Source organism: Notamacropus eugenii, chromosome 1 (genome assembly GCF_028372415.1).
Source record: "Notamacropus eugenii isolate mMacEug1 chromosome 1, mMacEug1.pri_v2, whole genome shotgun sequence".
NCBI lineage: Eukaryota > Metazoa > Chordata > Mammalia > Diprotodontia > Macropodidae > Notamacropus > Notamacropus eugenii.
Genome location: NC_092872.1, coordinates 84,204,992 through 84,277,080, shown reverse-complemented (window position 1 = coordinate 84,277,080; position 72,089 = coordinate 84,204,992).

Sequence of the window (72,089 nt, the reverse complement as noted above, 5' to 3'; positions counted from 1 at the left end):
TTGTTTTGTTTTATTAATTTTTGTCATATTTGCTTTATTTTTTGAGGTGCAACAAAATATTTTCTATATAACATCTTTCCTGACTCCCTCAGTTTTTAGCACTCTCTTGAAATTATTTAGCGTTGCTGTGCATTTATTTAAATAATGAAAATAGTTATAACTGACATTTATACAGTCCTCTAAAATTTGCAAAGTGTTTTATGTATGTGGTTTCTTATGAGTCTCACTACAACCCTGTGAGGGAGTAATCAGAGGTATCATTAACCCTATTTTGCTGTTAAAACTGAGGCTCAGGGAAATTGTGACTCCACCATGGCCATGTAGCAAGGGCTGGATGGACCTGGAGACAGAGGAGATGAGTTCAGATCTTAGCACTATCATGGCCTTGGGCAATCACTTAACCCTTCTGAGCCTTGTCAGTAAAATTAGGGTATTGGATTCTCTGACATTCTAAGATTCTTTCATGTTGTAAATTCAGAATCCTAAATATCAGAGGCAAGATCTGAAGCCCTGTCTCTCTGACTTCAGTAAATACCCTCTGCACTGCAACACAGCGACTCTCTTTCTCTGTTACTTGGGGATATGTTACATATGTCTGAGTCCCCAGTAAAATATAAGCTATTCACAGGCAGGGTCTCTTATTTCTTCCTGTCTCTTCACCTAGTACAATTTTCATTTAGTAAGCATTAAATAAATGCTGAATTGAAGTTAGGATACTGAAGATGCCAAATTTATATATTTTTTTCATTTAGAATTCATTTTATCATTAACAGAATTCAGTAACCAGTGCCTATGTATATTAAGAGAGTCTAACCTTTCTGGAAACTTTAGCGTATAATTGCTTCTTCATGGAAAATTCTAAGTCTCAATGCATTAAAGATCTTTGTGAAAAATCAATGTTCTCCTTGAAGAAAAATACAGCATAGATTATCCTTTCCGTTGAAAGTTATGGTAATGATCTTCTTAGATGTACCTCACAATAAAGTAACATTCCATCTTTATATTTTCAGAAAACACATTCCACTAGAAAGAGGAACAACAGTCTTAATTAGAAAGTCATTTGCGTGCTAAACACATGGGACCTCTGCAGGTTTGGAACATCAAAACCCAAAGGAACTCCTCCTACATGGCATCTGATAATCCAGTTGTATTATTAAAGGTGAGCTTAAGAAAGCATATTCAGAGGAGAAATCATATGATTTATGACAGGCTTGCTGTGGTTACATTCCTAAATGGATTCCATTAACTCTACCCTGGGCTATGGTAACTGACCCAAATTTTAAATGAGATATATATGAATCACCCAAAAGAATATTAGTAGAGTTTGGTCTGTCCAAGATTCCCACCATGTAACTATAATAAAGTAAATTACTCCTGCCAGTTAAGTTTACTGTATATTCTTTAAGGAAAAGAGACAGACTAATTACAAGTCAATATTGGGTTGGTTTAAGTCACATGGTTTTGCTTACAAAAATTTAAAAACAGAGCTAGTCACAGAACAGATACAATCAAAATATAGGACATCAAGAGAGGCAAAGAATATTACAACTTCCCGGAATAATAATTGAGTCAATGATTTCCTCTTCCATTTATGTTTCTAGCATGACACCTTCTTCTTTTCACCTGTTATACTGTACTCCTCTCCCCAACAAGGCTATTAGACAGTCACTATGTGAAGAAAATTCCAGGAGTGGCAAACAAAAGTGGTAAGAGCAAGCAATTTAAACCTAAGCTTATTTAACCTAAGTGGTTTGGTGGCTGCCCATTTTATCTTAATTGCCTTTTAAACTAAAATCAATGTTAAATTACCTGAACAACAGTTTCTGCACAATTGTGAAACTAAAATTCTTAAATGTCTGCCTAAAACATTTAGCTCTGGTTTAGTTAATTTACAGAAGAAAATGCCACACAATATCCCAGCGCTAAAATTGGGTTCTTAATTACAGAGTGGAGGTTCTAAAAGCCACCCCATTGTTTGCTCTGTGATGAGGATTCTGGAATGGAGTTATGGGGCCACTGCCTAAAATGGGAAAACTGAAGAAGGCTGATGCTGAGCTGCACCAGGGATTTATAATTAAAGGGAGGCTGTATATTTTGGTTAAGAAATACTGAATTTGGTACCTGAAGAATAGGGTTTGTTGCTCAACTCTGCCATTAATACTGAAACAATGGGCAATTCATTTAACTTGTCTGGGTTTCTCTCTTCTCAGTCGCTAATTATTGGTTCACCATTAACATTTCTTGTATCATCATGTCATTATTGAGCTTTCTACTTTAAAAGGGTCCATATTTCCTTGGATTTGGGGGAAACAACCACATGACCGTATTACTTTTATTTTCTCAATGGCATTATATTGGAATACCCTAAGTTTCAAAATGGGTCAGTGGTTTAGATGAATGAAAAGGAAGAGAGCTGCTTTAATTTAAACCTCCATTACTGAAAGGTATCAATATGATGTTGGTGGAAAGCAAGACCACCAGGTGGCTCCCTCCCCAAGCACTGAGCTGGTTCGGATTTAGTCCAGAATAAAGTTTCTGGGCTCTTATGAATAAGCTTCTCAGTCTTAAATATTGAAGGATGAGCAGGTGAAAGTGGCATTATAAGATGATGGACAAGGACACTGATATTTGATAAATCTATTCATATTAATAATGACAGCAATAAAGAGACCTAGTGGCGTCCATCCCATGTATGAGAAGGACCCACCAAGAAGTTGGGAGACCTGATTTCTATCCACTTTTGCTCTGATTCCTTTGGGCACCACTGATACTGCCTTACTAAACAAACAAACAAAAAACTAGATAACTGTGCTATCTTCCTTGCTGCTGCCAAGTGAAAGGAAAAGTTTCATATGAATAAAGGCAGATTTGATAAGTAAAAGTATACTTAAGAAGTTTGGCCTGAGAATTAAATTTGTATTTCTGGACATTTTAAAATTTAGGAATAATGAGTTCTTGATTATTGAAGGAGGGTACTAAACAAGGTGTAATTAAAAAAAAAGTATTTGCTTAATTTGTTGTTGGTACCTAAACCAGGGAGAGTCAGAACGGAGAAAGAAAACTATAAATCGATATTCCTAGGAAACATACAAAAAATTTAAATAGAACATTAATGAAATGGCTACAATAACATATCACAAAGATTATGCACTATGGCCAGCTTGGATTCATACCATAATATAAGTCTGGTTCAGTATTGGAAAAACTACGAACTTAAGAGATTATATATTAATGAGTGAAGCAAAAAGAAAATCACATGATTAATCAGTAGGTTCAAAAAAAGCTTTTGAAAAATAGAACATGAATTTCTGTTAAAAACACTAGAAAACATAGGAATAAGTGAACCTTTCTTTAATATGGCAAGTAATATCTTTTTTAAAATCAAGAGCTGGCTCTATGGAAAGAGGATTTTTCTAAAAGATTTTCTAAAAAGATTAGAGGGTAAAGAAAGGATAAGTATTATTACCACTACTCTTTGATAAAGTGCTAGATCTGCCAGTATTACAGTAAAAGGACAAGATAAAAATATTGAGGTAAATATGTAGGGGCAAAGAAAAAACAAATTGCTGCTTTTGATAAAAAAATAAGATGTTCTACTTAGAGAACCATACACAGTTAACCAAAATTAATGGAACAGTAACCAGAAAAGTTTCAGTATATAATAAATCCACATAAATCATCAGAATTTTGCAGGAATACACACACACACACACACACATACATACACATAATTATCTATCTATCCATCTCTCTCTCTCTCTCTCTCTCTCTCTCTCTCTCTCTCTCTCTATATATATATATATATATATATATATATGGAAAGAGACAGAGACAGACAGACAGAAAGAGAGAAACTCTATTTAAAATAACCATGGAATGTATAAAACATGTTCCTCCCAGCTTACCCCCCCCCCAGGAACTATATGAATACACCTACAAAGGATTCTTTATAGCAAGAATGGCAGACCTAAATACTTAGAGAGATGTTTATTGCTTATGTATAAGCCAAGTCAAAATAATAAAAATGATAATGCTACTTAAATTAGTTTACTTATTCAACTCTGTACCAATCAAACTTTTAAATGCTAGAAAGTACCAATTCATCAAGAGGGAAGAAGTCAAGGGTCTGAAGGGAAATGATGCTAAATAAAAAAGTGGGAAAGAAGGGGGCCTAATGGGACCAGATTTCAAACTATACTACAGAAGAATAATCATCAAAATAATTAAGTAATGGCTAAAAAATGGAGGTACTGATTAGTGGAACTGTTTAAGTATAAAACACACATAACAAATTGAATTTAGTAATGAATTTAGTGTTCAATGAACACAAAGGTTCTGCCAACTGGGAACAGGTATTCAATAAATACTACTTAGGAAAACTAGAAAATATTCTATCAGAAATTAGGTTTAAACAAATTATCTCATACCAAATTCCAACACAAGGTAAAATGGAAATAATGATTATGATGGATTTGAATATTAAAGGCCATATCATAAACAGATTCAAGGAACAAGGAAGAAATTACCTTTTGAATTTATGGATAAGGGAAGAATTGAGTATTTTTTTCTGATAAAGATCTTATGTACAACATATTAGGAACTGATTCAGTTTTATAAGAACAAGTAATTTCCTAATTGATAATTTCCAGAGTATTTAGAGGAGCATTTTCCAACAGAACAATCAAGCTATTAACCATCATATGAAAATATGGTCAAAATTACCAAATATTATTGCCTCACTGGGGTGGGGCTGCCAATGATTGAGTGGCCTGAGGCCTTATCCAGGCCTGGTCTTCTCCAGCATGACCCACACTGGACTTCATTCCTCTCTCAGACTGGTGCAACAGTTGACCTTCCTGTTGTCTTGGGTTAGAACTTTATTTTACTCTTTTTTTTGGTGGGTTCTGTTGCTCTAGAATTTGTTCAGACTCATTTTTATAGGTATTTGGAGAGGTTTGGGGGAAAGCTCAAGCAAGTTGCTTTTCCTCTGCCATCTTGGCTCTGACTCCTGATACTGTTTTGTTTTGTTTTTTAAGAATATTTTTTTCTATACTACCACAAATACAATTTAACACTTTGTCAACTTAAATGGAAGGGGAAAGAGAAAATTTTATATGTATAGTGATCAAGTTAAATACCATACAGTAGCCATAAAACTGTAGAGATTACTCAGAAATTTACATGAAGCAAAATCCAAGATAGAAACAAAAAGTGGGGTATCTGATATCCATCTCTGAACTAATGAAGTAAAAATGAAAAAGCAAACTGACATAGAAATCCTGACACATGAATTCAGACAAATTTGAAATCAGAGGCATTGCCAACATTTTGTAGTATGGAACCCATGGTCATAGCCTAAATTATACCTAGATTATAACTCTGGAAAGATATGCCTTAACTAAAACAAAAGGGATAAGGAAAGGAATAAACAAAAGGGAGGTGGAGCAGCATAGCTGTTTATATTTAAAACTGTGTATTCATATGAGGTGTGTGTGTTTGTCCTTTGTTGCCAAAGACAACCATGCCATTAGAGAAATGATGCCATGCCTTGCATTTGACTTTGTCTTGAGTGAGGGAGGGCTGTGCAGGTCACCAACCTCACTTCTCCTCCAGAGCAATCTGAATCCAGGCACCAAATATTCATCAGGATGACTGGAGATGACCCAGGATGAGGCAATTGGGATTAAATGACTTGCCCAAGGTCACACAGCTAGTGAGTGTCTGAGGTGAGATTTGAACTCAGGTCTTTCTAACTCCTGCACTGGTGCTTTATCCACTGCATCACCTAGCTGCCCCATTCATATGAGGTAACCCAGGAGTCAAAGAAGCAGGATGTTGCTGTATGACTGGACTAGTCACATAACCTATATTTGCCTCATCCTCTGGAGAAGGAAAGGGTAGATTTTCTTGGCAAATCTCATAGGGGGTCACTAAGAGTCTGACACAAATAGAACAAGAATAAAAGTCATTCATAGGTAGCTGAAACCCAAGAGAAGTGAGGAGAGAGTAGGACCATACAGACTTGTCCTTGATCAATTCCAATCAACAGGTTCAGATGAAATGCTTCCAAAGAACTGATTGCTAAGATACCGTCAGCGATTTTGAAAGATGAAGGAGAACACAACTGCAGACGGGCAAATGTCTCAATTTTCAATAAAAGAGAAGAACTTGAATGTCTTCTAACTAATTATTAGCTTAACTTTAATTCATACCAGCATTCTATTAATTATTATTAAAGGAAATACTAGGGAACATCTATAAAATGAAATAATGAGCATAAGGTGTTACTACATATTTATCAAGATTACATCATTCCAGACTAAATATATTTCATTTTTGGGCAGTGTCACTAGACTGGTAGATTGATAGAAAACTATAGATATCATTTACTTAAATTGAGACAATAAAGGGTTGTTGTGAGGCTCAAATGAGATAACAGGTATAAATATTTTGTAAATATTAAAATTCTATAAAGATGCGTATGGTAATATTTATTATAACTGTTGTGATTCTTAGCCTACAGTCAATAGGTATCTATCTGGTGATAATTACATTTCCTGTGACTTCATCTGTTGAGATTAAGTAATGTTCATAGAATGATACAGAACAGTTTTAAAGTTTAACCTTATATAGTAATATAGAATAACTTTCATCTGCATTAGTCACATTTTTAATCTAAACAATCAATAAAATAATAAATCAAACACTGATTTATAGCTAGTTCATGAGATATAAATGTTCATGCTGAAAATGTAACTACAAGTCATTTAGAGTTGGCTCTAGCACATCCCAGGAGCAAAGCATTGGACAAGGTGTTTTAGGATACTTTCATGGACAGAATCAAGAGAGGTTGGGCTAGGCAGTATTATACATAGGTAGATTCATAACTTGTTGAATGGCTAGGCTCAAAGAAAAATAATTAATGGTTCAACATCAGTTTGGAACATGATTGCTTCTGCAATACTTGGTCTAGTAGTATTTAACATTTTTATTTATGACTTGAATTGATAATTAATATCCTAACTAAATATAAACATGACAATTTGGAAAGGAAAACAGCTCACAAATTGTTTGTAAAGATCTCAGCATTCAAATGTAAGCTACTTGACCACAGTGGCCATCTCCCTATGTATTTATATGCCTAGTGGATAGCCCAGTGCCTGTCACAAAGTAAGCAATTAAAAATGCTTGTTGATTGATTATATTAATACAATGACATCTGTGATTCAACTTCAGAGTGCATCCAAACTTGAAACACCAAAACAGAAAAAAATATGATATAAGAAATTATTTTATCTCCAATAATAATTAATCATCAACATTAAATAAAAATAAAAGTGTATATGTTTTTTAAATTTAATATCAAAAGATCAACTTCACAGACCCAAGAATGAAACATGTGTTGCTTTATTTTCTCAAAAAGATGGGTATTTAATCTTCTGCAAGCTCAATAGTAGACAATAATATCAAATGGCAGTGAAAATCTAATGTAATCTCAGACTTCATTGACAAGGACAGTGTGAAGAACTAAAAGGGTGGTAGTCCCATGAGGAACAGCCAAAGATAACTGAGTAAAGTCAGGGACCTGCCTGAACTTTCCCTCAAACTCCTCCAAATACCTTTAAATAATGACTCTAAACAAATTTTGGAATGACAGAACCCACAAACAGAAAGAGTGAAACAATTTTCCAATCCAAGACAACTTAGAATGTGAGAAGGAAAAATCTGTTGCAGTAGGGTAAGAGGAACACAGTCCTGTATAGGTCCCATGAGTGCAGAACAGGCCCAGCAAACCAGAAGAGGACTTTGAAGTTGCTGAGTCAGAAGCAGCAGCAGCTGCCTCTGGAGCTCTCAGCCCATAGATTGTAAGGGAATTGAACAAATGATCAGAAGGATATTAAAGAGGTTCCTTTGCAAGCACTGAGGCAGAACTCAGTTACTTTGCCCATACTCAGGCTGGATGCTAGTCCTGGGTGGCAGCCCCAGCCCCTAGCATACAAGAACTTGTGGCCACAGTGAAGGGGGACCCTCCTCACAGTTCCAGGACTGAAAAGAGTACTAGTGGTCACTCAGAGATGAGAACAAAAGACAGGAAAGTAATAAACACCTCTCCTTAGATCATATCATCTTGTAAGAACTGAAAACTTACCGGTCCCCAGAAGTATCTCTGAACACAGCTGCACAAAACTCCTGAAACTTGGAACAGTACACCCTCCACCCTAGAAGCAGAGTCCTACTTTAACAAAGAGTTACAAGTCAAGCTTTAGGCCAGGAAAATGAGCAAACAACAGGGAAAAAAAAAACAACTTTGACTACAGAAAGTTAACCTGATGACAAAGAAGATCAACACACACACTCAGTAGAAGACGACAAAGTCAAAGCTCCTACATCCAAAGCTTCCAAAAAATATGAATTGGCCTCAGGCCATGAAAGACCTCAGAAAGGATTTTGAAAATCCATTAAGAGAGGGAGAGGAAAAATTGGGAAGAGACATGCAAGTGATGTGAGAATATCATGAAAAAATGAACCAATAGCTTGAAAATGGTCACAAAAAATACTGAAGAAAATAGCACGTTACAAAATAGAATAGGTTAAATAGTAAAAAAAAAAAAAAACAAAAAACAAAAAACAAACAAAAAACAAACAAACAAAAAAAACTAAAAAGAAGCCAATGAGGAGAAAAATGCTTCAAAGTAGAATTGGCTAAATGCAAAAGGAGGTACAAAAGCTCAGTGAAGAAAATAATTCCTTGAAAATTTGAATGGTGCCCCCACCCAAAGCCCCTGGGGGAATTGAGCAGCTGATCTGAATTTCAGTCCTGAGCATGGTCCTAGGGGGAAGAGGAGCTAAAGGATTCAGAAGTCAAGTAACTGGCTGGGAAAATGCCCAAAAGAGGGAAAAATAAGTAAGACCATAGAAGGTTACTTTCTCAGTGAACAGGTATCTCCTTCCATCCTTTCAGATGAGGGAGAACAATGCATACTGTCAGAGGAAGTCAAGGCTTCTGCCTCTAGTACTTCCAAAATGAATACGAAATGGGTGCAGGCCATAGAAGAGCTGGAAAAGCAAGTCACCAGCTTGCTAAAGGAGAAATAAAAAAATGTGGAGGAAAATAACACCTTTAAAAACAGGTTAACTCAATTAGACAAAGAGGTCCAAAAAGCCAATGAGGAGAAGAATGCTTTTAAAAGCAAAATTAGCCAAATGGAAAATAAGGTTCAAAAGATCATTGAATGAAATAGTTCTATAAAAATGAGAGTAAAGTTCAGGAAAGCTAATAACTATATGATAAACCAAGAAGTTACAAAACAAAACCAAGAGATTGAAAAAATAGAAGACAATGTGAAACATTATCATTAGAATTATTCATTAGAAAAACAACTGACCTGGAAAATAGATCCAGGAGAGACAATCTAAAAATTATGGGACTACCTGAAAGCCATGATCAAAAAAAGAGCCTAGACATTATCTTTCATGAAATTATCAAGGAAAACTGCCCTGATATTCTAGAACCAGAGGGCAAAATAAATATTGAAGAATCCACCAATCACTTCCTGAAAGAGACCCAAAAAGAGAAACTCCTAGGAATATTGTGGCCAAATTTCAAAGTCCCCAGGTCAAGGAGAAAATATTGTAGGCAGCTAAAAAGAAACAATTAGAGTATCGTGGAAATACAATCAGGATAACACAGGATCTGGTAGCTTCTACATTAAGGGACTGAAGGGCTTGGAATAGGATATTCCAGAAGTCAAAGGAACTGGGATTAAAACCAAGAATCACCTACCCAGCAAAACTGAGTATAATACTTCAAGGGAATAAATGGTCATTCAGTGATATAAAGGACTTTCAAGCATTCATGATGAAAAGACCAGAACTGAATAGGAAATTTGACTTTCAAATGCAAGAATCAAGAGAAGCATGAAAAAATAAGCAGGAAATAGAAATCATAAAGGACTTTCTAAAGCTGAACTGTTTACATTCCTACATGGACAGATAATATTTGTAACTCTTGAGACTTTTCTCAGTATTTGGGTAGGTGGAGAGATTGTATACACACTCACACACACACACACACACACACACAGAGTCCAGGTTGAGTTGAATCAGAAGAGAAGATATAGATAAAAAAATAAAATTAAGGGGTGAGAGAGGAAAATATTGGGAGGAGAAAGGGAGAAATGGAATGTGGCAGACTATCACTCATAAGAGAGATAAGAAAAATCTATTTCAATGGAGGGGAAAAGGGAGGAGGTAAGAGGGGAAAAGTGAAGCTTAATCTCTTCACATATGACTTGAGGGCATAACATGCTCACTAAATTTGGTTTGAAAATCTACCTTACACTGTAGGACAGTAGGGGAGAAGGGGACAAGTGGGGTGAGGGGGATGATAGAAGGGAAGACAAATGGGAGAAGGGAGTAACTAGAAGCAAGCACTTTTGGGAAGGTACGAGGTCAAATGAGAGAATCGAAAAAAATGAGGGACAGGGTCAGATGGAGGGCAACGTAGTTAATCTTACACAACATGACTATTATGGAAGTCTTTTGCAAAATGACACATATATAACCCGTATTGAATTGCTTGCTTTCTCAGTGGGGATGGATGGGGAGCAGGGAGGGAGAGAAGTTGGAATTCAAAGTATTAGAAACGAATGTTGAGAATTGTTATTGCATATAACTGGGAAGTGAGAAATACAAGTAATGGGGTATAGAAATTTATCTTGTCCTACAAGAAAAGAGAGAAAATGAGGATAAGGGAAGGGTGGAGTGTGAAAGAAGGGAAGGCACACTGAAGGAAGGGGCAATCAGCATGCAAAGTATTATGGGGTGGGAGAAGGGGAGAGATGGTGAGAAAAATTGGAACTCAAAATTTTGTGGAAATGAATGTCAAAATCTAAAAATAAATAAATAAAGTGAAAAAAAAAGAAAAATTGAATGGTGCAAATAGGGGCTAATGATAATAATTTATGAGAAATCAAGAAACATAAAATAACCCCAAATGAATGAAAAAATAGAAGACAATGTGAAATATCTCATTAGAAAAACAACTAACCTAGAAAATAGATCCAGGAAAGATAATTAAAATTTAAAAATAACTGGACTACCTGAAATGCATGATAAAAAAAAAAAAAGGCCTAGACATTCTCTTTGAAGAAATTATCAAGGAAAACTTCCTTGTACCCTAGGACCAGAGGATAAAATAGAAATTGAAAGAATCCACTGATAACCTCCTAAAAGAGATCCCAAGGTGAAACCTCCCAGGAATAGTATAGCCAAACTGCAGAGCTCTCAGGTCAAGCAGAAAATATTGCAAGCAGTCAGAAAAAAACAAATCAAAATTGTGGAACCTCAGGATAATACCAAATTTAGAAACTTCTGCATGAAAGGATCAGAGGGATTGAAATATTATATGTTTATATCACGTTTATAGCTATGTTTATAACCAAGAATCACCTACCCAGCAAAACTGAGATAATCCTTCTGGGGAAAAATATGAATATTCAATGAAATAGAGAACTTTAAAGAATTCCTGATGAAAGACCAGAGCTGAATAGAAAATTTTATTTTCAATTTCAAGACTCAAGAGAAGCATAAAAAGGTAAACAGGAAAGGGAAATCATGAAGGACTTTATAAGATTATACTTTTTACCTTTCTCCATGGGAAGATAATACTGGTAACTCATATGAACATTAGGGCAGTTAGTAGGAATATATACAGACATAGGGCACAGGTATGAGTTGAATATCAATGTATAATATCTAAAAAAATACTTGAGGAGAGACAAGGTCAAAAGAGAGAATAAAAGAAATGAAGGGCAGGTTAGGATGGAGGGAAATATAGTTAGTCTTACACATGACTATTAGGGAAGTCTTTTGCAAAATGACACATATATAGCCTATGCTGAATTGCTTGCCTTCTCAGTGGGGATGGGTGGGGAGGGAGGAAGGAAGAGAAGCTAGAACTCAAAGTTTTAGGAACAAATGTTGAGAATAGTTTTTGCATACAACTGGGAAATAAGAAATACAGTTAATGGGATTTAGAAATTTATTTTGCCCTACAGGACAAGAGAGAAGTTGGGGAAAAGGGAAGGGAGGGTTGTTAGAAGGGAGAGCACATTGGTGGAAGGGCCTCCCCAATAGAATCAAATACTCTCTGATCATATGAAGCCTTATATCAAGAAAGCATGACAGGCTGAACTGTTCTGACTGATAGGTCAGGGAAAGAAAATCCATCTAAATAAATTACATTTAATTTGCCCCAGACTATGCCTAACACTCTATTCAGACCTGTCCTAAGATAGGGGTTAGCAAACTATTGACCCATGGACCACATCTATAAAATTCTCAAAAGCACATTTTTTTTTTAAATATACAAAACAGGTATTAGCCCAGTTTTGACCCTCAGATTTTAGTTAATCACTGCTCTAGGATACCAACCTGGATATTGTGTGATCTCCTCCATTGCCATGTAGTACTCCCTTCTACTCCTTTCCTACCTTTTACTCTTAAGCTGAGAACAATAATAAAATTCAGACTATGACTAAAACTGGAAGTAGTATGACAAACTACTGACCTCTGACTTCACTCACAATCTCTGACACTACCTAGAACCCAAGAAGCTACTTAAAAGCATGAATGGATTTTTGCCTTTCTTTGTATTCCTGTAACTTAACCCCATCTCTAACAGGGGAGGACAACATGCAAATATTGTTTGTGGTTGTTGTTGACTTATTTCAGAGATGCTGAACTGTTCACCCTATTTGGACTTTTACTGGCAAAGATAATAGAGAAGCTTGCTATTTCCTTCTCCAGCTCATTTTACAGATGAGGAAACTGAGGCAAATAATAACATACCAATAAAAAGAGAGAGATGACAGAAAAATTGAAGATAATTTTAGAGAGAAGGCAGTACCACTAAGGAGGATTGAGAAAGTCTTCTAACAGGAGGTAAGCTTTTAGAAAAAACTTGAAGAAATCCAGAGAAGCCAAGAGGCAAAGGTAAGGAGGGAGAAAATTCCAGGTAGTGGAACCAACCTCCTTACTCTGAAGGAGAGTAAGGAGATGGAGTATCCTGTGCCAGAAAATAATAAAGAGCACAGTGTTGCTGGATCCTACAGTATGTGGAGGAGTAAAGAATAAGAAGAGTGGAAAAATAGGAAGGGGCCACTTGCGAAGGACTTTCAAAGTCCCAAAATAAAGTAAAAATCACAATTGCCAAATAAGTGAAACAATATTAGTGACAGCCTAACCAAAAGGGAGAGAGAGAGAGAGAGAGAGAGAGGTCTGAGGACGAATATTCTTCCTTAAATTTCTTGCCCAGAGTTCTTTACCTTTACCCCATAATTCTCCTTAATCTAAGGGAACTTGTGCTATTTGGCATTGCAATGGAAAATGAGAATTCCTCTTGGCTTCCATCCAATCTCAGCTTTTCCTATTGAAAGCCACTACAAACAGCTTAACAGAGCCTAATTAAATGCACTGAACAACTCAAATATCCATATAATTACCACAAAGCTTACATAATTACATACATTCTTTTACCAGTTGATTATTTTTTCCTCACATAAACGGAAAGATGTCTGAAACAGAACCTCCCATCCTGCTCTATTGTTGCCCTGAGTTTATCTGATTAATCTGAAGATTGTATTGGAAACGCTGCAATTAAATATTTCAATCAAATGGAATTAGGTTATGAAATGCTTTTTTTTTAAAGAAAAGTTTTGGTTTCTCACTTAAAGCAAATAAGTCTTGAAATGGAAAAGTTAAAGCTGATCACTTCTATTTCCCCCTAGATTGCTAGATGTTATGGATGGATTGTCAGTCTTTAAATAGATCATAACCATACTGATAAAGAAAAATGATAAAAGACAGCCTCTAGCATAAGACTTATAGGTCAGTGGCTCCACCAGATATATAGTATTTCTCTTTCCTAGGAGTCTTTCACTTCAAAATGTATTTTATAACTTTAAATCTTTACTGAATTTCTCAGTACACCTAATATAAAAGGAAGAAACACAGGGCTTCCATTTTTTTCATGCACATAACTGCAGACTACACACACACATACACATACACACCCAAACACGTGGGTATATATGTGTATATCATATTGAGCATTCACATACGTGTCATTCATTGCACGAGTGAAAATAAACAGTTAAGAAAGTATTTGGTCTAGACTTATGATCTGATTGGCTAATGTGAAAACTCTCTACCTTTGCAGGACAAGTTATCCTGAACTTATAGTCTAATACCAATAGTTGGGTGGGGTAGAAGTGTTAAACACCCCACTGAAAACACAGTTAAATAAGTATTTAACAAAATAAATTGAATACAATAAAATAGCGATAATATCATTCTGTCTTTTTCAAAGTATATATGCAACCTGTAGGTATGCTTACATATATATTAGTTTAGAGGTCTCCATTTCTATTTGAATATGACACCACTGGTCCAGATCACTGAGAGATCTAGTGACCTCCCTAGGGTCACACAATTAATAAGTGTCTGAGGATGGATTTGAACTCAATTCTTTCTGATTCCAGACACAGCCCTCTCTCTAGTGGGCTACTTAAGTGCCTTCTCTTTTAAGATGCCTTTCCATTTTGCTGGATTTATCTGTATGTACCAGTTAAGAAGTATATGGTCTCGCTTGTTAGAATATAATCTCTTTGAAGGCGGCAGCTGTTTCCTTTTCTTTGTATCACCACCGTTTAGCACAATTTTAGGTACACAGAAGGCATTTAAAAACCCTATTTGACTTATTGATTAGCACGCAGTAAGTGTTTAATAAATGTTTGTTGATTGTTGATTGATTAGTGGAAAGAGGGAAAAATTTCCTCTGAATGTCATTAATGACTTTCTTCTCTAGATAGAAAAGCTAGAAAAATAAATTACCCAGTAGGTGCTCAGTAAATTCTTGTTGAATTAAATCATTTGGCTGCTATTTTGCAATTTTGGATCATTTGAGCTACTTTAATAAATAAAGGATGAGTTGTAATTATAGCCAAGGACTGAATACAGATGAAGTGCTATGCTCTCTCTCCCCAAATCTGTCTTCCAGTCTCTGAAACAATGGAGTAAAGTTAGCATCTTTGTTGAAGGAAGAGATTTGATCACATTGTCATGGGTATATTAGGTTGACAACTTGAGAAATGTACATTATTGTAATACTGTATGTGTAAGTGATAGATCATGTATCAAGTAGAGTGCTGGATTTGGAGGCAGGAAGACATGAGTTTGAATTGAGTCTCAGAGTTACTTGGAAAAGACATTTGTCCTCTCTGTCTCATCGTTCTTATCAAGAAATTGAGGATAATACTAGCACTTACCTTGCAGAGTTCCTCTGATGATTAAGACTGAATTTGTAATTTCCTTTGCAAAATTTAGCTATGCAATGTTGCTGTTGTCCAGTCATTTCAGTTGTGTCCAACTCTCCAATTCCATTTTGGTGTTTTATAGGCAAAGACACTGGAATAGTTTGTCACTTCCTTCTCCAGATCATTTTACAGATGAGGAAACTGAGATAAACAGAGTTGAATGACTTACCCAGGGTCATACAGCCAGTAAAGTGTCTGAGGGCAGATCTAAACTCACAAGGATGAGTCTTCCTGACTCTATGGCTGGCATACAATCCACTGCACCATCTTTATAATACTAGTTACTATTTTAATTATTTTGTAATGTACATACATAGAGAATGATGTCCAATGTGAGGAAAATTAGGCCTCTGAAGGAAAAATGTTATATGTATATGGATTGACAATGTGCATAATGAATTCCTCTCGTATTAAAACAAAAGTGTATGTTAGTGGGATAGGCACAGGAATATTTTGAAGCTCAAATTAATGATTGTAAAGAAATGGTGTCAACCTCAAACAGAAGTAGGGAGCATGAAACTCTATATAACGACCCCTGCAGTTGCATATTGACTTAGTTTCCAAATGTGATGTTATCTATATTTCACTGCATTTAAAAAATATTTGGTTAAATATTTCTCAATTATATTTTAATCTGGTTTAGGCCCTACTTAGAGTGTTTAGGACTGGCAATGTTTTACATCAATGATGTAAAGCACTTTGCAAACCTTAATAAAGCCTAAAACATTTGGAGATATTATGGTTTTTATTATTAGTTTATAGTCACCAAGATTCTAGGTTGGTGATAACTTCATTCCCTGAGCCTTGTACTGTATCCCTGCTGAGCTCAAGCCAAGCTTATAAAACAATACGAGGGTGTGCAGGTAAATGTTTAATTACCTGATTGGGGGTTGGGGTACAGGGAATGTATGCATCCACAGGCTCAGATTTCATCTGCATTATTTACTCAGTTGTTTCAGTCTCATCTGACTCTTTGTGACCCCATTTGGAGTATCCTTGGCAAGGATAGTGTAATGGTTTGCCATTCCCTTCTTCAGCTTATTTTACAGATGAGGAAACTGAGGCAGAGTTAAGTCAAGGTCACACAGTTAATAAATGTATGAAGCCAGATTTGAGCTCAGGAAGAAGAGTCTTCCTGACTCCAAGCCAAGTACTCTATCCGTTGCTCTACCCAGTTGCATTATTTATACTTTCTTAAATCTAGACAATCCTTCTAAACAATAAATTAAAAGTTGATCTGTAGATTGGTAATACTTGAAGTATAAGTGCTCATGCAGAAAATTTGACAACCTCCACTTGTTCAATTCAACCATTAATCTCCATACTAACTCCAAGCCTCCAGGCTTTCTCCCTCCCTCCACCCCAATAGACAGACTCTTGTTTTCTTGGGAAACAGTTTAAGTATGGCTGAAAAGATCCTGAGGTTTTAATCAGTTAACTCACAACAGAAGAGGCCATAAATCTGGTAATAGTGCAATGGGGCACCAAGTTTCATGATGTACTGAATTGGGAGTCAGGAAAATCTGAGTTTAAATCTGAGGTCAGGCACTTATTAGCTGTGGGACTCTGGACAAGTAATTTGACTTCTGTTAGCCTCACTTTCCTCCGCTCTAAAATGGGGATAATAATAGCCTTTACTTCCAGCAGTTGTGGGCAGCTAAATGGTGCAGTGGATAGAGTGCCAGGCTTGGAGTCAGGAAGATGTGGGTTCAAATCTAGCCTGACACATTTACCAGCTAGATAAATCTGGGCAAACCATTTAATAACCCTGTTTGCCTCAGCTCCTAATTTTTAAAATGAGCTGGAGAAGAAGCGGCAAACAAATCCTGTGTCTTTGCCAAGAAAATCCCAAAATAGGTTCATGGAGAGTTGAACACAACTGAAAAACAACTAAACAGCAACAAATCTAGAGTTGTTATAAGGATCAAGTGAGATAATACTTGTAAAGCACTTAGCACTGACATGTAGTACATGCTACATAAAACTATTATCATAATTATTAAAGTTATGACACAGCATTGAAACTGTACACCAAACGTATATTCAAATCAGGAGATATGTCATCATCTACCTCAGCCTAGTAGCATCTAAGTTCTTGAGGAGATGGTTTATTTTCTTTTGTTTGTTTTTGTGTCTCCAGTGTTGTTCAGTTTCCTGGATAATTATAATAAAAGAAAAGAAAAAAACATACTGAATTGGACTGAAAGTCTCACAATGTTGAAGGAAGGCAATACAGCGAACTATTTCCAATTTATTAAAGTCAGAGCAAAGTCACCAAACCATTGTGTAAAGAAGTTTGAAGCAAAAAACATGGGGATTTTGTACCAACAGGGCCCTAGAAACTGGAAGCTAATTGCATTCAAGATAAGTTTTTAATTGTGGTTGTATCACTTCAGTCATTTCTGACTCTCTATGATCCCATTTGAATTTTTCTTGGCAAAGACACTGGAGTAGATTGCTAGTTTTCTTCAGTTCACTTTACAGATGAGGAAACTGAGGTAAGTAGGGTTAAGTGACTTGTCCAGGGGTACACAGCTAGTGGCCAGATTTGAACTCAGGACATCCTGATTCTTAGACTCTCCTGTCATTCAATGTTTACTGAGTACTAATACTAGGCTAGGTATTGTACAGGATATTTAATAAATGGGCCTCTCTACTGTGCCACCTGGCTGAGGAAAGTAAGACAGAATATGTTTTCACTGCTGTTTTAAACAACCATTTACATTCTAGAATTTTTTCTCCCTCTATTCTTTGTTCTCTCCTATATGGTTGTCACAGTAGGTTGCATGAAACCTCAAACTGGAAATTAAAATAGAAATTCACATTGGAAAGTTGCGTGTACTTGCTCCTATATTTGCCACTGTATTCTTATCAGGTGGAGAGATGCCCTGAAACTCTGGCACTTTCTAAAATGCTCAAGATCATTAATTCTTGATACAAAGTCATCATTGCCATCTTCTATTGATGGCAATGTGAATTATCTCTATAGGATAAAGCCTGGGAATGGAGTTCCTTGAATAAGTGAAGATATTAACAATAATATTGAGAGAGAGAGAGAGAGAGAGAGTAAGAGAGAGAGAGAGAGAGAGAGAGAGAGAGAGAGAGAGAGAGAGAGAGAGAGAGAGAGATCAATTGTCGCCATGTTTGCTAGTGCTGTTTTACAACCACCTCACAGGGATTAATAATTGAATTCACAGACATCTTGACCTGTAAGAGATGGATCCATTTCATGTTATCCCTGTTACTCAGACAAGGAAAGCTGAGTGACAATGAAGGTCAGATCTGGGAAGAAATGATCAGAACCACCCATGTCTCCCAAAAGCTCAGTCCCTCCTTTACGGTTACCTGATAGAGGTTTACTGAGATTGTTTTCGGGATTCATAATACAGCTTCACCAAGGTTAAAAAAAAAAGAAAAAAAGGCAAAGCATTTAAATAAGGATGTCCTCTTAACTATCCAACCAACTGCAATTCAATATTTTCCCTTAAAGAAGCAAAACTGGAGGACCCAGGACGTTTCCAATGCAGGAATTTGACTATTGTTATCTAAATTATAGACTTTTCCTCTCCTGTCATTCAGTATTTACGGAGTATCAATACTAGACTAGGCAGCGTACAGAACATTTAAATGGCATGTAGTACTACTCTCTACAATGTCACTCTAAGGCAAGATGTGTAGTTTTTTAACAAGACTTATAAAGGTCAGAAACCATATTTTGTAAATAGGGCAGCTAGGTGGAGCAAGACTCATCTCTGTGAACTCTCTGGCCTCAGATTTGTGATCCTGAGCAAGTCATTTAACCTTGTTTGCATCAGTTTCCTCATCATAAAATGAGCTGGAGAAGGAAATGGTAAAACCACTCTGGTATCTCTGCTAAGAAAACCCCAAATGGGGCCATAAAGAGTTGGAAATGACTAGAACAACTTAGCAACACATTTTGTTAATGGGATAGCTTATATGGAAGAAAAAGGATATGCAATGTGGTATGGTAGATCTGGGTTCAAACCCCACAGTGATATTTAGTACTGTTACTACTAGCAAATATGGTTTTCTCAATGGAAATGACATGAAAGAAGATACATTATCTTCCTTCTTGCCACATCCTAATGATCACTATAGACTTTTAATGTGAATTGCAACTTAAACCTTCTGTACATTTGGCCTTCTCATTTGAAAGTGAGGTCTTTGAGAGAAAGCACTAGCTTCTATTTGTAGCTATGGTGATGATCACAGTGTTTGTCTATTCATTCATTTTTATCTGTGTGACCTTAGGCAAGTCCAGGGAGGACTCCATTTCCTCATCTATAAAATTAGATGGACACTGAACTTCCTTTTAGTTCTTGACCCCTGTGTGAACATATACATCTGCTTTATTAGACGCTGAATGACCTTTAAACGCCATATTTCATATGTAACAGTCCCAGCTTTTCAGAGTACCAAGAACATCAGTGATGGCACATAAGCATTGCCCACAAATGGCACTAAAAGAGAATGAGGCACAGGGCTGAATACTAAATATAATATTCAGGACAAAGCATTGAATGGTTGATATGAAAAAGAAGAGCAGGAAAGAGAGTTAGGTGGAGTCAGGAAACCTGGGTTCTAGTCTCAGCTTTGACTCTAACTTGGATCATAGATTTAAGAGCAGAAAGGATGCTTAGAGGTCATTTAGTCCAATTCCCCTCCTTTTACAGATGAGGAAACTGAAGGTAAAGGGGCTTCAATGACTTACTCAAAGTCTCACAGCTAGTAGGTAGCACAGGTAGAATCCAAATCTAGACACTTTGGCTACAAATCTGAGATGTGAACTTGTGATCAGCTGACTTCTTTGATCCCTAATTTCCGATTTGAAAAAAGAGTGATCAGAACTAGATGGAACCTAAAGTCCCCTCCAGTGCAAAATTCTATTGATGTGTGAGTTTTTGCATTCAGGCGCCCTTTTCTGTAGAATACTTGGGCTACTTGTAGGATGAAAAACTCTTTGGTCATATTTCTTCTAAGCTTTCCTTTCCCCTGTTCTTTTTCAGTAATGATGCTCAGCCTCTAGTCATGGGCCTGGAGGCATTCTTTGTATACAAGTCACATTTTCCCACTGTTTTGTTATGCACAGATTTGCTTCCAAACTTAAAAAAAAAAAACACCTTTGTCTGTGAATAACAGTTAAAGTCTTATTTAATCTTCCCAAAATCCATCTTGGTGGAACAAACGCTGTCCTAAATGTGATAGAAGGAGCATGTGGGATGAAAAGAAAAAGAAAGGAAAAACAATGATGCAATCACAAGCAAGGTGAGTTGTCTATGCAGACATCACAGGAGAATGGAAAATCACAAGTCAGTGTGCAACTGCTCCATACAGGCTCTGAGCACCTTCCAGGAGAAAGTAACACCTTCCTCTCTACAGTTACAGCCATTGTTATTGCAGTTCAGTCATTTCTGTCATATCCATCTCTCTGTGAACCAGTTTGGGGGTTTTCTTGGCAAAAATACTGGAGTGGCTTTGCCATTTTCTTCTCCAGTTCATTTTATAGATGGGACTAAGGCAAACAGGGTTAAGCGACTTGTCCAATGTCATACAGCAAGTAAGTGTCTGAGGCTGGCTGTGTGACCTTCTACAAGTCATTTAGCAAGTCACTGTATCCACTAGAATTCATCAACAAAAGAAAGTAATGGATTAGACCTGTGACTTTGTTGATATGGGGAAGTCCCAGAAAAGAAAATTCCTCTTCCAGTTCATCCCAATCAGTACCATGTCTGCAAGTTTCCTGGGCAGCACTAAGAGCTTACCAGTGGTTATAGGGCAGAGGTAGAAAATGAACCTAGGTATTTTTTTAAGTTGAGTTTCCCTACCTTAGTGAAGCCAGAAGTTCAGTGGTGACATATGGGCCCACTTCCTAGTGTCAATCAGCATAGAAGATTTGACCCACTCCATCCAATACAATACCATACAATCAAGATTTATTAAGTACTTGCTATTTCTTAGGCACGGTGCTAAATGCTAGGGATGCAATTCATACAAAGACAGTCCCTACCCTTAAGGGGCTCACAATCTAATGAGAGGAAATACACACAAAAGGAGGTAGGAAAAGTGAAAGGAGAGCAGGGGCTCTCTGTGTCTTGGAGTTGAAAGCAGACAGAGCAGCAGATGTATAATAAGTGAGTCAAAAAGTTCAGTTTCTACCTCTATAAAGGAAGGCATTGGGAGGAGTTTAGCTTTTCACCTTCCACCCTTTCATCAGAGGGGAGAGAAGGCTGAGGCAGTTGATGTCAGTCTAAGCTTGTATTTGCAGCAAAGTCATGAGATTAAAGGTTAGGAGTTTAACCTGGGAGGACTAGATTGTTCAATGGAGGTAAAAAGTAGGCAGAGAAGCCTGTGCAAGGTTAATATGCCAAGAGTAATTTCTGTCTTCTACAAAGGAAGGCCTTGGAAGGCCTCTTCTTAGGCAGCATGGTGACTTCTCACTCCTGAAGGATCACCATATGGGAGTCAGAATTACTGTGGACAACTAATTGGCATTAGCTACTACAGTCCAGAACTTCTGAGCTCAAATGATCTCAAAGTCTCTGTCTCCTCTATCTGCACAGAATACAATCATGTGTCATCATGCCCAGTTCATGTATACTGCTCTCCGAGTTTTCCTTTCTACTCTTATACGTATCATCTCCCAAAGGAAGGTAATATTCTTCTAAAATAAGATGGCACTGAAAGTGCATATAGCTATTTGATGAGTGGGGAGTGTATGTTTTAGGATTACACTGAAGAAACCTACATGACAAGCCCTTTAAAATATGTACTGGGCTCAGAGCCAATGACATTTAACTAATTCTTCATCTGCTACTTTTTTCAAAGCAAATTGATTTTTAAAAATGTTTTGCCCCATGAAAAGAATAAAAAATAATCAAAATGTTTCCAGATACCTAAGTGATCCACAAAACTGTCTTAACTCTAAAAGAGGCAGCTTGGAGCTCTGGGTCAAGATTAAGAAAGAACAAAATTCAAATCTTGCCTGAGACCCTTTCTAACTTGGTGTCCTTAGGTACATCACTTACGTATGCCTCAGTTTTCTCATCTATAAAATATGACAGATAATAGCATAGATTATATTTCTAAAGTGCTCAGCATAGTATCTGGCACATATTAGGTGCTAAATAAAAAGTATTTCCTTCCTAAAAAAGAAAAATATTTCCTCTCCCTTAATTTTATATATATATATATATATCTTTAGAAAGTTGTTGACATGAGCCATCAAGTCTAATCTCTAATTTTATGGATGAGGAAACTGAGGCCTAGGGAAGTTAAATAAATTGCCCAAGGTCATTGAGGAAGTAAGCCTTTGAGGCAAGAATCTGAGCACAGGTTTTCTTACTCTAACAGGGGTGGGAAATTTGCAGCCACAAGGCCACATCTGGCCTTCTAGGTCCTTGGATGCAGCCTTTTGACTGAGTCCAAGTTTTACAGAAAAAATCTTTTTCTTAAGAACATTTGTTCTGTGAAGTTTGGATTCAGTCAAAGGATTGCAGTTACGGACCAAGAGGGTCAATGTACCCTCAAGGCCATAGGTTCCTCATGCCTGTGAGTCTAGAACCAGTGATCTTTCACTCTAAATGTGGGGGTGTGAAATACCAGGTTCCAGAATACAGAATCCACTGTATGACAAGTATGAAATAATAATAACAATTAATAAAATATATAAAAATAAAAAGTATGAATTAACAATTTCTAGTAATGTGACTCTGCAAAAGATTTAAATTTTGACCAGTAGAGGAAACTCCATATTGAAACTGACTCTACATTTATGGATCACAACCTACAGATAACAAAGGACACAAATTACAATGGTTAATTATCAAAGATAGAATTGGAAATCAGGTCTTCCCAACTCCAAGTCCAGTTCTCTGAAACACCATGCCCCCTTACTAGTCATAACATATAGAAACCAAAAGTTTCCATTGGGAATGGGGGTGGGGGGTAATCAAGTTCAGTACAAACCAAACAGCATTACAAATGAATTTTAAAATTAGATAATTACTCAGGAATATTGTCATACTCACAATTTTATGACTTTGTCCCTGGATGGATAGTATTAAACAATATGTCTCAAAGCCTTAGTGCAGTTTGTGCTATTGAAAGGATACCCTGTATGTGATGAATGAATAGATGAAGGAATGAATGAAAAAAATATTTTAAGTACTGGGGATACAAATAAAAGAAAGCAATAAGGTTGAGTGTCCTCAAGGAATTTATATTTCAAGGAGGTAAGATAATACATAAGAGAAATGGTAGCCAAGGAGGCAGGTTTTGGCAGCTAGAAGGAAAATTATGAAAGTCAGGAGAAATTGTGATTAGAAATATAAAACAATCCATAAATTGGGAAATGATTGAACAAATTTTTACATATGATTGTAATGGATTACTACTGTGCTATAAGAAATGATGAGCAGGATGGTTTCAGAATAGACTGGGAAGACTTAATATGAACTGATACAAAGAGAAATGAGCAGAACCAGGAGAGAACAATGTATACACTAACAGGAATATTGTAACAATGATCACCTGTGAAAAATTTAGCTACTTGGAACAGTCCAATGATTCAAAACAATTCCAAAGGACCTATGATGAAAAATGCTGTCTGTCCCTCTCCAGAGAGAGAACTGAGGAACTCTGAGTGCAGATGGAAGAGTGCTTTTTTCACTTTATTTTTCTTGCATTTTGTTTATCTGCAACATGGCTAATATGGAAACAGATTTTGCATGTCTTCACATGTGTAATTGGTAACATATTGCTTGCTTTCTTAATGGGTGAGGGAGGAGCAGGAGGAAGGTAGAAAATTTGAAACTCAAATTTTTCTTTTAAAATGAATGATAATAACAAATAAATACTCTGAATTAAAAATAATTATAGGGCAATTGACTGACAAGTTATTTCCAGAAGTGTTATGATAATATGACAGTAGAATATATTGATAAAAAATCTCAAGAATGAGTTTATATATGTTATATATATATATAGTTATATTTTATTATATATATTGTATTATATATAATATATATTATGTAACATATATATGTTATATATATATATAAAATCTCAAGAATGAGATTATGTATGTCATATTATATATGACATATTGTCATAAGTGATTTAAAGAACTTTATATAAGCTATACCTTTGAATGCTCCTAACATTCCTGTAAAAGCAAAAGAAAAGAAGAAGAATATTTAAATATAAAAAAAACCAAGTGTATGAGGGAGGCATTGGATCTAGGGAGAAAAAAGGGAATAGGTCTTGTTAGGTCAAAGATGAGAAAGATGTTCTCCAGCTTTCACAAAAGTCTGAAGTCTAAGGCTCCCACAGTGAGTTTGCAGTGGCAAACTTCCAGATTTACTGATGAAGTTTGGCTATGTTTTGCTATGTGAATCTTTGCAAATGTGCAGGAGGATGTGAAAATGTTATCTTTATTTTACATGTAAAGAAACTGAGGCTCTTAAAATAAGGGACTTGCCAAGAGTCACAGGTCCAGTAATTGGAATATATATGATAGGGTCTCAAATTGTTCTATACTTTTCTAATATCTTAATTTAAATCCACTAACTTAATTTGAAATACAAAAATATGTTTTAGCATCTTCCAAATATTTTTTCTTGGGTAATAAACAGTAATAATATCCCTCTGGCTATTTTGATTTGAGCATTATTACATATAGCAATTTTAGATTTTCAGAGAAAGTAAGGTTCTATATTTTCCTTCTCATCTGTCCTCTTCCCATTGTCTCCACAGTTGTTTATTTGAGATTGGATTTTATGAAACTATTTAGTCAGCTAAAATTTAATTTATAATGATCTGCCCTCTTCTGCAGTTAAAATCTGAATTATACTGATATAATATTACTTCTAGATAAATACCCTTACCCAAGAAGTAACTTTCATTCTCTACACACCCCTTACCTCCCTCTTGCAAAAAATTAAGCAAAACTGTTTAACAACCATTGGGTTTGGTGGTATATATAATATTCAACTCTAATATTATACCACTTCTAAATAAAAAATTAAATCTGATATATGGAACTAACATTGACTGTTGAGGTAGAACTTCATACTGTTGCTTATTAGTGCTGCCTTCATTTATATCAGTGTAGTCATTTTGTACATTGTTCTTATGGTTAACTTTTTATTCCTCTCTTTGTATAAGTTCACACAAGCTTTCCCATATTTCTCTTAACTTTTTCTATTGGTTGTATCATATGGTATGATAAAAAGATCATAATTTTAGAGTTGGAAGGGACATGAAAATTCATTTAATATCAAGGGAACTAATGAAAAGAAATGTTACGAAAGGTTGCCTAGCTCTACCAAATCTCAAATTGTACTATAAAGCAGCAATTATCAAAACCACTTGGTACTGGCTAAGAAACAGAAGGCTAGATCACTGGAATAGGTTAGGTACTCAAGACACAGTAGTCAATGAATATAGCCATCTGCTATTTAATAAACCCAAGGACCCCAGATTCTGGGATAAGAACTCACTGTTTGACAAAAGTTTCTGGGAAAACTGGATAACAGTGTGGCAGAAACTAGGTAAAGACCAATGTCTGACACCATACACAAGAATAAAGTTCTAGTATATGATCTAGGTATAAAGATTAATACTATAAACAAATTAGTGGAACAAAGAATAGTGTATTTATCATATTTATGGAGAAAGGAAGAATTTTTGATTAAATGATAGAAAATGATATGAAGTGCAAAATGAATAATTTTGATGACATTAAGTTGAAAAGCTTTTGCACAACTAAACACAATGCAACCAAGATTAGGAGGGAAGCAGAAAACTGGGAAATAATTTTTTCAACTAGTGTGTATGATAAAGGCTTCATTTCTAAATATATATGGAGAACTGGGTCAAATGTACAACCATACAAGTTGTTCCCCAATTGATAAATTGTCAAAGGGTATGAACAGGCAGTTCTCAGAGGAAGAAATTAAAGCTATCTATAGTCATATGAAAAAAATGCTCTAAATCACTATTGATTAGAGAGATGCAAATCAAAACAACTCTGAGGTCCCACATCATACCTATCAGATTGGCTGACATGACAAATCAAGAGGATGATAAATGTTGGAGAAGATGTGGGAGAGTTGGAACACTAATTTATTGTTGATGGAGCTGTGAGGTGATACAACCATTCTGGAGAGCAATTTGGAACTATGCCCAAAGGACTACAAAAATGTGCATCTGACCCAGCAATACTGCTTCAAGGACTGTATCCCCAAGAGATCATAAAAATGGGAAAGGGTCCCACATGTACAAAAATATTTATAGCAGCACTTTTTGTAGTGGCCAAAAACTGGAAATCAAGAGGATGCCCATCAATTGGAGAATGGTTGAATAAATTGTGGTATATGAATGTAATGGAATATTCTTGTACTATAAGAAATGATGAACAGGAAGACTTCAGAGAGGCCTGGAAAGACATATGAACTGAGACTGAGTAAAAGGAGGAGAACCAGCAGAACTTTGTACACAGCAACAATCAAAGTGTGTGAGGAATTTTTCTGATAGACTTAGTACTTCATTGCAATGCAAGGACTTAAGAAATTCCCAGTGATCTCTTAGGGCAAAATGCCTTCCACATCCAGAGAAAGAAATATCGAATTCGATCACAGAATGAAGCAGATCATTTTCTTTTGTATTATGTTTTGTTTTGTTTTATGGTTTCTCCCATTCATTTTAAATCTTCTATACAACATGACTAATGTGAAAATGCATTTAATAGGAATGTATGTGTAGAACCTATATAAAATTGTATGCCATCTCAGGGAGGGAGGAGGGGCAGAGGGGGAAAGGAGGGGAAGGGATGGGAAAAAATCTAAGATATATGGAAGTGATTGTAGAACACTGAAAACAAATAAAATAATTACTAAAAAAAGTAAATTCATTCAGCCCAGCCTCCTTAATTTTATGATATACAGAGGTCAAAATTGAGGTCCATAGAATAAATAGCTTGCCCAGTGTCACAAAGATTTCAATCCAGATCCTCTGATTCCAAATCCACGGTGTTCTAGGCTTCCTATCAATTATCATCTCTAGCCATTATTCATTATTCCCTTAATTCTATAATGAAGTACACTTTCATGTCACTATTTGCCTTCTGAACATCTATTCTTGCCTGCTTCATAGGCATTTTAAACTTTTTATTTCCAATCCTCCCCACCCCCAACCTTGCCTCCAAACTTCCTTATTAATACTGAGAGTACCACTTCATTATTACCCTTAACTCTCTTATGCTCTAATATTTTGTTACATTAATAAATTAAAATTTATTTGGCCATTCTCCCCTTTTAGATTGTCTATCATGAGATTTAAGCTCATCTTAAGGTAATAAATAGTTGCTGTTATTATTAATATTATTAGCTATTATGATTGTGAGGTTTTAAAACTTTTATTAGATTTTCTCTGTATTACCAGCATGTAGCACAGTATCTGGAACATAGTGTCACTTAATAAATGCTTGTTCACTGACAAATAGGACTGAAATAAATATTTTTTAAATTTATTTTTAGTTTTCAACATTCACTTCCATAAGATTTTGAGTTCCAAATTTTCTCCTTATCTCTCCCCTCCCCCTCCCTGCAAGACAGCATGGAATACGTAAAGAAGAATTAGAAGTAATGGGAGAACCACAAGAAAGAAGAGAGGGAGAGGGAGAGGGAGAGGGAAACAGCACAAATAATATGCTTCAATATGAATTTAGACCCTATAGTTCTTTTTCTGGATATGGACAGCATTTTGCATCATGAGTCTTTTGGAATTGTCATAGATGCTTGCATTGCTAAGAAGAGTTAAGTCTATCGAAGTTAGCCATCACATAATGTGACTGTTATTGACTACAATATTCTCATGGTTCTGCTCAGTTTACTTAGCATCCATTCATATAAGTCTTCTCAGGTTTTTCTTAAGTCTACCTGCTCATCATTTCTTAAAGCACAATAAAATTACATTGCATTCATATATGACTTATTCAGTCATTCCCCACCTAATGGGTATCCCCTTAGTTTCCAATTCTTGGCCACCACAAAAAGAGCTGCTGTAAACATTGTGTACGTGTGGTTCTTTTTCAAATTTTTATGATCTCTTTGGGATCCTAGAAGTGGTATTGCTGGGTTAAAGCCCTTTGGGTATAGTTCCAAATTGCTCTCCAGAATGGTTGGATGAGTTCACAGCTCCACCAGCAATGCATTAGTGTTTCAATTTTCCTACATCTTCTTCAGCACTTATCATTTTCCTATTAGTCAGTCTCATAGGTGTGATGTGGTATCTCAGAGTTGTGTTTTTTTTTTTTTTTGGTTTGCACTTCTCTAATCAATATTGATTTAGAGTATTTTTTTCATATGACTAAATATAGCTTTAATTTATTCATCTGAAAACTGCCTGTTCACATCCTTTGACTATTTATCAATTGGGGAATGTTATAGATATTTTCATACACAAGGGACTTTTATTTCTGCCAGTAACCTCCTTGAAGTATATGCTTAGGAGTGAGATCACTGGATCGAAGGGTAGGAACAGTCAATAACTTTGTTTTGTATATTTCCAAAATGACTTTTCTGAGTAGCAACATTAATAGTGTATCAGTTGCACCTGTCATTTCTCAGCTATTCTGACACTATATATGTCTTCTACTACCTAATTGAAGTTGCTATTTCTCTATTCATCAATAATTTGGGACATTTTCATATTTGTGTTAATAGTTTTCATCTCAGTTTGAACACTTTATATACTTCAATTAGCTAAATATATCTACTAGAAAATGACTCAAATTAGAGGTTTTGTCTATTTCATATAGATTTTGGATCTCATATTTTTTTATTATGGGTGTTAAATGTACAGATTTTACAACACCAAATCTTTTCTCATTTTAGCGGTATTGATTTTATTTGTGCAAAAGATTTAAAATTTTATATATTAGAAATAAACTTTCTTGTCTTTTAAAATTCCCTGTATCATTAATACGGTGATGAGTTTTCTCTTTGATTATGACTGTGTAAACTATAAAGTATCACTGTCTTAATTTTTTTATGATGTGAACTTTCATACTCAGATATTTTAAATATTTGTCATTTAATGTGGAGCACAGTATGAAATACTGACTTAAACTACTTTTCTGTCAAACTTCTATCCAGTTTTCCCTATAGTACCTGTCAAAGAAGTAATGTATGTACCCAGGTTTATCAAAAACTACTGCATTTTTTTTTTCAATTTTAGGTTGTGCTTATATAGTCCTTTTCACTGATCTACTTTTGGCTTATTTAGCTAATCCTAAGCAATTTTGATAATTACTGCTTTATATTATAAATCTGAGATCTGATATTAACAAGGTAATTTCATTCCCCCCAAATAATGGCTGTTTCTCTACATAATTTTGTAATTATTTTATTCAGTGAATTATCTTTTTTATTTCTTGGATCGAAATGTGGCTAATTCTGTGGATTAATTTAAGTGGAATCATTACTTTTATTATATTAGGAAAGCCCAGTTATATACATTTTATATCACCTCAATTATTGAGGTCTTCTGTTATTTCTGGAAACTGTTTTTTAGTTCCATTTTTGTACATCTGGTGTTAGGATATTTTATAGCTATGTTAGAATATTTTCCTATCTTTTTCTCACATTTTTACTAATATGTAGCAATGCTGAGAAATTTTTTGAAGCTGTTAAATACTTTCTTCATTGATTCTTTTAAAAAATTCTTTATTTATTGATGTCTTTTTCATAACACCATAATTTCCCTCTATATTCCTCCACTTTTCCCTTCCAGAAAATTCTTAAATAGCAAATAATTAATTTTTAAGGAAAAAGAAGAGAGAAAAATTGGCATCACTGATCAATTCATCAAAAAACTTTAAAATGTGGGCAATGATTACTTTTTAAGGACAGTTTTTCACAAGCAAGATTGTGGAGCTTTGTCTTCTTATTCAATCTGCTCCTCTTTTCTAAACTTATTGAATTTTTGAAGAAATATTCCATTCACACTTTAAGTTATGAATTAGGTTTACATTTTCCCCTAGTGTTTTCACCTGAATTAATATTTTTAACCCCTCTTCCTTAATAAATACAATATTTTGTTTCTTCATTTATTTTTGCTCAATCTGCTTTAAGGCAACCCTATTCACATTGACTCTCTTTCCCTAACCTTCAAACTTCACTCTTTCTATTTATTACTCATTTCCCCTGTTTTGGAGTTTTACTTAAGAATTTCTTTTTTATTTCTCCCTTTTTATCTACTTATTTAATTCTTTCCTTCTTTTTTCCCTCTCTCAGTTAATCATGTAAAATTCTCTTTGATCTTCTTCCCTTGAAATTTTTGTTCTTTTTTTTAATTTTCATTTTCTGTAATTTTTTTAAACAAAATAATTTATTTCCTTCATTCTGCCTTTGTGTCTTTTTTTCTGGACACTTATTTTTTGGCTCATGATTCTTATATTTATTTCATTCTTCTTTAGCCTCTATCATCCTCGTGGAATTAAAGCTTCTAAGGTATCCATTTTAGGTTCCTACTTTTAGTAGTTTCTCTGTTTTTGCCTTATAGATCTTGCCCCACTGACTCTCTTTTCCTGTTTTGCCTCACTCTCAGAAATGTCAGTTCTTGCAAAGTGATAGAAAGGATATTGCACCAATGGCAGGAATTTTACTCTGTCCCTGATTATGCAGTCGTTAACCTTTACTCTACCCATGATCATTTGTTGTCATTTGCCATGCAACTTCTTCTGTGGGTCTATGGATAGCCATTCTTCTAGGAGTGCTGATTATCCTTCCCTGAGGTTAGAGGAGAACACTTTCTAAGCATCATATCCTTGCAGATACAGCCATTGTAAGGTGTCCATCTCTATTTATAGGTTATCTCTCTCCTTCCATGGAAGGTTTCACCAGTAGCATACCTTTCCTCATTGAAATAAGATTTCTACCTTTCCTTCCCCTTGACTCAAACTTCCCTTTTGCCTTCTTTCCCATTTCTCTGAAGGCTTTCTTCTTTCTGAGAGACTACAGGAGTTACTTATCTTTCATCGTCAACCTTTGAATTGATTAGGTTACATTACCCTTCTGTCTTCTTGCTCTTCTACTTCCTTTGATGTACACTCCATTCCGTAGGACAGCATGATGGTGCAATGGATAGGGAGCTGGGCTTAGAATCAGGAAGACTCATCTTCCTGAGTTCAAATATGGCCCCAGGCACTTACTAGCTGTGTGACCCTAGGCAAGTCATTTAACCCTGTTTGCCTCAGTTTCGTCTTCTGTAAGACAAGCTGGAGAGAACAAGCCACTATCAATTCTAATATCTTTGCCAAGAAAAATCCCAAATTGGATCATGAACAGTTGTGCACAACTGAAATGACTGAACAACAACAACTACAATACCTTCTGTAGTTTGGTCCAACAAAATAACTGGTTCAACCATATGCACACTGCTGGGAGGTTTAGTGTATTTCAGAACCTTTTCTCCACTATCATTTCTATTTGCTTCTGCTTTCATCCTTGTCTTCCTGTGTACCTTTGGAAAAAAAGTATTCTTAAAGGTCTCACTATTGTTATTTTGTTGTTGCTGTCCTTGGTTGCTTTACTTGTTTATCCTTCTTGCATTTCTGTTGTCTGAAGTATCTGAGAAATAAATAATTTTCCAGTCTGATTCAGGTTTCTTACCATTTTCTAATAAATTCTCACAAAGTCTGCAAATGGGGAGAATTTTACCTACTCTAGCCAGCATTTTTTTCCCCTTAATTTCTTTTCTAATTGCTCTGACTTGTATTTTAGTATCATATCAAGTAATATACTTTCCCAAATCTACTCTCCCCTTCCATTACTCCCTACATAAACTTGATTCTATTTTTTTAAAATAAATTGTCCTTCATATCAGTCCTCTTTCTCTCAGTTTCCTTTCCTCTCTTTATGTCCTTTGAAGACAATGCATCCTTGATCACCCTCTCTATTATTGGATATAAATTCTCTTTTAGCATGACCAGGCAAGAAAGAATAGACTTGTTCCTTTTCCTCAATGTCACTTTAGGCACTCTCTCAACAAACTTAATACCATGACTTCTGTACCTTTAACTTTGCTTAAACCATCTATGTCACTTAATGAGGTTTTTGATGGCTATTATCTGCTGCACCCTCAATTCACTCTCTTTTGTTTCTTAAAGGAGTTCAGTACTTCACTCACAATCTTGCTCTTTTTCCTCAACTCCTAATAACTTATATAATGATGCCCCCTCCAATACCACGATAGGAGCTTTCTCCCTACATTGGGTAAACCCAAGTGATGCTCATGTGTTTGATTATGTCATTACCTATATGTATAACAACTTCAGTAACTTTAGATGTTATAATTCTGCAAATCATATTTGACCATAATCTCTTATTCTTTCATCTCTGTCTCAACTCTCCAAAGCCCATTTTATATCCTCACCACAATCTCCAGACTCTGTATTGTTCCCTATTTCCCTCAGCTTATTCTAGCCTCAGTTTCTTCCTGAGAAAATTTAAACCTGTGATTGGGAACCTGAGCCCTGAGGCCACATGAAGCCCTCAAGGTCCTCCAGTGCAGTCCTTTGACTGAATCCAAACTTCACAAAACAAATCGAAAAGGAAGTTTAGATTCATTCAAAGATGTGAGCTTGAGGCTGCAGGTTCCCCATCACAGGTTTAAAGCTTTTTAGCTAAAGAGTTAAACTTTACACAACCTTCTACTCTTAAATCTATAGTCTCACTGTTCTATATAAGTTCATCATACATATAGCTCACCCTACTCATTTTAATATTCAAGGGCTCTGTGCTGGGTCCTTTTCTCTTTCTATACAGTTTGTCTTGGTGATTTCATGAGTTTCTATTGAATGAATTATCAATTCCACGGGGAAACACTTCAAAATCTATATGTCCAGCCCTAATCTCTGTCCTAAGGTTCAATTCTGTGTATCCAAACTGACTAAATAAACAGGCATCTTAAATTCAACATGCCTAGCACGGAACTTATTGTCTTTCCCCTCAACTCTTATCTCTCCCTAACTTCCTATTGCTAACAAGGGAACCACTATTCTCTAAGTCACCTATGTTTACACTCTAGAAACAATCTTCAAACCTTATCTCTAACACTCATTGGTTGCCAGATCTTCTCAATTCTAGTTACTCCACATTACCCCTATCCGTATCCTCTCTACTCATACCACAACCACCCTCATAGTCTCTTTCCTAGATTACTTAAATGGCTTCCTAATGGTTTTTCCTTCATTCAGCCTCTCCCTTGCTCAATTTATTCTTCATGCAATTGATAAATGGATATTTGAAGTACAGATCCATTCATCTCTCTTGTTTAATCGATCCATAAACAAGTATTTATTAACTAGGAACTGAAGACAAAAAACACCCAACAAAAGCAAAAGTGTTCCTATTTTCAAGAAGTTTATAGACTGATAGGGAAAATACCATGTATCTATAGGTATGATGGAAGATTCATACGCTCAATGTGAATAAAGTAGATACAAGGTAATTTTAGAAAGGAAATCAGTAGCCGCATATTGGAGAGGTGGTGATGAGAATTAACTTCTTAGAGGTGCTTGAAATAGTTTCTAAGGAAACCTGAGATTCCAAGATGGAAAAATTCTCAGAGATAAATTTCCAAGAATGGAAAGAAAGGAATTTTTTGTAACTTTCCATGGCTTTTAGCATAAAATACTAAACTCTTCTGTTTGCACTTAAGTCCCTTATGTTCTTCAATATAATGTAGATTCCTTGAGCATGACAACTATTAAGCTTTTATATTTGTTTTTCTAGTACCTAGAACTTTGTCTGATACTATTGAAAATTTCATAATTGATTATTACTAGTGTGATTTTTCAGAATAGTTGAGAAGGGATTGGGTTTATCTTTGTTTCCATCTTGAACTTATTACCATGTTTTTTTTTCCATTGCAAATGATACTAACTCCTGATTTTTTATAAAGTGCTTTCGATCTGATAAAGAGAGATCCTTCCAAACATGTGCAACATGTTGGTATATCCAAATTAAATCACAATGAAATGGGTAGGAGGAGGAGGATATATTATTGAATTCCTTCAAAATTTATTTTAATATCTTGCATCAATATTGAGATTGGTCAATATCTCTCTTTACACTATTTATTCCTTCCTGGTTTTGATACAGGGACATATTTATCTCACAAAACAATTCACTAAGGATGTGTTATTTTTCTCTATCATATAAAACAATGAGTGTCTCAGAGGAATTGTTCTGAGTAGTTAATAGAATTCACTTGTAAATTCATTTGGAATAGGTCATCCCTCTTTCTCTTAGCCCTGGAAAGTTATTGATAGCTTTCTCAATATCTAATCTTGAAATGGGGTTCTTTATAATATCTATTTCCAATTTAAAAAAATATTTTCTATTTTTAAATGCATTTAACCATTTCTTTTTAAATTAAAATTTGCCTGGTATAATAGTTGTTTGTCTCTTATGGTTCTTAGAGTTTAAATAACCTAATTCATCATTAATTTTTGTTATTTTAATATGGCTCCTTTTTAAAGTTCAGTGGTCATTTTGTTTAATAATTTTATTTCTCTACTAAAGTTCTAAAGTTCTTCTGTACTTGCTAAGGTTAATGTGTGGGTTTTCCAGTTTTCATAATTATGTGTTCCATGTATAATCACTTCTTTTTCTATTTTATTACATTTTCAGAGATAAAAATTTTCTTCTTAAAACTGTTTTTATTACATCCTACATATATCAGTATGTTATCTCACTGTTATCATTTTTCCTTAATATAATTTTTGTATCTGTGGCTTATTATTTGACCAGCCAGTTATAATTACTCTTTATTTAGGTCTATTTTTATTCTTCTTTCTTTTATTAATGACTATTTCATTTCATCTATAAAGATTTTTTTAATATTTTTGTCTTCCAATATTAATTTATGAATTTATCCACTAGCACAACATCAGTTTTTCTAAAAGTGCTATCATCTGATGAAGAAATATGCTTTTTAATATTCACATTTAGAAATCAAAATAGAGAAATCAAATCTAGGGCCCTCCTCAACATTTATGTCTATTTTTCCCAACATTTTAATCTTTCTTTTGGATTTTTCAAGCTCTGAAGGAGAGACACCAAAGTTACCCACAGTTGTTTTATTTAAAAAATATTTTTAATTTTGGCTAGTTTTTACTTAAATCACTTAGACACTATGATTCACACAGATAGTTTACTATCTACAATTCTTTAAGTTATCCATTTCTTTTGTTATAGTTGAAAATATCTGTTTTAACCACTACCTCAATCTAAAATCATGATTCCTTCATTTTTGCTATTACTTGCTACTTAACACATTTTATTTCAATCTGTTATTCCAGCACTTTATGATTCTTTAACATTTAGATGTATTTTTGCATTCAACAAATAGTTAGGTTTCACTTCCTAATTTTCAAATATTCTCTATCGTTCAATTCATTTCACATAAATGGTAATAATTGTTAAATATGTGATCATTTTGATAAAATTCTGTTTATCTTTCTTTTCTGTTTGTTTGTTGTTGTTGTTGCTGTTTGATCTCCTTTACTCTGCTTTATTTTCCCCACACCTAATGTGGTACACTTTTTTTATAATCTGATCTATCTCTTCTTATCGATACTATCCTCTGTTTCATAATAAATATATAATCTCCTAACTTTTTTAGAATCATATTAGAAATAATGATACCATGCATAGGCAAAGAAGCTTAGAATACAGGATGGTTTGAACTTGAATTGGACTATGTCTCTGACTGTCTCAGAATCCCATCTTCCCAAAGTCATGACACAATATACAATCTTATAGATTGAATGGAATTGTTTATCACCTCCACTGCTTCTTCCTCTTCCCTCAGTTCTCATCCTCCTTCAGCAATTTTGTACATAAAATGTTCTCCCATTATTTTCTCATTGAGTCTCACACAAGGTAAAACTTGAAGCAGATAATAACTTTACCACTCTATCCCTCTGGACTCCATACCTACATATGATAAATTAGCAACATATACGATCAATCTCCATGGTCCCTTACCTCTTTGTGAACATGTATCTATTAATTAATATTATTACTAGCTACTATTCCCACTCATTCCACTCTGCTCCCAGAAAAATTCCCATTCCTCATACATGGGTTTCAAGAATTAGTGTTCTTTGTTCTCTGAATCACTCTATAGCAATGTAATATCTCCAGGGAAATTGCTTTTTCTCTGCCTTTTCATATGTTCTATATAAACATTTTAGTATCAGGGTCCCAATTGTATTCTTCATCCCTCACCTTTTTGTTTAAATACTCTATTGCATTTGAAATTCCCCATTACAAAACTATTTAATTGAATTCTTCTTCCCCCTTCTAACTTCATTTCTCTGGTACTTTTGACTTCTGTTTTTACTTTCATCCATAAACATTCCTTTTACTTTTGTCACTGATCCTTAGGATAGGTGTAAACTTAAAACCAACACACCACTGAAGCAAGTAAACGTTGATTCATCTCCTTTATCATTTTCTTGTACTCAGGACTTAACTGTCTATTTTAAGTTTCTTTTACTTGATAACTTCACATGAAAAAAGACCTGCTTACCTTTGGCCTTTTCATTAGGAATGAATCAAATTCTTCTTTTCTGCTAAAAATCATTTGTTTCATTGTAAATTGGGCTCAGACTTCCAAAGATATGTAATTTTAGGGTACAGACAAATTTCCTTTAATTTTATAATATATACTTTTTTAACTTCTTATGAAAAAAAATAAGTATTTACAATTTAAATTGTTCTTTGTTATGTAAAGGATTTTCTTTTAAATTTTTACAAAATTAGTTGTTTAATACTGAAGTTCTGAAGTCTAATCATGACATATGTGGGTTAAGAAATTGGGGTTTCTTTCTGTAAGAGATCTTTAGGTACTATCAATCTGTATTTTGCCTTCTGTCGTTATTTCTGAGAAATTTTCTTGTATAATTTCCAGAAGTATGGCTTTTTATGTTATTGTGTTTACTGAAAAATCTATGATTCTCACACTGTCTTAGCACATTCTGTCTTCAGGTCTAATTGGCTTGGCTTGTAGATACCTCATGAGCTCTTATGTGAGTGTCATTTTATTTTGTTGTGCCATTTTTTTTCTCCCATAGCTACTTTTTAGAGTTCCAAATTTATACATCTCTTTTTTCAAACAATCTGTTCTGTTTCCATTCATTTGTTTTATTTATGCTTTTGTCTTTTTTAATTCTTAAATGTTCTTGTACTTGTAGTTTTTTATCTAATGTTTGTTTTTTAAAATTCTTTTAATGATCTACAACAAGGGTTGGCAAACTATAGCCCCCAGACCAACTCCAGCCTACCAAGTGCTTTTGTATAGCTCATAAGCTAAAATCAGCCATACAAAAAGAGACAATGGTGCAGATTTGGCTCAAGGGTTACTGATTCCTGATCTAAATCATTCTGAAAGATGTTAGTCTGATTATTTCCGAGGTTCCCAATTTTGTGATTTTGTTGTTGTTCTGTCATTTCATGTCCAGTTTTTTGTAACTCCATTTGGGGTTTTCTTGGCAAAGATACTGACATGGTTTGCTATTTCCTTCTCCACCTCATTTTACAGAGAAGGAATTGAGGCCAACAGAGTAAAGTGACTTCTCCAGGGCTACTTAATCATTCTGAGGCTAGATCTGAACTTAGTAAGATGCCTTCAGGTGCAGACTTCTATCCATGGTACCATCTACCTGCACTTTTGGTGATTTCAGTCATTTATTTTTTTTAAAGTTTTGAATTACTTTATTTTAATCTTTATTATTCACTTATTTTGGGGCCTTCTTTTTGGCTACTTATTTTTCTAGTCTTCATGCTACTTGTGTGTGTGTGTGTGTGTGTGTGTGTGTGTGTGTGTGTGTATGAGTGTTTGTGTGTATGAGCTTTCACTGGTAAGAAATTCATTTCTATCCACTCTTTGATATAAGTTCTTTTATTTTTGTCTTATTTTCTACTTTTCTGAGATGATGAAGGACTAGGAACAAACAGATCTCTCTCTCAGCTATCTTGCCTGGAATTCCTCCTACTTTTACCTTCCTGAGTTGAAGCTTTACCTAATTTTGAGGGACGGAGGCTGCCTTCTGCGTTCCTGAACTGGAAATTCAATATATCTCTATCATGTATACTATTATAACTATATTAGAATAGAAGCAATAAAAGTAGTTGATAGCAGTAGTTTATATGTAGTTTATAAAACATATGATATGTTGAAATAATTGAAGGAATGATTCTTTTCATATTATTTCAATAAATAAGCCTTAGTCATTACTTTATCAGTATTATAGGTAAATCTGAAAGATACTATATGCATAATTTTAAAAGTATATTAAGTAGAATATTTCCATTAATTTTGTGCTTATCCAACTACTCTACCTTAAGACATCATTTTTTAAAAAATCTATAAGAAATATTTTATTACAGCCTTAACATTCAATTAACTGATGATGTAACGGGAAATACAAGAAAACTCTTTTCAATAAGAATTAATGCTAGTATTCAAGCAATAAATGGTATACATGGTCTTATTTCTTTAAATAGAGAAGTCAGCATTCACTATTTTACCTTCATCTGTTGTTGTTGGCCATCCTTCTTTCTCAAAGAAGACTGATGACATCATGAAGGTGATGTCTTGACTTTAGCATGAATTGAATTTCAGTAAGGCCGATCAGCTCAAAATTCTCAGGCTTTAGAGTTGAAGTTGAAGTTAAGCAGCCAGATATGTCAAGATGATTGGCTGGGATGCAGTGGGTGACATTGGCCTTTCTAAATTAAGGACCTTCCCAGGTCTCAGTTTGTCTGAGGCAACGTCCTCTATCTGAAGTACATCGCAGTAGCCAATAAAAACTATCTCCTTGATTCTTAGGGGTTATTTAGTATATCATTAAATCTTATTTGTAAATCTTTAAGAATTAGCAGTCTTACTCTCAGTGGCTTAATAAAAGTTAATAAAGTTTTCATGCATGTAAACAATGAGCATAGAATGTACATATATTCATTATTACAATGTTATATATAAATATACATACACATAATGTAACATTAATGCAATATTAAGTCCAAATTAGTTAATTTTATAGTGGAACTTAATCTTAGTGAGGTTTCTAAAAACTAGTACAGCCTGCAAATAAACGTAATTTTTTGAAAACAGGTGTCAGACTTAAAAAGGGTTGTGTCTGTCCATTCAATGATACAGGAATTTATGTACCACATACAGCCTCCTCTCTTCTGTATAGTCCAACTAATCTCAAGCAGGTATATAACTGTAGTTCTTGAGTGAACTGTTAGGCAATTATTACTATATTATCCACTAGAGAGCATGATGACATTTCCCAACTCATTTCACTTATGGCCAAAGGTTCTAAACGAGGTCCTCTTGGCATTCTATGTAACAACACTATACAAGAAATCTGTTATGCAATCTGTCACACAAACATAGATGGAAAATGTACATAATGCAATGCTTGAAGGAAAAAAAATCCAATAGACCATGAACTTTTAATGAATGAATTTTAACAGTTTGCAATCTGGTGTTCAGATTTCAAAGTTTCCCGATGAAAAGGAATGTGGTTTGTGCTATGTCTTTTCTCCATTCGCTTATTTCCCCATTTAATTGGAATGAAAAAGAGAGAGAGAGTACATTTTTTGCTCCTGCAAAAGAAAGCCATTAAAAAAACACCACTGCTTATCAGTATGCCAGACAAGAACTGTTTACTTTCTAATTCTGCAATGGATTGCAATGATGTCAGGACACTTTTAATTCTCATTAAAACTCCATTTTAACATTTGGCATTCCCATTCAACAATAAACACATTAGAAAAAATGCATTTCAAATCTAATATTTGCAGAAAACAATGCCATAATCTATGGTGAGTTCCTTAGCAGCTTGAAGCAATGCAGTTGAAAACATATAAACATTTGGCAAATTTTCTAGAAACCTTTCTTTGGGAGCAGTCGATGAAAAAGTATAGCAATAAAACTACTCATAGATCTTTGTTAAGTCCCATGCCAATCTATGAGAATCTATATGGATGGTACAATAGACAGGGTACTGAATTTGGGGTTATGGAACCTAGGTTCAAGTTGCAGCTCTGCCACTTACTAACTAGTAACATTATTTCATGCCAAGAACTTGTACTTAGATTCTGAAGACCCTGGATTCAAAGCTTGACCCCATGACTTAGGAATTTTGTGACTCTGGACAAGTCAATTATCTGGGCAATGGTTTCATCAGGTAGAAACAAGAGGGTTTGATGATGTATCTTCTAATTTTCCTTTTTCTTGTAAAGGAACAATAGATCTTTTGAGGTAGAAGGGAAATTAGAAGGTCAGTTTTCTCTCCTGTAAAGTGGACATAAACATATTTTTTATTTTACCTAACTTACTAATTTTTGCCTGAGGATAAAATTGGATAATATAATCTAGCATGGAGAAGAGGAAAGAGTATTCAGGGTTGGAGGACCTAGAGTCCTTAGCTATGACTGACTCTCTCTCTCTCTCTCTCTCTCTCTCTCTGTATATATACATATATATATATGCATGTATTTATGATCTTAGGCAAGTCACTAAATTAAAATGAGCATCAGTTGTCACTTAAAAGAGAGAGGATTGTGATAGAGAACTTTCAATGTTCCTTTCTGTTCCAAAGTTTTAAGTCTATCGAGTTATGATTCTAAGTTCTGTCTACTGGGCTATGACTCTAAATCACTGTGATCCTTAACATCTTCACCTATAAAATCAGTATGAGGCATCCTGAACTATGTGAGCCATATTTTTGACTGGAAGTACAAAAGTGAGAATGTAAGCTGCTGAGTTATATTGTAAGCAACAATGGACTTTGGAAAACCTTGTAATCTAAACTTTGTCATTTACTATATGACCTTGAACAGGTCACTTGATTTTTATGGGCCATAGTTTCCTCATCTGTAAAATGAATTTCTATTAGATCTCTTAAGTTCCTTCTAACTTTAAAACTTTGCTATGATGTAAAGGATTACATAAATTTTGGAGTGATATACAATGTGAATTATGCAGTCACCAGCTATAATCACTAAATTAGGATACAATCCTGAAAGAAGGGTGCAATTTGATCTCACTGATACCCTAATTTTCTATTTTTAGTCTTTGGAACCAAAAAATACTTAGTCACCAGAGTCCTTTCTTAGGTGTTCTTTCAGTGTGTGTGTGTGTGTGTGTGTGTGTGTGTGTGTGTGTGTGTGTGTGTATGTGTGTATGTATCCACATAAACCCATGTCCACACACATGGCAAATTAAGGTAGAAAAGCAAATGGAAGTGTTGCAGATATAAAGCTACAAAAAACTATCCTTAGTCCAAGGAAGGGAAGGAGGTAAAAAGCAAAGGAAAAAACAGAAAACAAAGACCCTTTGTTGTTTTAATGGAAGGTCTGAAAGTGTAATGTAGCAGACACCTCCAGGAGGGTAAATGATTAGGACAGAACATTTAGAACTTGAGGTCTTGTTACTCTTGGTGGTAAATAGAATCCCACAAAGATGCCATCAGATTCATACAACAGCTTGCACTGACAGTTCATATACTTCCTCATACCATGTGTAAGCAGATCTCTTTCTCTTTTAGTGCCCTTCACAACCTACACTGAGAACAAGTGTTATTGCATTCACAACCTAGCCCCAATCTACTTCTCCATATCCCTCATCCCCCACCTCTGCCTGTACATTAATCTCCTTACCATGTATTATGGTATAGAATGAGATGGGGCAGATCCTTGGATGTGACCTTTTGACTGAATCCAAGTTTTACAGAACAAATCCTGCTGCTTTTGTCTTCCTGTTTCTCAGTGCCTAGACTAGGCAAGTCAATGGCATCAATTAACACAAGAATTTCAAGTAATGTTTAAAATAATCTCACTACACTTTACTATAACTTCTTCTATCTATGTAAATGCACACGTAATTATAAACAGAAATGATCATTTTACTTTCACCGATAAAAAAATCACCTATCTCTTGTACATGCGCTATGTCAACTGATACTTCTTGGTCCTTCTAGGTATTCTTAAATCCCAGTCCTACTAGCAGAATATTTGAATGAATCTTACAGATGAGGAGACTGATACAAGAGAGGCTGGAGTCATCAGGTATTAAGTAGTGCAGCCATGAAGGAACCAAGGCACCAAGATGACCTATTTAATGCTCATCCCACTAACCATATTATCCATCCAGAAAAATACTTAAATATTTCAATAGTATCCTTAGCTCATTAACTGAGTGTTAGTGAACCTTCCAGAGTGGCAGATCTTAGCCAAGCTATGCCTTTACATCTTGTGACCTCCCATTAACTCTCAAAAAGGATCCATACAATGCTGTGAAGAAAGTCCTTTAGGTGTTGCAATATTCTGATGCAGTAGTACAGTAGAGAGGCTATTGATGTCTTATCTCACAATCCTGCTGCATGACTAACCCAAATCCTTTTTTGATTCTTAATCCGCCATGTAACAATCTAAAAATTTTATGTAATTTGATTTTTAAAATTAAAATTTATAGGAAGTTTTCGAGTCAGAGGACATGAGTTCAAATATGGGTTCTACTAATTCCTACCTGTGTGACTTTTGGCAAAAGCCTCAAACTTTTGGTCCCTCAATTTCCTTATTATAAAGTGAGGTTGGACCTTGAGGTCCTATCTAGGTTTGGATCCATGATTCTATGCAAATGCTATAACATATCTCCTTCTAACAGTGATTACAAGACCAATGCTTCCTCCTGCATGCCCTTTAATGCATAATAATTAATTAAATAATAAGCAGTTTTACGCACTTGCTATGAGTTCTGTGGTGGCACTGAGTTACAAAGACAAAAAAATGTAGCTTTCAAAGAATCACTTCTCAAACCCATAATTTACTATACATACCCCTGCTATGATTCAAACCATGCACCAGGTACTGATCAATTGCATGAGCAGGGATAGTCACCGAAAGTCTTTGACCTTAAGGGTCTTCAACTATGAAAAGGGGATAATTACGCCTTTTCTATCTATATTACCTCTTTCAAGGGATCAAATGAGATTATCTATATAACATACTTTGCAAACTTTAAAATATTAAATCAATGAAAGCTGTTATTGTTATTAAGGTTATTAATTTGCCTTCTGGTGTAAGTCCTTCTATAATGAGTTCTAAAAAGTGTGAGATGCTTATAGTACTTAACATTTTCTATCTCCCTCACCTGACTTAGTTCAAGCCTGATTTTACTTAGGACTAGATACTGGGCTCTTGGTAGCCAGTTAGGCTCTCTCTAAGGCAGTATTTCTAATAGCAAAGTTGGATGGAAATTGTGTCCTACTTTGGAGATCAAGGCTATGGTGTCAATCCGCAAATGTATAGGCCTACGAGGAAAGCCTGCCTCTGAAATTTTACTTACTACACAGCAAGGACAAGAAAATCAAATGGACATTTAGTAAGGATATAGAATTATCATAGCAGAATTAAAGATTTTCTCTTCATGATTGTTTAACCTTAGAATGAGGCTTCCTACAAGACCCATCCATCTCAGTTTTTATTGTTCTATTGTGTCATAAATTATTTTACAATCCAGGTTTGTCTGGGCATGCCCAGTTTGCCTAACATGGAGGTGTCCTTGATAGGCCCTTGGAGCATGTCTAGACTGCTTAATATAGATGCTTTTGCATCTATACCTGCTACATGAAAGGATACAGCCTTCTTTGATTACCTGCATGTTTAAAACTAGGGAGATTGAGTCTGTTATCCTTTTTTTCTCCTGCCACTCTCTTTCTCTTATCTTTTTTAGCCACTCTTACCTACTGCAACCAAAGAGTGAAGATGGCAGATCAGCCACAGCATGGGCACCATGAACTGAACTAGTAAGAGTGGAAGGACTTTCCCCCTCTTACTCTGACTTCAAGAAATGGACCTGAGGGGGACAGAGTAATCCTGTTCTTTATTATTTAACTTCTTCCATTTCAATTACTAGAAGTGGTCTCCATGAGACCCAGGCACTTGAACCATGAACATCTTGGAGTCAGGAATGCAGGTGGGATGGGGCATCCAGACAGTCCAGCATGGAAGCCCCTGAGAAGCCAGGGTGCCTGAGCATCAAGCCCGAGGTCAATCCTGGATTTGGAGGTAAGATTGTGCTCTGTTAGAACCAAGCTAAGCTATGGACTTAATCCACTCCCTCCCCAGGGACTGATGTGTAAGAGGAGAGGGTGATTATAGCTCCCACATGTCAAAAGAATAAATTTGTATATTTGTGATTACCTTTTTAAGTAAACACTTCTGTGTAAAAGCATATCTGATTCTTAGTAACTAAGTGGAACTAGGGTACAGGGGATCTCTCTAACCTTTGAACCTCAATGGTAAAGGTTAGAGCCATTTGCAGAAAGCCTATGTACCCCAATCCCCCTAAAGGTACTGAAGAACCCTAGGAGGGGGTATGAAATGTAACAAACCTGGCCTTAAGGCAGTGAGGGTCAGAGTGACCTCGGTTATATTGTACTTATTTGTCTATGTACGTACAGAACACATGCAAATATAAAATCTTTGATGGAAAAAAAAACTCTTGGTTTTGCCTTGGTATTTATTCCCAGTGCCATCTGTGTTGAAATTGCCATTGAACAGTCATTGACTCCAATGCCTAAGTGAAAGTATAGCTATAAACTCGGTTAGCCAATGGTAAGCAACCTAGATTCACTAAGAGCTAATATATGAGAATAATCTATATTTATTCCCCTACTAGGATATAACATTCTTGAGGGCAAGAAAATATCACTTTTGTCTTTGTAGCCCCCATGTCCAGCAATCCAAGCCAAGTCAATATACGTGTATGAAGCAACTACTATGTGTCAGGCATTGTGCTAAGCTCGGGTGATAGGCTTAATAGAAAGAAACACAGTCCCTGTGCTCAAGGAGTTTATAATCTAAAGGGGGAGACAACATTCAAAAGGAGGCAGGAAATGGGAGGGAGGGATACATGGGGACACACTTGTTCCGTGGAGTTGAAACCAGGCACAGTAATAGAGGAGTGAATTGTGAGCCTTCTATTTTAGAAAGGCATTGGGAGAAGTTTTGTACTGTATACTCTCATCACATGACAGAGGAAGATGAGGGAGGTGGTGTCAATGAAGACTTAGTTAAGAGGTAGTATCCAGTACATGGTAGATATTTAATGTGTTTGTTGATTGCCTGATACATAAGGAAGTAAGAGTTGGGGCCACTATTTAGGGAGGGATTGGGAAGACTATGTTGACATATGTTTTAAACAGAATTTCACCTCTCCCAGTACATAATTTATGTTTCAGTTCTAATGGAGAAAAGTCGATGAATGATCTGGCCAACTGGTATGGTAGAGGCCTGATATTGGTAGGAGATGAGGAGTAGCCAAGGGCCTTTTTTAGATTTATCATGCTTTGTCATTTGCCTGAATATTTCTCCAGTGGCTGGTCCTGAGCAAAGGAACAGGATAAGTTAAGAGCCTGAATGATTTCTGCCGAGAACACATCATGTTAATCATTCCTGTCAGGATCCCAGGGAAGGAGAGGTTGGCTGTCCTGACAATCTGCATTAACGTGGGTGGATGGTGTTTGATTATACCTCCATGGAGGCAGTTTCCACTTACATCTTTCATCAGAAGTATGACAGCACTGTATCCCTTGAAAGATGTGCTCAATACCCTGATTATCCCATGTCCTCTTGCCTGCACACTGCCCTCTCATCTGCTGTCCTCTGGAAGAACGCAACCTTTAGACTACAAGAGAGACATTGAATGGGACAGAAGGGATTTGATCAGCCTCCTCATAAGGGTTATAGCTTCACTGCTGTCAATAAAAAATTTCTGGATACACTCTCCTAACATCCATTTGTGGGCTTGTCCCATGGACCCTTTTTCACCCCCAGTAGGAAACCTGCAACAATGCAGTCCTTGATGCAGAGACACTGTTAAAGAAAAGAATACCTCTCACCCTACGTCTTCAGGGCTCTCATCTTTCTACATGTCTATAGAAGTAACTGAACAAGTCAGATGAATTTATTGTTATTAACTATTTCTACATATAGTCAATTTGGTTGAATGATTTAAACTATCCGTATACTCCAAACAAAATCCTTTCATTGAAAAGTGGAATGCCCTCTGGATAAGGGACAGTTTTCCATGGAAGCCTTGACAGGTACTCCATTTACATTTAAAGATAAGTATGGAGCATGGAATAGGAGCAGGAAAAAAACAAACTTTTCTTGACTAACATAATGAGTCAAGCAATAGGATATGAAATGTGTTTAATGATGAAATAAACTACTGAGTTATAGACACAGCAATAAAAGAAAACCCTCAAACTCTCAATCTTTGAACCTCAAAAGAAAATGGGAAATAGTCCTTTCTGCTTAGTTCTACACAGATAGACAATCTGTAGGAAACAACTTTATAAAAATATGAATCAAACAGATTGAAATATATCTATTTATTGGAAAACTGAAAACAACCACATTTTTAAAAGTTAAGACAAGACAAAAATAGCTAAAATAAAAAATAAAAATATATCTATTTAGATATGCCAGGCTAACAGTCCTGCTTCAACATTAAATGTAGTACTTAATTTCTGGTACTACATTTCTGGTACAGAGTGTCTTTGCAAATAAAGGGAAGTTAAGATATATTCTTAACCTCATTCAAAAATCCAGATGAAGACTTCTGTCAGAATGTCTAAAATAGCCAAAGGACCAAAAATACAGAGTAACTTCAATTTCAGCACGAATGAGGCTTCTTTCTATATATAGCTGTCCTAAAATAGACTTTTCCGATTTTTGGTTTGCAGTACTAAAGTATTCTTCTGCCCATTAATGGAAGACTAGATTTAAAATTAAACCTAGAGAGCTATTACACATTGCTTCAATTTAGCTACCTTTGCAAACTTCCTAAATAGGCTATTATCTTCTCTTTTTTCCACCCATTCTTTGCCTGATATGATTAAGAAACTACAAGGGAAGAAAAAACATCTTTCACATGTACATCTGTTGTTATGTGTCTTTGGGGATATATAACCTATTAAGTACTGGCAAAAAGATTTAAAGAGAGGTTTAAAAACAAATACCAAGTGGAATTTTATTTATTTTAGGGGGGGGAAGTTTCTGTTAATACACTTTTGCTCCCGTGTGGAGCACATATTGTATAACTCAGGTAGTGTTGTGTTCTTATATTGGTGGAGGATGGCTGAACCAGCTACTCTTGCAAGGTTGCTGTTTGGGAAAGAAATGTAAGCTTACTAGTGAGTCAGAAAAAATGTTATTACCATTCCCATTAGTCACTCTCCTAGATAGAATTATAGCTTTACCCACAGCTGATCACAGTGTCTAAAACATAAAAATGATTTGTCAGGATGCCTAAGTATATTTTCCTCATCAGAAGGGGGGAAATGCCCATTACTGTTTCAAGGAATAAGCATATTTTCATTCTTTATTATGCATCCCAGAATAAAAATGTGCTTCTCTTAAATCCTTTATAAATGGCATTCACTGACATAAAGAAACTTCATATCAACATGACTCCTGTTTTATGTTTACCTTCTCTAAAAAACAGAATAACCAAACCCATCAATCAACAACCATGTATAAGCAGTTGTTATGAGCTAAGCTCTGTGACAACCATGAGGGATATAAAGAAAATGTGAAGCCATCCCTACCTTCAAGGATCTTACATCCTAGCGGGGCAGACAATATAAATACATACATACACACATGTATGTATCACACAAAAACATAAAAAGTACATATGAGGTAACAATGCACCCTCAGGACATTCCATCTCCCAACTCCATGCTGGTACTCCCTCTTACCTCTGCCTCCCAGAACCTCCTCTCCCTCCCTCCTTTCCCTCTGTCCAAAGAGGGTATCATACCCTAATAGGTACTCTGAACAAAGGAATGTAAATTTTGATTGCTGAGACCTCACAAGATATCTTTGGGTTTAAAGGTTAGATTTCTTTCTTAAGGACTATGCCTTAAACTCAAATCACTTTGGCTCTCATAGACTGGCCAACAAGAGGTGCCAACCCAATGTCATTGTTTGGGCTCAGATGACTCAGCGTGGGTGTAAATAGCAATGGTTTCTGTTTTGGCCAGAAACCCTGAGGGTTTTCCCCTCCCAGATTGATTTTTTTTGACTTGGTAAAAGAGGCCATTCTTTGTCTCATTTCTTACCTAAACTTAATCATTGAATGGGCATTGCTTCAGTCAAACTGAGACCTGGGAGAGATCTTACCTTAAAAGGGCCAAGGTGTCTAGGTGCATCTGGGGCCATCTCCAGGCATACTGATCTATGCATGATCTTGCCACTGGATTCAGATGGCTCCAGAGGACAGAGTGAGGCTACTGATTTTGCACAGCCTTCCCTGATTTAAATCCAGCTCACTTGCAAGTGATGGTATCACCTTCCTGATGTCATGGTCCTCTTTCAGAATGAAAAACAAACAACTACATATATGTGTGTGTGTGTGTGTGTGTGTGTGTGTATAGTTACATATCTATAGAGATATATCTATCTATATTATCATCGAGAGAGAGACAGAGACAGAGACAGAGAGACAGGGGGACAGAGAAAGAGAGAAAAGACTGTATTGACCATATAGTATTTTAAATGAGTTTCAGATTCATGCCTAATGAACTATAAATCACGGTACACAAATAATTAATAAGAATGCTCATAGAGACATTATTAATAATCTCTGAGACATTAGAAAGAATAAGATAGGTGACAGAAGAATCAAAAGAGGATAAATGCTATTACAATATTTTAAAAGGAAGAAGATGTGGATCCCTAGGTGATATTAAGCTATATTGGTGAGCTTAACTTTTCTTTTAAACAAAATCCTTGAATAACTTCTTAAACATGAGGATTGTGACCATGTGCATTATGATCAGTGGGAGCCAGTATAGATGGGTTCATTAAGAAAAAGTAAGGTCAATATACTGGCAGTTGCTTTTGATAGTGTTATTGTCATGCAGATTAGAGAAGTGATGCAGGTATCTTTTACCTTGATTTCACAAGGGTATTTTTCAGATCCTTCTGATAATCTTCTGTACAAGATGGAGTACAGCTAGATGGATTCATAGCCACATAAACAAAGAATTTTGTTGAAAAGAACAAAAGGAGCCTGAATTTCACTTTAGAGAAAGTTTCTATGCGGTGGAAGATATCATGCTAGGAGGTAGAGTGACAAAGATGAAAAAGAAAATTAAAACAGTTTGTGTCCCCAAGGACATTACAATCTAATGAAAATGGAGTGAGAAAAATAATCTATGTGCACAAGTAAATGTGTATCATGAGGAAGGGTTCTCTACTTGATCCTGTCCTGATCAACAGGTGAATTAGAATCTTATTAAACCATCAGAGGGATGTATTTCTTATTTTATGGGTGAAACAGAAAATGAAATGGAGAGATGATAAATTGAATAGCTAGATGACAAAAACAGCTTTCCAAATAATCTAAAATGCACTAAACCCAACAAGAGGAAATTTGACAGGAATAAATGTAAAGTTCAGCATTTAGGTTAAAAAATCACTTTAAAAAGGAGAGAGGAGATTTAACTTGGTAGACATTTGTGACATAGATTTGATTTAGTACAAATGCATAATGTGGTGGAAGGAGTACTGGATTGTAGGCCTGGGATTCTGTCATGCTATGCCACTACTAGTTACATGACTCCAGGCAAGCCACCTTACCTCTATGAATGTTCATTTCTTTTCTTATGTAAAATGAGAAGTTTGGGTAAGATAAGCTCCAAGTCTCAGATCAGCTCTAAAATTCTACAATTCTAAGATTCAGTGAGAAATCCCTGCTCAAAATATCAAAGTCTATGTTAATAGAAACACTCTGTCTAGAGAAAGGGGTTAATAGTTTCACCGTGCTCTATACTGTTCAGACCATATTTACATTGCATTCAGTTGGGGACAACATATTTTAATAAAGATGTTGACAAGCTGAAGTATACCCAGAAGAATACAGTGGGGACTGTGAAAAGTCTCAAGACCAATTCATATAAGGATTTATTGAGGTAATTGGGGATTTGAAACCTGGAAAACAAAATATTAGGCAGAGTTTGGGTTTCTTTGACCAGTTTTCAAATATTTTAAGGGTAGACAAGTAAAATACATTTGATTTTTTTTACTGTATTTTCCATAGATCTGATTTCAGACAAAGAGGAAACAGATTCCCAACAAATTTAATGAAGAATTTTCCAATGGAAAAAGCTGTCCAAAAATGAAATAATTTTTCCTTCTAATGTAGTAACCTCCCTGCCACTGGAGATATTAATGGAGAATCTGAACAATGATTACTGAATGATGTTGTAGCAGGTCCTACATAGGATGAGAGTTTGAACCCTATGACCTCAAATATCCCTTGTAAAACTAAACTGTAAGAATCCCTTACCATCTTCTGTTATCCCTTAAAATAAAAGTGGCTCTGCATATACATTTTAAAGCAACATTTGAAACTTGGTTGATTATAATTAAATTCTAGTACCAATCACATTGGCAATCCAGAGGAGGTTCAGACATTTCACAGATAATAACGGAATAATCTCCCTTAATCTTCCACAACATAAGTATGCATGCAAACTAATTCACAGTAGACTACGTGCAACTTCTTTGGTACTGAAGATATAATACAGACATACTTCAATTTATATATCTCAGCCAAAAAGTTGTGTGTACATTACATTTTTACAAATTGAATCATATTTCAAAAATTCTTGACTTTGGAATTAACTTTTTAAAAGACTGCAGAATGCTTTGATAAAGTGAATAATACTTTGATAAAATGAATAATCATTCTTTAATTCATTTGTATTATAGTTAGTGTTTCAAGAAATTAAAGAGAGACATAACATCCATCCATGAATAAGGATATGATAGTTCTATCTTATGCCCTCATTAGACCATTATTATGGTCAGGTCTTGGCACAAAATTTTAGACATTAATAATCTGGAAAGCATCTGGAGAGACTGGCAACAAGGAATGTTAAAGGCCTGGAAATTATACCATATGAGTTGACTGAACCAATTAGGAATGCTTAACCCACAGAAGAGAAGACTAGTGCTTTAAGAAATTGAGCCTTAAGGGGTACAGCCAAGATGGTGGAGTAGAAAGATGCACATAGCTTTTCTCCCACAACCCATAAAGTATCTGTAAAAAATTACTCTAAACAAATTCTAGAGCAGCAGAAATCACAAACCAACAAAGTAAAAGAGATTTCCAGCCCAAGGTAGCCTGGAAGGCTGACAGGAAAGGTCTATTGCATGGGACATGGAACACAGTGAGACCCACAGAGCCCAGTCCAGCTCTGGCTGCTTAGCACCATCAAGAACAGGACCATACCCAAAGGGCTACAAAAATGTGCATACCCTTTGACCCAGCAATATCGCTACTAGGACTATATCCCCAAGAGATCATAAAAATGGGAAAGGGTCCCACATGTACAAAAATATTTATAGCAGCACTCTATGTAGTTGCCAAAAACTGGAAGTCAGGGGGATGTCCATCAATTGGGGAATGGCTGAATAAATTATGGTATATGAATGTAATGGAGTACTATTGTGCCATAAGAAATGATGAACAAGAAGACTTCAGAGAGGCCTGGAAGGACTTATATGACCTGATGCTGAGTAAAAGGAGCAGAACCAGGAGAACTTTATGCACAGCAACAACCACAGTGTGTGAGAGTTTTTTCTGGTAGACTTAGATTTTTGTAATAACACAAGAACTTCTGAAAAAAAAAATCCCAATGGTGGACCTCAAGGCAAAATGCCTTCCACACTCAGAGAGAGAAATATGGAAGTCACTCACATAATGTAGCAGATCATGTTTGTGTATGTGTATCTGTTTGTGTATCATGTTCTGATTTGTTATACGGATTCTTTCATTTATCTTAGTCTGACTACATAGCATGACTATAGTGAAAATATACTCAATAGGAAAGTATATGTAGAATCTATACAGAATTGTATGCAGTCGTGGGGAGGGAGGGAGGTAGTGGGGGGTGGGTGGGGAGGGATAAAATCGCAATTGTATGGCAGTGATTGTTAAACATTAAAAAAATAAAAAAAAATAAAAAAAAAAAAAAGAACAGGACCATAACAGGCCTTAGAGGCAGAATCCCCAGGAGCAGCAGGTTTTCAGATCCCTCTACCCACAAATGTCAAAGGCAGCTTCAAAGGTCAATGAAAAAGTTTTTTCATCTGGGTGAAAAGGGAACATGGTCTGGCCCTGCCAGCAGCAGCTACTGCAGCAGCATCCATTTTTGGAGCCCTCTACCTAAAGGCCCTAGGGTAATTGAGCAGTAGATCTGAATCTCAGACTTGAGCCCAACCCTGGGGTGAGGAGGAGGAGCACTGGCATGGTGGAGCTGGAGATAGCTGTGGAGAGGGAATTCTACTACTCACAGATCCTAGGCAGAAAAGTTTTTGGTTGCTCCCAGACCAGTGCACAGGCCAGGGGAGGAGTAAACTCCTCTCCCTTGATTGTGCCATCTTGGAGGAACTGAAATCTTACAAGTCTCCAGAATATATGCAATTTTTGACAAAGGACTCAAAAGTCAAGTAACTCACTGGGAAAATGCCCAAAACAGGGAAAAAAATGTGACTATAGAAGGTTACATTCTTGGTGAACAGGTATTTTCTTCCATCCTTTTGGATGAGGAAGAACAATGCATACCATTGGAGGAAGTCAAGCCTTCCAAAGCCTCCAAAATAAATAGACAATTGTCTCAGACCATGGAAGAGCTCAAAAAGGATTTTGAAAATAAAGTAAAAGAGGTGGAGAAAAAATTGGGTAGAGAAATGAGAGAGATGCAAGAAAATCATGAAAAGCAAGTCAACATCCTGCTAAAGGAAACCCCCAAAAATGCTGAAGAAAATGACACCTTTAAAAATAAGCTAACAATTGGCAAAAGAGGCCCAAAAAGTCAATGAAGAAAAGAATGTTTTAAAAAGCAGAATTTGCCAAAACGAAAAGGAGGTCCGAAAGCTCACTGAAGAAAATAGTTCTTTAAAAATCAGAATGGAGCAAATGGAAGTTAATGACTTTATGAGAAAACAAGAAATTACAAAACAAAACCAAAAGAATGAAAAATGGAAGATAATGTGAAATATCTCATTGGAAAAAACAACCGACCTGGAAAATAGATCCAGGAGAGACAATTTAAAAATTATGGGACTACCTGAAAGCCATGATCAAGAAAAAAGCCTAGACATCATCTTTCGTGAAATTATCAAGGAAAACTGCCCTGATATTCTAGAACCAGGGGGCAAAATAAATATTAAAAGAATCCACCAATCACCTCCTAAAAGAGATCCAAAAAGAGAAACTCCTAGGAATATTGCAGCCAAATTCCAGAGTTCCCAGGTCAAGGAGAAAATATTACAAGCAGTTAGAAAGAAACAATTAGAGTATTATGGAAATATAATCAGGATAATACAAGATCTAGGAGCTTCTACAATAAGGGACTGAATGGCTTGGAATAGGATATTCCAGAAGTCAAAGGAGCTGGGATTAAAACCAAGAATCACCTACGCAGCAAAACTGAGTATAATACTTCAGGAGGAAGAAATGGTCATTTAATGACATAGAGGACTTTCAAGCATTCTTGATGAAAAGACCAGAACTGAATAGAAAATTTGACTTCAAACACAGGAATCAAGAGAACCATGAAAAGGTAAACAGAAAAGAGAAATCAAAAGTGACTTTCAAAAGTTGAACTGTTTCCATTCCTACATGGAAAGATAATATTTGTAACTCTTGAGACTTTTCTCAGTATTTGGGTAGTTAGAGGAATTACACACACACACACACACACACACACACACACACACATAGACAGAGAGCACAGGGTGAGTTGAAGAAGAAGGGATGATATCTAAAAAATAAAATTAAGGGTTGATAGAGGAACATATTGGGAAGAGAAAGGGAAAAATGAAATGAGGCAAATTATCACTCATAAAAGAGGCAAGAAAAAGCTTTTTTCAATGGAGGGGAAAAGGGAGGACGTGAGAGGGAAAAAGTGAAGCTTAATCTCTTCATATTTGGCTAAAGGAGGGAATAACATACTCACTCAATTTGGTGTGAAAATCTATCTTACACTAAAGGAAAGTGTGGGAGAAGAGGACAACTGGGGTGAGGGGGATGATAGAAGGGAGGGCAAATAGGAGGAAGAAGGGACAAGGTCAAAAGAGAGAACAGAATAAATGGGGGGCAAGATAGGATGGAGGGAAATGTAATCTTACATAACATGACTATCATGGAAGTCTTGCAAAACTATACATATATGGCTTATATTGAATTGCTTGCTCTCTCAGTGGGCATGGGTGAGGAGGGAGGGGGGAGAAAAGTTGGAATTCAAAGTTTTAGGAACAAATGTTAAGAACTGTTTTTGCATACAACTGGAAAATAAGAAATACGTGTATAGATATCTATCATGCCCTACAAGAAAAGAGACAAGATAGAGATAAGGGAAGGGAGGGGTGTGATAGCAGGGAGGGCATACTGAGGGAAGGGGAGAGATGGGGAGAAAATTTGGAACTCAAAATTTTGTGGAAATGATTGCAGAAAACTAAAAATAATAAATAAACATAAAAAAAGAAAAAAAAGAAATTGAGCTTTATATTAAGAACTATTCAAAAGTGAAATGAGTTGCTGACAAATATATCATATCTATCTTCAGTGGGGTCCTCAATAAATCAGTCAGTCAATAGACATGTGTTAATCACCCAGGCACTGTCCTACATAGGAGGGACACACAAAGAGTCAAAAAAAAAATCCAGCTCCTGACCTCCTGTGCTTCAAGAACATTCTGGATGAACCCTTGTAATGGATGCTGTCAAAGGGAGTCATTTTCAAGGATAGATTACCTTGATAATCATTGAAGTCCCTTTTAGGCCTGAAATTCTGTAATGCTGTAAGCATCAAGTGTAAGAAAAATAAAAATGTTTAGACAAAACATGGTCTTTGGACACATGAAATTTATGGCTCAGAGGAAAGATATGACATACATGTGCATATAACTACAACTCAATATATTATATGAGCACAAAATGCCATGTGATATCCCAGCAGGAAGTGTACTACCAAATTGGGAGTGGTATGTGAGAGACCAGAGACACCTCTATTGAGAAAGGGACAACTTGCATTACTGTAGAAGTGTAGTGCCAGACAGAACCTTAGTGTTCAGTTAGCTTAACCACTAAATCTTATTGGGTGTTTAAGGATGGGTAGGATCAACAAGGTGGAATGTAGGAAGGAAAAGGATATTCTCTTAAGACACAACAAAGGTACAGGTCTTCTAGAGAAAGAAAGGGGGAAGAGAATAAGGATTTATATAGTTCCTACTATGAACCAGTCACTGGGTTAAATATTTTTAAAATATTACTTCATTTGATTCTCACAACAGTCCTATGAAATAGCTGCTGTATTATTATGTTTATTTTACAGTTAAGGAAACTAAGGCAAACAGAGACTAAATGACTTCCCTAGGGTCACACAGCTAGTAAGTGATTGAGTCTATATTTATATTTACATCTTTCTGAGTGGAGGATAGAGTAAGTTCAGTTAACAAAGTAAGTTAATGATGAAATATCCTATTCAGTACACTGAATAAACAATTTTTGACAAAATCTGGAGTCAGTCAATATGGTTTATCTTATAGCTTACAGATGACGTGAATGTCTGAGAAAGTAATAGTAATGGATAACTAAATTAGATACTTAGGATTTATAATCTCTAGTATTAATAGGGTAAGGAGAAGCTGCCTGCATTCAACGTATGTGAACAAATTCCAAGTTTCCTTTTCCTCTTGGCCAAATCCCAATGCCAGTGACTATCGCTAGCCTATCTAAATTCTCCCTACAGTTTCACATGGATAAAGGAATCCAAATCCACTCAGTACTCTATTGCACAGTCTCCTCTACTTGTCCCCATTAAGCAGATTTTAATGCTGAGTGAAATGATTCCTCTGGATTGCAGTTAGGAGTTCTCAGTGACAAGAAAATAATGCAAATGAAAGAAGATGAAGATAATGAACAAATTCTTTGGTCTGTTTTATCACCAAAGATTTTCAGGAACAATGCCAAAGTAACTGACGCATATTCCATCACTCAAGTACGCATTCATCAGTTCAGTCCAACATTCGCTTTATGTGATTTAATATGGAAATACCACACTTAAAAAGATTTTTATAAAAGTCTCTTCTCCCCATTGTTATCACTTTTCCATGTCATTCTCTAGAATATCAACTCTCTCCAAGCTGGCCATATCAGCAGGACTAATCTATAATAGCATAACTGTCTGAAGCTCACCCCCATCTTCTGCACTGGAATCATGAAACTCAATTATTAAGTGAGAAAAAAATTGAAAAGCCCAAAACAATGATGTAGAGTTAGTGTCAGTATGTCAATGGGACTACTGCAGCTGTCACAGTGTGAAGCCCAAACACTTAGGAAATTTAGAGCAGTCAATAGAGTCTATTATCAGCCAACTCACATTAATATAGGATACGTCATTTCAAGGGATATGTCCAAGGTGGCCACAATCAAGATTTGGCACTACCAACTTTCCCTTGTTTATTCCCTTTGAAAAGACCACACCAGCCTTATATTTCAAAAACAACCTTTTAAATTCCTTCTGTGCCTTATTTCTATTTTTTCCTGCCTTTCTCATTTTTTCTGTTTCTGCCCATCCATTCATCTATCTGTCTGATTGTTCATTTGTCTATCTTTTTTTCTCTCTTACACACACACACACACACACACACACACACACACACACACACACACACACACACACACACACACCCCGTATTTCAGAAATCCTCAAATTCTAAGGATTCAAAAATTCAATTACAAATATTTATAAGGCACCTTTTATATGTAGCACTACCAAAATATCTAAAATCAACAACATGAAAGATATTTTAAAAACAATGCTGAAATGTATTAATGAGCACTGAGAAAGATTTCAGTGGAAATATCTATATAATCCATCTGCTTGGATTTAAAATATAGAATATTCTTAAATGAAATTTCAAAATATAAGATATTTCTAAATTCTTCTTTTTCAATTCAGAAATAAATTACTTGCTGTTTTCATAATTGCTACAGACGCCCACCCAGCAGGGCTGTCACTGTGATACATACATTTTCTAAGCCCATCAGGATAGCCATGGAGAAAGAGAAGAAAGAAATTACATTAAGAAACTTAATGAAATGGAAATTAACTTGAAATATTTGGGAAGTAAATCAGTCAGATTAAGGACATTCATAGCAGAGGATTAGAATTTGGGAGCCTTTGCTTCTATTCCCAATTTTGTAATTGACATGTTAATGTTTATGGCTCTATGGGATCTGGACCTTGAAGGAATGTTAGAGAAAATCCATTTTAACTCCTTTTTGACAGGTGAAGAAACTAAGTCCAGAAAAAAGTGACATGCCTATAGCCAAGCACCTGAGTAAAATTCTTAAAGGATAGCTTTGATGATATTACTGACTTCTTAAAAAAAATTACATTGGTTCCAGATTGCCTCTTGGGTCAAATACAAAATCCTTTGCCTTGTAAAGCTCTTTGTAACACTGTATTCATTTACAATGCCAGACTGACTAAACATTCCACCCCTTCACATACTTTATGGTTTGGCGGAAAAAGACCTACTTGATGGTACTTATGCATGACATGCCATCTTATCACTGATACTTTGCACAGACTATGCTCCATGCCTACAATACATTCCTTCCTCATTCCTACATCTGATAATCTCTATTCTCCTTTGAAACTCGGCTCCTCTGGGAGATTCCTCCTGATCTGCCCCACTGCTAGTGCCTCCTCCAGTCACCCTGCATTTATCTTGTCAATATAGTCTATATACTTCCATGTGTATATAGTGTCTCCCAAATTCCTTAAAAGCAAGGCATATCTTGTTTTGTCTTTGCATCCCCAAAGCCTAATGAAGTGCTTACTAGGAAAAGTACTCTATACGTACGTGCTTATTGATTTATAAAGCACAGGAAATGGGATTGGACCCAGCTCTTCTGACTCTGATTTCACTATTTTTTTCTACTACACTACGCCATTTGTCAAATTTTCCATGTTTCCCCCCTCTTAGTCAAGCAAGGATATTTGCCTCAGTGTATGTTTGGGTATCAATATTGGTTTGAACTAGGAGGCATGCGGGATGTTTTACAGAATCTCTGAGTTGTGAAATTATATTTATTTTTAAACACATTTCATTGTCTTTTGTTTTTACATCATCTAATTTCTCCCCAGATCCTTCTGTCTCCCTTCCCAAAGAGCCATCCCATACGAAAATAAATAAAATATAAAAACAGAAAATATGAAATTATATTTAACATTTATAAAGGTGTAAAATATAAATCAACAAAAATAAAATAAAATAAATCAACAAAAATAAAATATTAAATCAACAAAACTGATCAATGCATCTGAAAAATATTAATGTATAAGCAATGTTGCACATCCATGGGCCTCCCCACTCCTCAAAAAAATCAGCATGATTGTCTTCTTATTTTTCTTCATTAGCACCATGCTTGCTCTGTGTAATTCTGCATCATTCACTGTGTGAGCGTGTACAGTTGTTCTTTATGTTTTCAATGCTGTAGTCACTGTGTATACAATTTGCTCAGCTCTGCTTACTTCACTGTACATCAGTTCATGTCTTTAGATGCCTCACTGTATTCATTGTATTCTTTATTTCTTATACTACAGCAACATTCCATTTTGCTACCTAGTTGTGAAATCTCTGAGACAGAGGCTATAGACATTCTATTCACTTTATGTGCATAATTTCAAATTGTTTTTCATAATAGTTTCACTAATTCACAGTTCCACCAATAATGTACTAGTGTGCCTATCTTTTCATAGCATCCACGACATTGACTAGTCCAATCTTCTGTCATGTTGACCAATTTGCTATATCTGAAGTGAAAAATCCAGGATTGCTTTCTCTTGTAGTTAGTGACTTGGAGCATTCTTTCAAATAGTTGTTAATAGTTTTCAATTCTCCTTTTAAGGACTGCTTGTTCACAATCCTTTGACTGTCTATACAGCGAAAGCTTTTGGCCTTATTTAAATGTAGATGTAGAAGAGAGAGATAGATATAGATAAGTATATGTAGCATATATATATATATATATAGCAAATGTTTACATATGTGTATGCATATATACATATATCTATATTTTTGTCTGTGTAACAGTAACATATCTTGGATACAAAATCCTTATATGAGAATTTGATTTCTGCCCATTGGACTATTTTCCTTCTTATTCTACAAGCATTAATTTTGTTTATGCAAAAGCTTTTGATTTTTGTGTAATTAAAATGGTTTCTTTTATCCCTTGTAATTTTCCTTCTTTGGTTAAAAATACATCTCCTACAATGATCTGTGAAAGATATATGATCTGCTTCTTTTCTATTTTTGATGGTATTAATTTACTTTAATATTCAGGTCTCATTTCCATTTAAATTTACTACTGGATATGGTATAAGTTGTCTTTCTTCGCCTAATTTCTTCCTGAACGTATTCTAGATTTCACAGAAATTTTTATCAAATAAAGAGTTATTTCTTACAATATATGTTTGGGGACTTGTCAACACTCAGTTATTGAATCTCATTGTATTGATTATTTCTTGTCTAGTGAGCCTTTGACCTACTTCTCTATTTTTTGACCCACACCAAATGGATTTGATGATTGCCATATAAAACTCCATTTCTAATGCTGATGCCCTATTGTCTACTACACCTTTTTCATACAGTCTGATGTTTAATTGCTCAGAATTTTGGGGCTTCTGAATTGCTCAGAATTTTTGCCTATGGGTCTGACTCATTGCTTCTTGTTTCCCTGACCCCTATTTCCTCATTCTTTTGCATCTGGACTTCTTGTATTCTCAGACTCAAGATAACTACCTATTCCTACGTGGAACATCTGGGTTTTTTGGATGTGATATGGTTTTCCCTTCTCACTCTAACTGGGAACTCCTTCCTACTAGTGAAACAACCCATCTTTAGTCCCTTGGCCCTTTTTAATGATCAAATTCTAGCATTATACTAGGTCTTTTTAGAGTCCCTTACTTCTTGACTAGTAACAAAAGGACAATGCTATTTATATAAACACATATATGTACATGTAGGTAGACATAATATACTTCCTGCTCATCATAATATATGCATATGATATTTTTATCTCTTTGATACAAACAGAGGGACAGCAGAGGGTAAGTCCTGGAGCCATAAAGACCTGGGTTTAAATCTAATCTTGGAAAAAAAACTAGAATGTCTGGCCATGATTAAGACATTTAGGTTATCAACACCCTAAGTAATTCTCCAAGATTCTAAATTATTAAGGATTGACAATTTGTATCTGAGGAACATGTTTCCTCAACAATGAAAATCTTGGGTCTGGACTTCAAAACAATTCTCAAAAAATTTGGTAATATTTGTCGGTACTGATTTTAGTGACTATCTAAAGAGAGAACATGGATTAATGGATAGAAAAGTGGTTTGGGTGTCAAGAAAACTAAAGTTTGTGTTCTCCCTCTGAAATACATTGAGTTTATGACTCTGTAAGTCATTTAATTTCTCAGTGCCCAGGTAAGTTATGACTAAATTATAGGGCAATTAGACATCTATTGTTGGTAAAAGAAGTTTCCTTACCAAAGAAATCACAGGTATAAAGGGAAAATAGTAACTTTTGTAAAAAAAAAAATCCTGAAAATATTTCTAAAATACTTTTCACTTGTATAGATAGCATTTGATTGACAATAAAAACCTATGCACAGTTCAAAATAATAAACACTGTTAAGGTGAATATCTCTTCATTTAATATCAAGGTCCTTAGATCTGTTAAAGTTGTGTACTAACCTACGCAATTTGTCAAATTTTCAATACAATCCATTAAATGTTTTCAAGTTATTATTCAACAAAGAAATCAAGGTAGTAAGAAACCACTCAAGATGATAATGACCACAAAACTAAAAAGAGATTTAAAAAAAAAATTGTAACAAGCTGTTTCCTCCATCACTACCCAACAAAGTACTCCCAAGTCAGACAGCTAGATCTAATTAAGACATGAACCATGATTCTGAATTTAGTGCTAAAAAGGCATAGGGAATATGATTTCCTTCTGTTTAATCTACTCACTGGCTATTTCAAATTTGAGTTTTTTAAGGGCTCTCCTCCATTTGATTGATTCACAAATTGGAGTATAAATATTCTTTTATATCACCTGGCAATTAGCCATTACAGAACAGAATAAATTCAACAGAAAGATATAAAACATTCTCTTTGCAGCAAGGGATTACTGTAAGAGAGTCCTTCAATCCTCTTGCTTTCAAGCTTAAAGTAAGTGCCCTTGAAAGCAGGCCTAGCCCTTTTAAAATGACAGTGGTATTTATTTTCAGCACTATCTCAACATGTCCTAGGCAGAAGAACCCATAAGAGTGTCCAATAAGCCTTCTCCATTTCCCCAATCTTTACCTCTTCAATCTAACCTCTGTTAGAATCATTTTCCTTTTTTGAAGTAATACTGGTTCTCAAGAGCTGTCGATACTACAGATAAGTGACAGAAAAACAATTAATTGCTCCAGATTAAAATTTTCCTCTAAAGCAAACTTCAATACACTAAAATTGAGAAATAAGTACACTAGGAAACTGGTAAATTGAGTATGTATTACTCATTAGCCATAATAAGAGCTATCATTCACATTGCCAGTCAGCTTTCAATATCACTCATCTCTTCCCAATTTTTGTTTTGTTTTCTCGTTGAAGTTGAAGTTTTCCAGTGTTGTAGCCAATCAAATCTAAAGATGCTTTTGTGTCTCCCTCCACCAATCATCTTCCACAAAGCTGCCAAAACTGAAACTCCTAAAAAAAAGTCTGCAATGGCCCTCTTCTCCTTCAGAAATTTTAGTGGTTTCATTTCCTGTAGTCACTGGAACAAATGCAAAGTCCTCTGGCATTTATTTCCCTGCACTAACTAGCACTAGCCAATATTTCCAGACTGATTTCACTTGCATGTTCACACATGTACTCTACATTCTACAGTCAAACTGACATATTTGCTCTATGACATTCATGACATTCTGTCTCCTGACTCAGAACATTTGCATAGAGACGATCTCCCATGCTAGAAATACTCTCCAGTCAGAATTCTTACATCCAAGGTTTAGGTCAAGTACCACCTCTTATAAGAGTCACCTTCTAAGCCCCCAATTGTTAGTGTTCTCCCTCTCCCCAAAATTACTTTGAATTTTATTTGCATATACCTCAAATTTAGTGTCAAGATGCTGTATCCCCTACTCTCCCCCTTCCCCCAATTGAATATAAATTTCTTGAGGGCAAGGAATGGATTGCTTTTAGCTTTTCCCCCCAGCACTGTCCCTTCCTTACAGATGGTGCTTAATAAATGTTTATAGCTTGAATTAATTTGAAGTGAATTTGGAGATAAGATTTTGATGGACCACAGATAGGAAAATAAAACCATTTCTTCTTTCATTAGTATGTACATGTTGAAGAAGGCTCACCAACAGCTAAAAAGGGCAGTTTGTAGTCTATGTGTTTAGTCTAAAATGAAGATTAAAATCACTGTTCATTTGAAAATAAGGAAATAAAGAGATTGTCACAAATAACTTGAAATAGCTCAGTGGGATCCATTAAGATTTTTAACAGCTCAGTGAAATTCACCTCCTCTCTGACAGCACTGATTGTGAGGAAGGGGAACGGTCTCCATAATTTTGCATCTTTCTATCTATGCATTAAGCAAACAAACTTATACTGACTGACAGTTTGAAAATATCAAACTGACCCCCACCTTCAATTAACTCAGTTTGAAACTACTCCTAACAGCCCACACAGCTCCTTCTCATAATCCCTGATAATAAGAGCTCTAAATGTTCAAGACCCCAAAAAAATAATGTGAATGTTTAGAAGCTGCCTTCTCCTCCATAACAGATACAGATACACCAGAATTTTAGGTGTGCCCTCAGCTACCAAAACATTAGGAGGTCGGAATGGGGAAGAAGTATAAAAAAGTTGGGGAGATAACCTGTGTGTTTTCTGAAATTAAATTGGCAGGAGATCTATTCCAGCTTTTAATTCATATGTAGTCATTTAACTTGTAAAGAGTGCTTGTGAGAAATTATTTGATATTGTCCTCTATACAGAAAACAAGGTCATTGATCTACCATTCGTAGAATATAACAAACTAACCTTTTGGCAATGAATGTGAGCAACAGGGACCTAGTCTGGGTTACTGTTGTCAACCATGAACTCTGAACATAGCACAACTAACCTGGAAACTGTTCTGTGCCAACTGAATCAAGTCTGTACCAATATGACTCTTGGAACACCTGCTTTGGTGATACCCTGAAAGTTAAGTGAGTTGATGCGTTGATTATCCTCAAAAAGGAACTCCTAGGAGAAGGCTCCTATCTTTTCTTTATTCCCCAGTAACTATTCTGCAAGGATTTTTCCCCAAGAATTATTAATCATTTTGAGGAATTATTTGGATGTCATATGTAATTATCTATTTGAGATGTATGTACTCTTGTAGCTTGATACTATCAGTTCTTCCAATTGCATATCAGACTTCAGGTGACACATTCTTCTTCACAGTGTTCCCTATATGGATAGTTGGATTAAATTCTTTTGAATTTTTATGGATTTCAGGAGGTTCAGCAATATTCTTTGGCTTAATTGTAGTAGCTCCTCATCCCAAACTGGGAGCATCTCAAGCAGTCCCTCATTTATAGAAATGTTTCTTAAATTTGACCTCTGTGCTACATGTTCCACTCAAGAGCGGACAGGCACACAATAGGCACAAATAAGCTATGGTATATTACTAATTATTACATTCACACAAAAAGATGATATTAAAGGTTAAAAGAAAAAGAACAGTTATGTAGTAGGATTAATAAAAAGGTAATCTGGGGGCTGCAATGGAACCCATATAATATAAAGAGATTTAGGCAAAGGTCCCCAAGACATGTAACGGATACGTGATGATGATTTGTGGAAGTATGAATCACATGCAAGAAGTCACAAATGGGCTGCATTCTGCGCCTGTGAAAGGGTTACACACGGACAAAATTATAGCTCATATCAGAGCACTGAAACTGTCCTTAAAGCAGTCATATCTTACTCATCCATTGAAAAAAGAGTATTGGGAAAAGTTGACTATGTTTGCCATTCAATAGTCTACCACTCCCACCTCTATTAAATACTTTTTTTTATTTGAAGGAGCCCTAGATTTGGAATTCAAAGACCAAAATTTAAATCCTAGCTTATGTACCAGCTATATGCCATCAGAAATGTCACTGAAATCCACTTGTCCTAAGTTCCCTTATTATAGTTAAAATGAGGAGGTCCATGGAAACGTAGATCATAGAGAACATTCTTGCTGACAAACAGGTTTAGTTAGATGACCTATGGGGCCTATGACATGATCTCTAAGATCCATATCTTCACTAATTCCATATTAGTAGACTTGCAGACACTGTTAGTGAATACAGACTTGACAAATCAGTCTAGAAACCAAACTACTTATGAGCTATAGAGATTTCTCTAAGAGTTTCTGTCCTTTGTGCTATGATTTTAATGGTGAAACAGATGGTAGAATTGGTTCCCTCCACCCCTCTTTGATTATAACTTCACTTATTTTAGGTCCCTTAATTCTAAACCCTTATTAATTTGCACATTTGATGGAACATCTTAAGGGGAGGAGATTTATTGTCTCTTAACTTTTCTCTTATGTCCTCTAAAACAAGCATAATATGACATCAAAAGTGGTAGACCTGAAACAGTCAAAAGAGTTAAGCCATCCCCTTTCTCTGTCTATTAGAGACATTCATATGCATGTACACATCATCTATATATAATTATATATGTATATGTGTATGTATTTATACATACATACATAGTATATATTCATCTGGACTTGTGATTTCATTAGCATAGGGCATGTCCAATGTGGAAAAAAATCTCTCCCCCAATGCACATGAACCACTCTCTGTAACTTACAATCCTAATGAATTGCTTAGGGGAATCATTTTAATTAACTTGTCCATGTAACCCAGCTAGTATATTACAAAGGCAGGACTGAAGCACAGGTCTTCTTGACTGTAAGGCTTACCCTTTATTCCCTATGGTACACTGCTTTTTATCTAAGGCTTATTGATATATTTTACTTAAATTAACTTGCAGAATCAATTAGTGGATCTCAGAGTTGCTGATCTTTACAGAACCTCCAAGGATGGGGTAAGGGAGAACTTCCTAGGCTAGAACCAATATAATTTGCAGATACCTGGTGATAATGTAGGAATAATGACATGACTAAGCTTAAGAATGCTTTGTGAATGATTGATTGATTGATAATAAGATATGAACAGAAAATCTCTGTCAGTAATGCTACACTTAGATAATAAATGGCAAATGTACCTACTTGAACTCCATTACTACTCTCTTAGTCTTGGAAATACTTAAACTTTGCATAACTAATCTGACTTCTAAATTGTGGGGCTGCAGACCTGTTACATGTGACATAGCTAGCTGTCAGTCTCTGAAATAGCGTATCACTACTGAGGTTACCTTTGTAATACACAAAATTCTCTAGTACCACTGAAAAATAACACCGGGTCCTGGACAATGGATTCTATGAACCACTTTTACTTTTTTTTTCAGAACATAGACTCACAATCTCCTTCTGGAAAGAATTTCATGGAAATTGCTTATCTATATTCCTGAATCTTTTCCATCATCTTGATCCTTAATTCTGATTAGTGAGCCATATCAAAAGCTACCTCTATTATCCTATACTTTTCTCCCACAGAGAAATGAGTTGTTTAGGAATGGATCTTTTGATCAAAGACTGGAGTTCTATAAACTCTTGGGTAATCTTATAGGTTCAATAAAATCACTTACTTGACTTCACAATGTTTTGATCTTGGGAAAAGCCTGCCAAAATATAATCTATCCCAGAGATGAAAAATAACATTAGCATAGTGCACTTCCTTTGGATAAATGATAAACATGAATGATTTGGTTTGGAGGACCTTGTTGTACACTGTTCTAAAATGTAGACACAGGGTTTGTTGTCTAGTTAGAGATGATAAATATGCATCCCAGTGAATCACAGCACACTAATGGCCCAATATTCTACACACCTGTTGTGGCTCATCTCTTAAATGGCAGTTACAGAGTTTAATGTGACAACTCTGACAGTTCTTACAAAAGGATATTGTGACAAAAAGCAGGGAAACAACAAATTCCAAGTCTCAGATTGAGCCAAAGTTCCTTAAGTTGATTATCTCACCTGGAGTTCTTCTTGAGAATGTTACTCATTTGTCAAAACCTACTGAGGTTCCAGCATTATCTATCAGAATATCAGAGGTAAAATAGTCTTCCATCAGTAGCCATTGGGGAGAAACACATGGAATTCCAAGTCAGTACTGTTTGTGGAAAGAACATGATCACTATAGAGTTTTCTGTGGAGAGGCTTACTTAGCTTATGAACTAATCTCTTGGTTCCAGTTTGAAGATGGGGACCATATTATCCCTTGCTCCCATTCCAATCATCATTTCGTTTTCCAATCAAATACCTCTCTGATTTTGTTTTATGGTACTTGTTTGTGTTTTTATTAAATATTTCCTTTTCTTATGAACTTGATCACCAACAAGCAATTATTCAATACACAAAGAACAAAAAATATCATACATGAAGCTATGAATATTATGCCCATTTTCTTTTAAAAGAAGTGTGAAGTTCACAGCAAAACTTTTCAATTACTTTGTGTCCCATTATGATCTTTTTAAAAAATGTTTGTCTTGTGCCTTTGTGTTTTACTGATTTTCTCCTTGCTACCTTTCCTCCTTCCCTCCCTCCCTCTCTCCTTCTTCCTTCCTTTCCTCCCTCCTTCTTTTGCCCTTTTTGTTTTCATACTTAATTGCCAAGCCTTATACCCACTCATTTTCCACTCCATTTTCTCACTCATAAAGTGATACTACTCAGAATCTCCTACCATCCATTTCTATGAAGTTTTGCAAATAACAATATGTTCTAAAATTCTGCAGCCTATGGCAGCCACATCTCTCCTGAAAAGTGATCATCTGTTTGTCGATGAAAATTAATGTCCTAGGCTCTTTGGACTCTACATGATGATGACCATTTTATATCCACAGAAGTCAGCTTTAACCTTTGTTGTTTGTCATATCATCTAGTTCCCATTTAGGGGGCTTTAACATGTCATTTATATAAAGTCAGTTTAAGGCTATTCTAATTGTATACCACATTAAAAAATATTTTCTAACTTTCTTCTAGTTTTGTATAGCTTTTTAATCTTTGTTCTAACATTTCAGTGACTGCATAAAAACATATGTTTCAAAAACAACTACTATATTTTCTATTAGTCATTTTCTGTTTGTCAAAATAGAATGTTTCATTTCAGTTGATTTTTTTGATAATCTCCATACCTAACAACTTTTAACTTTCTTCCTGAAGAAAGAATTTTCTCATTGTCATTCTCTCTCTCTCTTTTTCTCTCTCTCTGTCTCTAAAATGCATACATACTACATATACATATATGTGAATTTACAAAGTTTCAATCTCTTTTGTCCTTGACCAGAAGTCACATTTTCCAACATATTTTTTCCTCTTGTCCCCTGCATCTATTCCTGCATTTGAATTCACAGTATATATTCATTTAACTTAGAAACTTTAGTGAGGTTTTGTTTCCTTTGTTTCCTTTTATTTCTTTTTGTTTCCTTTTGTTTCTTTTATCACTGAATCCTCTGAAACATAAACTGAATCATAAGCCTCACCTATTTTCATGGTAATTTTTGTTTACTGTCTGTCATCAAAAGTTCTATAAGTAGAGATGGCTAAGTATTGCATGAAATGATGTTCTGTATTGCTTTTGGATGTATACAACTGCTTCTCCAAGGAGAATCTGTATGGTGTTCTTCATTTAGATGTAACTTCCTACATTGTATATTCATGCAAAGAATGTTAACACTGAAATTATCTAGTTCTTGCAGTCATTGTCAACTCATTGGATATTTGACCAACAATTAAATTAATTATTAATAGCTAACGTAAAAATTGAGAGAAGACCATACACTTAGATCCCAAAGTTTTTACTATTGCTAAAATTATTTTTGGAAACTTTTCCTCTGGGATTCCTTTGGAGCCTGTGTTGCTATCTTTACAACATCAACAGTAAAGACAAATCTTAATCCTTGAAACTTGATTTCTTTTGGGGGAAAACTTAATGAATAAAAATGTATGATTTTTAGTGAATAAAAAGTAATTTGAATAAAAATGTTTTTGATTAGCAAGTCAATTTTTGGCGTATAATGTTTTGAATAAAGCAGGCCAAACATTTCCCTAATAATCCTTTTAATGGATTATTTTAAACAAATTAATCCATTCATAAATATTTAAGTGCCAGTCTTCTTATTGTTCACATATTCCTTATTAGAGGCTTTGAAATATTTTTGCCCAGGTAACTTCCAGATTAACAGTATGAGGCTAAGACATCTCCTCCAACTCCGCCCCCCCCCCATCCCCATCACCATATTCTTATATATATACATGCCCATATGCAGACACTGTTTCTGGAAGTACCACAAAAGGCAAATTAACAAACATTATTCCCTGCTCTTTAGTAGCTTTAAAAATGTTGTAAAGAGAATGACTCAAGATGTCCAGTTATGTAAAGGGAAGGATATTTAAAAGATATATAGCATAAAGCACACCAAATTTGGAGGAGAGAATCTAGATCTGGATTTATCCTCTGCTACCTTACTACTTATGTGAATGTGAGAAGGCCATTTGGGCACACGCAATAGGATACAGTAGGTGGGTATCAGGAAGATCAGAGTTTGAAACCTTACTCAAACATGTATTAACTGTGTGATCCTGGACAAGTTACTTAACCTCTCTTATTTCCAGCTTCCTCAACTGTAAAATAGGGCTAATAATAGCACCTACCTCACAGAGGTATGATAAGATAATATATGTAAAGTGCTTTTCAAATATTAAAGTACTATAGAAAGTTGCTGTTACCATTTCCGTTCTTGTCTCCTTACCTGTACATGAAAGGTTTTGAACTAGATAATCTCTCATCTTTTCTATCTCAAAATTCAAAAGTTGATTAGTCTTTCTGAATTTGCTTTTGAGAACTCTAATCTCATAGAAAATAGAAAGGATAAAATGTCATTATAAGATTCAAGAGCCATAATCTCTTCATAATCACTACTGTTAAACATTCTCTCACTCGGAAAGAGTTAAACACATCTCTCTTATAACCTTATTTAACTCTATTTAAAAACCACATGTGAAAAGTTGCTTGTTGGAATAACAATGGTGACCTGAACAAGTGTATTGTGTCACTTAACTACAGGTGCAGGGAAAGGATATAAAAAGGAAGAAAATCAGAGAGACCTAGGAAGTCCATAAGGGTGAACAGAGGTGCTCCATGAAGGTCTGCAAGCTAGATTCTGTTTTCCTCATTATAAAAGCAGCGTCTGCCAGTTCCACAAGAGCAAAGGAATTCTTTCTATTCTTATTATAAATATTCTATCTTTTCTCAAGGTATCTGCTATTTCTCCATTAAGATTCAAGTTCTTAGTTTCTAAAATATGGAAATTTCCTAGTATTTAGCCATTGTGACTGGGCTCCTTTTTTTTATTATTTTATTAAGAAAAGATTTTAATAACTGCATCAAAAAATTGGTCACTGCTCAAGTCTTACATCTTACCACCAATTGCTTATTTTATGCAAAGTGTCATAAGAACTTTCAGTAATAGAAGCTGATCATCCAGTAGGCTAGATTCATCTAAGGAGACAGAATGGAGGATAATTTTCATTTTCTCATTTTTAACTCATAAATAGCATTCCTATCAATTATTTATCTATTTTCAAATTTAATTAATAGTTCTAATGATAATTGCATAATTTCTATGGCCATAGAGAAAGCAGTCAGTATGTGGATAATAGAACATTTTAATATTTATGAAGTTCAAAGTTTTCTATAAATAGGGAAATTCAGAAATTACCAGCAGACCTATAAATTATTATACAAAGAGAAATAAATAATAGAAAGGGCATTTGTTTGAGAAAATGCAAAAAAAAAAAGTGAGAGAGAGATGGTAATATATTTACCCACTGCGACTTTGAACTTGATGCTGGCAAAGATATGACTGACCACCTCAAAAGCAATGAGCTATAAGAAATATTAGGGTTATGAAAGACTTACTTTTATTTCAGTTTCATAATTGTTAAAAAGGTTTCACTCTACAAAGTCAAATCAACCTTATTCCCTGTAGTTCCCTGCCAATACAATGTACTATGCCTTAATTCAAATTCATTTTGAATGGAAAACATATAATCCAAAATCCTTTCCCTAGGGGGTAGAAACTCATATTCTCACATGCTTTGGTTTTTGAGTCTGTCTCTCACACAGTGGTTCCAAACAGATGAATCCTTGTTTCAAGGTTTTATCAGAGCCTCCTCAGGGGAAGGTGGGCTTTGGATTAGTTATTTGCCCTCTACTTAAACAAATAAAATAACAACAAAATTCCCACAATCCTTAAAACCTTAATCTGTGTAAAAAAGGAAAGGGATATGTTTTTAAACATACATCAATAAAATTAGAATATTGGAAAATAATGCTGATATACTATCAAAATCATTTCTTTTAAATTGTGATGTTGGTTTTTACCTGCTTCCATTCATAGCACAGGGAGAAGAGTCAAGAATGGTGAGGCAGCCTTGGGCAGTAGCTGATTTTAGACACTTCACAGGTGCATGCTCCATGTATTTCTGAATAGGATCAAATCCTAAGATTTTAAACCTGAACCCTTCAAGAACATTGACAGCAGACTCTCAAGGACAAAACTATTATCTCAGATCTCAGGAAACCGAGAAGTGTACTGTCTACAGAAAACGAAGAGCCACTTGTGGATTTGATTTTCTTAGGAATTCAACATCCTCTTTACACCTTCTCTCTCTAAAATGGTGTTCATATCCTGATGAGCATACAGAATGAGTTTTGGCTGCAATCTAAACCACAAAAATTATATTGCTGGAATCAAATTACCTGCATCGTTCAAATCATAGGATTTAGAGCCAGAAGGGCACCTTAGAGATCATATTTTATATTTAAACATAGCACAAATAAAATGTTCACAGAATCATCTTTCAGTTTCTGTCCTCAATTCCCACCATTGAGACATGAGATGTACTATACTTTTTTATTTTCAAAGGATCTTGTTAAGACAAAATTCATAGCAAAATTGTTACCATATCAATTAATTTGTGTTTGAAAGTTATCATGGTTATGAAATTCAAACATATAACTTATCAAGCTATGAGAAGTCATCAAGCAACTACTCCCACATTGTGGTAAGGGCCATGGTTGTAATCCAAAATAACGAAACAACTTCTGCTCTCAAGAAACCTATATTCATGTAACATATGATCCAATGAAGTGTGAGATAGTGGAGAGAACAGTCCATTTGGAACTAAAAGCTCTGTGTTCAAGCCCCAGGTTCAAGCCCCTGGCATCTTGCTTAGCTTCTCTGGTCCTCAGGTGTTTTATCAGTAAAATGGGAAT